Genomic DNA, 72,089 nt, shown 5'->3' with positions numbered 1-72,089 from the left:
TCTGGATATTCTTCTTCTCCATATAAATGCCAAATCCCTTTTTGAATCGTGATAAACTTCTATCCTACACATCCTGTGACAGTGAGATCCACAGTTCAATTACACTTTGCATGAAAAAGTATTTTTATCAATTTTGAATTTGTCACCTATTAATTTCATTGCACTTCCTTTTGTTCCTTGTTTTATGGGACAGGGAGAATGAGCTCCCAATCTTTTTTCTCTAAACTATTAATTATTTTATATATTATCTTGTCCCCTCTCATTCATCTTGTTTGTGAAGTTTACGATCCCAACTTTTTCAGTCTCTCTTCATACAAGAATTGTGATGATTAAATAGTTAATGTGTCTAAAGCACTATGTTGAATGTATTTTAAAATTCACGAGAATATACTCACTGGAATTTATCTTTCCAGTGGACTTCAACTTCTTTGTGTAATTCTCACCTTATATATTTTTCAAATTTGGCCACTATCCTCAGAGCTCAAAACAAGTACCTGAGTTCCACTTCTCCAGCTGCAGGAAGCTAGTGTGGAATAGGAACCTAAAGATCCTGTTACTATCTACTTTACACATATTCTTCATGCAAAATGAGTCCGTTAATCTAGGGATGTATTACCCCCTGTTCCCCCCCCCCCAGCCAAAAAAAAAAAAAAAAAAAAAAAGCTCAGTAGCTCTGCCCAAAACCTTCAGGCCAGTCCTTTGCAAAGTGATAGGATCTCAGTGGACAGGAGTACTTTACTTTTGATAAAGAGAGATAAAAACATAGGTCTTCAGGCCTGCCCTCTAATAGTAAAGCAGATTTTGCCTGCAGTATAGTCTCCATTTTAGGAAACCCGCAAATGTCAGGAATCACAGGCACATCATTTTTAGGACATGTTCAGTGGGTCATGTCTTAGCTGCAAGACCTCCTTGGGAGAGGTGACATCTGTAGGGTTTTAAGGGGAATTGGAAATCAGGAGTTTTAGGGGGTATGGTCTGGGAGAAGAGTTGAGAGAAATTCTGGGACGGATGAGAAAGGGTCAATGGGGAAATCAGGGGGTTGGAAAACAACTGAGGTTGGGGGTAAGGAGGATTCTGATGGTTCCAGAAGGGTGGCCAGGATGGAGCTGCAGAGGAAGGGAGGTGCAAAGTTTGATGGGTGGAAGGGAAAAGTGAGAGGGTCCCCTAAGTGGTGGGATGGAAATTGGGAATGGGCTAGTTGAGAGAAGGAAGGATCTTGCTGGCGGTTTCTGGGGCACCGTGGAACCTGTGAAGGGCCCATAGATCAGTGGGACTTGAATCTCACATCCTCCTTTGTCTTCTTTATCTCTCACAGGTGCTGACTGAGGAGCTGCCCCTCAGCTCTTCACCCAGTTCCATCATCTCTGTGGTCACTTTGTGCAACCTCAGGTACCAGGACCCTCCTGCCCAACTTCTCTAATCCCAGAGCTGGGAGTCACTGCCCCTACCCTTCCCAGGTGATCTCCCAACTGTGGTTGTTCCCCTCCATGACAGAAGGGATAGGAATGGTCACTCTCTATTGTCTGGCGAGGGGAGGTTATTTCAATCCAGTAACATTACAAGGGTCTTGGGAGGGATCACTGTAGGTTTCAAATAGGAAGGACCCCAGAGTCCAGTGTTGAGAGCTGGGGAACAGGCTCTAAACCAGCCTGGACATGACTGGCTGTGTGACCTTGGCCAGGTCACTCTCCTGCCTGGTGCCTCAGTTTCCATTCTCACCAACCTGTGCCTATTACTCTCAGATTAATGCCCATAGTTGTGCCAGTTCTACCCCGCACTGCACAGTATAATTCAGAATCCTCCTTTCTTCTTTCAGCAAACTGAAGCTGGCCCTGGGGCTAGAATCCCACCTCCTGTGGGCTGCCCTGGGTCACGTGCTCAGCATGGGCACAGTGAAGGACAACACCCACATCCAGGAAGATCACTGTTCTGCTCCTCAATATCAGGAGCAGGAATGGCCTCTGGTCCCTGCTCATTTGATTATCTGGAGTTGCTCAGATAGTTGTGGGGTGAGAGGAGATGAACAGGACAGGGGATTAATAAAATGCAGGGGAGACCCTTTCCTCCAGGCACAATTCTGTTATCCCTGCATGAAGGATCCTTCCCTCTTTTCCACATCCTGGGCTCTGCCTGCTCCCATCCATAGGAAGCTGGTCTGTTCGATGCCCTGCTGCATAACAGGACCCCTGCAGATAACTGCTAAAGGCAAGGGTTGAAGAGCCGGCTATCAGCTTGCAATGAACTCTTTGTGTCACTGCCTCCAGAGAGATGTCAATGGGAGAGCTGGTATGTGTTTTGGAGTCTCCCCTAGTTTCACAATAGAAACCTCCTAGCCAATTTATGGCACGTGTAGCCCAGGTTCCATGATGCTGACCTATGGCTATCCCTCGCTGCTTTGCAGACTCAGCATAAGGCCTTGGCCACATATTGCCCCAATCTGTGATCTATCTGGACAATTTCAGGACATAATCCAGAGGTCATGGGCACTATCCTGAGAGCAGCAAAAGACCTCTTAAATCAATGAGTCACATATTTTACCTGGACCACCAAGTCTCCATCCCATGGGTATTGGGAAAGGCTCATTAATACAGCCCTGCACCTGCACCTGCCCATGGACCTTGACCTGCCTCCTGTCACAGAACATCTGTTTCTGGTCCTGTCCAGAGACACAGGAGAGAGCCAGGGCCATTTGAAGCAGCTCTATAATGTGGTGCTGTAGTACCTGAGAGTCACAGTCGTGGACCAAGACCCCATAGTGGTAGGGGCTGTACAAACACACAATAAATAGATGGACCCTCCCCCAAAGAGCTTAATTTAAATAGAAAGCTAGAGACAGCATACGGATACAGACAGACTGGAGAGCAAAAGGAAACTATGGTATAATATAATTATGTAAGCAGGGTCTGAATGAATGCTTCCCTGACATATAGTTGGGAGGGGAAGAGACTTTGGGTGTGTTTATGTAAAGACAGTTTTCTCCTGCTCTGCTTATGTATTCAGCAGGTAGAGCGGTGTCAAAGTGATGAACATTGGCTTGTATTGGGATACTAATCGCTTTAGTACTGAATGCAGGCATAGTGAAATAGTTACCAATGTTGTAATTATTGCAGGAATACAGGAAAGCAGGACTGTGCTTAACTTGTCCCAAATAAGGGCGGGTGGGGAGGGGGTCACCCTCAAGAACCTCATTAAGCCAGGGGCTTGAATGCCAGAGCACTGTGAAAGTAAGAGGGGTGGGGACAGATGTCCCAGCCAGGAGGCTGCAAACTCTCACCAAGGGTCCTCCTTAGACTGGTTTAACCTGTTCCCTCCCACTGTTCAAAAAATAGAACTAAATAGGCTTCATTAGGAGCCTCTTTGTTATTTTAATTGCTCAATCAGGGCTGAAACCAGCTGTGGTAGGACTGTGTTTCTACCCTGCCTGCTGAAAGCTAAAAATCATTGAGAGCTGAAATCACTTGAGATGGGGCTGTGTTACTGTCCAGCCTGTGAAGAGCTGAAAATTCCTAAGACACTGATGTGCAGGGGTCACAGAAGAGAGGTGGTAGCAGAAGATGACTTATAATTGGCTGGTGAGCAAGTGGCTGGTGAGGTGTAGAGGCGTAGCCTGTGGCCAGCAGGGCGGCTGGTGGAGATGAGCGGCCAGCAGGGCGGCCAGCGGAAAGGCACAGCGAGAGGCCAGCAGGGTGGTGGGCGGAGAGGGGCCAGCAGAGCGGCAGGCGGCCAGCAGGGAAGCTGACAGAGAGGGGCGGCGAGCGAGTGCTCGAGCAGCGGAGCAAGTAGGGAGCCTGTTTACCACACCCCCCCCACCCACTCTGCAGATGCACCTCAGAACTCTGGGTCTGTACTGACCAAGGACAGCAACTGTGAGTGGGGTGCAGAGAAGGGTCGGGCACATGAAAGGGACTTTTAGGTTGCTGGACTTAAGAACCTGAGGGCAAAAGGACACTGCCCAACTTACTTGGGGGTGGGTCTTTTGCTCATGGTTTAAGTTTATGATCCCTGTTTGTGGTGTTTTATCAAATTAATGCTGAGTTACTTCCCTTCTTTTATTAAAATGTTCCTTTTCTATACTAAGACTGTGTGCTTGTGAGAGGGGAAGCATTGCCTCTTGAGGCACTCAGGGTTGGTGAGTAATTTTCCAAGGTTACTGGGTGGGGGTTCGAACCAGTTTTGTGTTGTATCGACGGACAGGAACCCCTAGATATTGAACCCAGCCCTGGTTGTTGATGGCTCCACCTGGCAGAAGGGTTAGAATTAAATAATATTTTCTGGTTTCAGAGTAGCAGCCGTGTTAGTCTGTATTCGCAAAGAGAAAAGGAGTACTTGTGGCACCTTAGAGACTAACAAATTTATTTGAGCATAAGCATTTGATGAAGTGAGCTGTAGCTCACGAAAGCTTGTGCTCAAATAAATTTGTTAGTCTCTAAGGTGCCACAAGTACTCCTTTTCTTTTTGATAATATTTTCTGTTATTTTTAGTGTCTGCAAGTAGCTCAACATCAGTTTCTTTGGTAGTGACATTGCCAAAAGTAACTCTGGGAAGCTATGTTCTTCTGTATTGTATTGTACATCTCGAATGATGGCTATCTGAATAGCTCATCCTACTTTACCTCCCACTGGCTTAAAGTACTATTTCCGATGGTACCTGAAAAGGCATTGGCATTTGACTCTGGATCCAGAGAGCCATGGTCTTCCATAAATACTGTAACTGTTCCTATTTGACTATTCTAGCCATATGAAAGCCAAAAGAAAATTAAGACCCACAGGACTATGGCAATTGCCTGACCACACCATGTGCCAAACATTTTACACTCTCTGATTTGAAGCTTATCCCAACAAATTGAATTAATTACCAGCTGTGAAATGTTTTTTTCAGTAGAAAACCTATAGCACTTCTCCCATTCTGTCTTTTCCTTGCAGCAATATAGTGTATGGAAGTCAATAACTATTTGATTCATTGTTTAAAATATATTGACAGTGAAGAATATTGAACTGTTGTGAAATATAGCTTCTGTGCAAGATATTTCAAGAAAATATGAGCTACATCACACAAATAATTTCCTTTGTCTTTGTTTTTGAAGTAAAAAAAAATACACACAAGAAATTTGGTACATCCCCTTTAAAAAAAATGAAAATTCTTCAGTATCTTTACATTGACATTTCTATTATGAAGACTAATACCTTTGTATAACTGCACTAGACAGAATTTCTTGGGCATTTATATGGCCCCACTTAGGGTAATAGCCATGCCCTTCTCACTCTTTAATGTATTTATGCTTACAGCACCCCTGGAGGTAGGAAAGCATGTAGCCACAGAGAGGTTACATGACTTGGACAGGGTTACAAAGGAAGCTTATGTCAGAGAGAGGAGGTGAACCCGGAAATTTCCTGTCCTAGACTAACACCCTAACCACTGGACCAACCTTCCTCTAAAAACACAATTCTTACATGCTTAAGTGTAAATCAATCAGCCTACTAGTGTATTAACATTTCCTATAACTTGAATGTTAAGCTTGTGTAGCCGACTGGTCAACACAAGCCTTTGATTCTGTCAACATTACTAGTCAGGCTTTGTTTAAATAAAATATGAATATTCCAGCTACAGAATTGATTTTTACAGCACATTATCTGAAGCCACTATTAGCACTGGTCAAATAATTTAACAATAAAGTCACAAATAATTTATGGTAACAGCGGCAAAGAATTATATCAATACAAGACTATTTGCTGAATAATTTAAGCAAAGAATTATGCTCAAAATACTTTTAAAATACTTTTTTGAAATATAGCCAGTGCTGAGGTCCTTACTCAAAGCCTAATTCTGCAAATGTTTAAATGTGTATAACTTCATACAAGTCAAGTTATACATGATTAAGTATTTGTGGGATTTGAATTAGATGGTGCTCCTTAAGTAGGCAAAACTCCCATTGCGTTAAGTTTGGCTGTTTATGAACCTTGGGATGTGATCCTGGATTTGTAAACTAAATAAATTTGATATGAAAAATACCATTTGAAAGAGAATAAATATGAATCTCCACAATCTCCTTTTTGGATAAACTTTTCTGAACAAAAGTGGATTTGAAATGGCTTGGTTTATATTTAGACTCACTCCCCAGTTAGGCTGCTCACTCATTGATAGACAAAACTAAATGACTTCTGGGATGTTATGGCATATTTGTGGAAAAAACAATGGTATTGCTTCCAAAGGAAGGAAGTCCTTTAATTTATATAAAAAGTACAGATTCTGCCAAGCCATCAGAGAGACGCGTTTGTTCACGTTATTATGTTTCCCACAAAAGTTACTATTACTTACAAAAAACTGCTGACAAAATAAAATATCTGTAATGTTTCTACAGTGAAATCTGTACATAACAAATACCATTTTGAATGAGCATTATTACAGGGTTCTGCTTCCTTTAACATTAAGTAAATAACAAGAAAGCTATTCTTCATACACTTTTAATTGCGAGAGCAAAACTAAACTATGTGAACTAGATATGGAGAAGAATGAATTTATTCTGGGTAATGAAGTATTAATAGAGATTTATCACTCTCTCAGGATCTTGTATAAGTTGTATCATGCAGAGGGTTCTGTGGTGGATTTTAACACATGCACCCAATATTAGTGTGGGGTGGGAATCCAAAGACATTGTGCAATAATTGTGATTTGGAAACTTTAATTCCCTACACTTTCATAGGCTATTGATTGATGAAACTTCTTGTTGGCTTTATTCTGGATTTCTGGAGTGAGTGGGAGCTCTGTAGCATCTATTTTTATTCCTGTATATTTTTAACATGTGCTTAATTTTCATTTGAGAGACTAGCTCTGAGAAGTTCTTTTGCCCCCTCCTTCCACTTCTGCACACACACACACTCTCTCTTTAAATCACTCACAAACAGGCAGAGCATCATCAGCTATCACAATCTATACCAGGTCTACCACCTAATACGCGACTAATCATTTGTCAACATGTTGCAATGCCCATTCCCTACCATCCTATTGGAGAGTAGAGTTCTATTTATTGTCAAATAAAATACTAGCTAGTGAAATATTTTTGATCCAGTACTCTCACTCTTCTAGCTTGCATTCGCCCAGGTGCACGCATCGAGCACATGGATTTGTTTTGCAAATGTTGCATTTTCATCAGTGTCAAGCAATTATTGATGGGGGTGTTCTTAATTCCTGATCAGTTTTAAATGTTTTGATGATTCCAGCATCCATTAGTTGCAGTCACAAGGTGCCGCTCACTCGAAGACTTGTTATTTTCACATTTGGATGTGGTTGCGGGCCATAAACAGGAATACATTTGCTTTTTGCAGGTTCATTTTTCAGTTATAAAAAATCTTAAAGTATACCCACTTGCTCATCAGTTAAGTAGGCTTTTTTACTATGTTGCCACATACGTGGCAGATTTGGTGTTAACACGTTATAGAATGCTCTAGATTTTGAGTCTTTCACAATTAGCAGCTTATATTTTTCTTTGTGCTGACATTCAAATGCTGCAAGAGATCGGCTTTTGCTACCAGCAAGGATTTCTTTCCCTCTGCCACCATGGCTTTCCATGACAGATATCAGAATGATAGCTGTGTTAGTCTGTATCAGCAAAAACAACAAGGAGTCCTTGTGGCACCTTAGAAACTAACAAATTTATCTGGGCATAAGCTTCCATGGGCTAGAACCCACTTCATCAGATGCATCAAGTGGAAAATACAGTAACAGGTATATTTATACATAGTACATGAAAAGATGGGAGTTGCCTTACCAGGTAGCTGGTCAGTCTAATGAGACAATTCAATTAACAGTAGAATACCAAGGGAGGAAAAATAACTTTTGTATTGGTAATGAGGGTGGCCCATTTCAAACAGTTGACAAGAAGGTGTGAGTAACAGTAGGGGAAAATTAGCATGGTCAAATTAGGTTTTGTAATGACTCATCCACTTCCAGTCTTTATTCAGGCCTAATTTGGTGGAGTCCAGTTCGCAAATTAATTCCAGTTCTGCAGTTTCACATTGAGGTCTGTTTTTGAAGGTTTTTTTGTTGAAAAATTGCCACTTTTAAGTCTGTTATTGAGTGTCCGGGGAGGTTGAAGTGTTCATGTATATCATGTGTATCATGACAAATATGTTCCAGTGGAACAATGAAACAGTTAGCCAATACGGGGAGACTCAAGAGCCTAGAAGACAGAATTTTTACAAGCCAAACTTAATCTATGGATTTTAGTCCCACAAGAGATAATGAACTCAGAACTAGGTACATTTAGACCTACATGCAAAACTAATTTATGAGCTTTTTATTTGTTTGCTTCCTTGTGTTAGAGAGAAATTGGACCTGTGAGTTTAGAAAGTACTGATGGAAAACTAAGTCAAAAATTACTCAGGCTTATTTATTCTGTGTGCTGGGAAGGAAGAGAGAAAAAGAGTGTGCTAGTTATTTCTTTTCATTACTTGTGAGGAACAGTCATACTATAGTGAAAGAGGCCATTAAGCATCTAGAGTGTTCCTATCTCTCTCTGGATTCAGGATGAAATCTCTTGCTATTTCCCTGAAATTTTCCACCTGTCTCATGTTTACAGATGCCCTTTTTTCTGTCTGTTAAACTCATCACTATGACTGTAAGCTATTATTTCTGTGTGTAACAATCTTTTAAATATTCAAGGTTTAAATTAAAAGAAGACTTGTGAAGCATATTTCCAAGCCCAGCATTCAAAATTCATGAGTCCGGCCTCAAATATTTGAGATTGGCTTAAAAATCTTGGGATTTTTCTTTTATTGAAAAGATAAATATTGGGGTCATTTTATTTGTCATCTGAGCCTTTAGGATGCACCAGGGTCATGTTTTCAAGCTTTTCTTGGCAACTATTGGAGCTAAAACCCTCCCCCCCCAAATGGAGGCTTTGATTCTCACCTAATAAAAAGAATCCAGGAGATGGCCATTTAAAAAAAAATGATGTGAGATTTGCAATAACACTTGGAGAATTGGCAACACTTACAATAGTTACAGTAAATGAAGGACTGGTGAGTTAACCACTCAGAATCAATTGATACTGAAACCTTCTGTTTATGCACATACATTTGGATTGAGCAATTAGGCTCAGCCCAGATAACAGGAATAAATCAACACCCTTCTTGCCCACTTATTTTTTCTGTCTCACCTCCTCTCCCCATCCCACAAGAGCATCTTGCCAGCAGATCTTGTGCTTCCCTCTCCCCATCTTGACAGGTATCCAGATCTATAATCGAGGTAGGGCTCAGGGCTTTAGATGCCATATTCTTTGAGACAAGGACTACAATTTCTACAGTGCCCAGGACAATGGGGCTTTGATTCCTGATTACTGTAATACACATACATAAGGGAACTTGTCCATGTCGTAAAAAAGAACTGTGCAGCCATAAAATTACAGTGCAGGTAAGCAGTGGTGTGTGCTTCCACAATGTGCTTCAAACTCAAGGGACCAACACTAAAGATCAAGAGCCTCCAGTCTCTATGCCTCCTCATAACTTCGTCTGTCCATGACAATCCAACCAGATATTGTAATGAGGGGCACTCTGTAAATACTACTGCTAATAATAAAGCTTGCAGTTTGCACCAATGCTTTTGCCCCTGTTTGTGGTGTGAATAGATGTCTTCTAGGAACTTGGCTAAAAGCAGCAACATTCCACACATTACCTCCCTAATGTGTATCAGTGTTGATGTGGAAGGGCCTTCTCAAGAAATGAGAAAATAGTTCAGTCTCTGTGCCCATTCATTTCTTGCCCTTCTGCTGAGACAGCCAACCGTGGTGATATTTAATGACAATTGTGAAGTTTCTCTTATTTATGTGGACTCCTGTCCACTTGGCACTGAACTGATAACACCAAGAATATCAAGTGCATTCCACATTAGGCAACCAAAGAGACATAAGTTGGAGGTAACTTTACTACTATTGATCTGGCTTAGAGTAGGACTTCACAGCCTAGACACCAGAGACTCTTTATCCCATTACCAACCCCTTCAGCCTAGTGTTCTCTTCTCCTCATGTTTCTCTATAAACAGCTAAGATCACATCTAAACCTAGTGCAGCAGTCCTAACACTTTTGTAGCAGTAGTGCTTACATCATTTCATGAGAAAAACTGAAACAATAATATTTTTTCCAGTACCCAACTTTTTTTTTCTTTCAACCCTAGACAAAAAATAAGCGATCAATACTTTGATGACTGTTAGACTCATAGACTTTAAGGTCAGAAGGGACCATCATGATCATCTAGTATGAAATCCTGTACATTGCAGGACACAGAACCTCACCCACTCCTAAAATAGACCCCTAACCTCTGACTGAGTAACTGAAGTCCTCAAATCATGGTTTAAAGACTTCATATTACAGAGAATTCACCATTACACTAGTTTAAACCTGCAAGAGACCCATGCCCCATGCTGCAGAGAAAGGCAAAAACCCACCATAGTCTCTGCCAATCTGATCCAGAGGAAAATTCCTTCCCAACCCCAAACATGGAGATCAGTTAGACCCAGAGCATAAAGGCAAGACCCACCAGGCAGATACCTGGGAAAGACTTCTCTGTAGTAACTCAGAGGCCTCCCCATCTAGTGTCCCATCTCCAGCAGTTAAGGATTTTTGCTCCTGACAGTCACCAATAGGCCACGTGCCATTCCTCGGATCATCCTAGTAGCCCTTCCACTGTTGAACCATGGAAAATCAATAGAGACATCCTATGAAGTAAGCTGTAGTTCACAAAAGCTTATGCTCAAATAAATTTGTTAGTCTCTAAGGTGCCACAAGTACTCCTTTTATTTTTAGTAGAGACTCTGTAACCTGCAATCACACCCTCATGGTCAGCAGTGGAATGAGTACAACTTCTAAAGTCAAAACATAATAATTAGATCAATATATTGATCTGCATGTTCCGGATCCACCATTTATATCCATGAAAATTGACAAATCAATTTAACATAGGCCTTTTAAGTAATTTGCCGATAATGCAAACACATTTATTAGTGCACCATAGAACAAGTGAGGTCTATTTTTGGATCTTTTACAGCACTGAAGCGTTCTGCCAATGCCATCTGTGGTTCATGCACTGGGATTTTAAAACTCCGCTGCACTGATGGGGACAGCTTTCCCTTCTACTGACCATCTGTCACTGGTGCTGGCACCAGAATAGATTATTAATTCTATAGGTTAAAATGTCAGTTGAACTAGCATGCTTGTTTACTAATAGGCTGTTGGCTCATGTGTCTTTTAATGCCACTACAGCTAATTGAGCCAGCTCTTTGTTTGTGACATTCAAAAATGAGTGCCTGAAAAATCTGTGTGCCTGAAAAAGAGAAGGAAAATGTTCCATTAGGGTTCCATTGATTCACCAAGCAGGCACATTCTCAGAAGTCTTGAACAGCTTGTTTGTTCAGTTCAGCAGCAGAGACAACCTGCAGATGATTAGCTCCGCTCGTGCCCATATGTGTCATGACAGTAAATACTGATGATTACAAAAGGGTTCACAGGAGCTATAAGGGTAATTGAGGAAAGGTTAAAAACAAATGTATACAGAACTTTATTAAATCGTGTAAATAGTGAAGGGTGTCAATCATGTCAATATTATCTGTATTACAGAGAATGGAGTTATGCAAATACATGTGTAATTCTCTCCAACATTTTACTGCTTATCATATGTGTAATTGAATTCTCTTACAACAGGTTATTTCTTTAAGATAGTAATTAAAGGGTAGATTTTCAAAAGTGCTCAGTAAGTACCTATAAATGGGGCTGTTTTTTTTTTTTTCCAAAAGAGATTATTTCCTATTTTAGGGCCCTAAATGAATTGGCCAGGTCTTCAAAAGTGCTCCACTCTCACTGACAACAATAGGAGATGCTGACGTTTGAAGATTTTTGAAAAATCATGAAGTTGACTTAGTTTGCTAAGTATTTCTCAACAGAGCAGATCCACTAAGCAGCTGAGGAAAGAACTGAAAAGCTCCTTTCAGACAAACTGCTGTACACAATTCCAGATGGTCTGTTTAGGGAAAGTCCTTCACTGAAGTAGATAGAGGATGCACAGGCAATTTAAAGGCTAAATAACCTTATTACTTGAAAAAGGTAAACAGCTGATCACATTTGTGGTTTGGACTTGACAGCAAAGGAGTAGTCTTGTCACTCCCACGCAGATTGTGGTTTGCGTTTGTTTCAGAACATTGTCCCCAGCCCTTCGAGGCCCTGCAGCATCAAAACAGCTGGCATTCCATCCAGGCTTGTGTCATGTTTATTACAGAAGTGCTTAAGGGCCAACCAAGAAGTGCCTAAGTGCCTAGGGCCCCATTGCACTAGGCATTTCACAGAGACAGAGTAGTAAACACTCCCTCCTCAGAAGATCTTATAATCTATATAGACAAGACGGACACAAGGGGGGAGAAGGGGGAGAACACACAAGCAGTGTGACAACAGCAAATTTCATGTTAGAGCTACAATTATTTAATTTAATTTGATTTGGTGGATTTAGTTAGGAGGGAATCAGCTTGGAACGAGAAGGGAAGAGAAGAGGGGTGGAGCGGGACCAGGCAGGGGAGAACAGACTATGAGGGACAGGTGTCAAGTGAAGCTGAGGTGAAGACAGCATGAGGAGGGATTGGGTGGACTGGAGCAAACAGCCAATTCCAATATTGGCAACTATCATGATTTTATTGTGAGTGATGGGATTTCGGAGGGGTTTGGCGCTCATTTCAGGATGATGTGAGCAGCTCATTCCCCCTCATGAAGTTCAGTCCTGCCAGATGCTGGCAGAGTCTCTCCTCTTCACTCACCATTCTCAAACAGCTAAACAGCTTAGCACAGCTCTTCTCTCACCTTCTCCCTCCCCTCCTGTCGGAAACATGGACAGGCATCTCTACCACTCTCTCCTCCCACCCTGCAGGATCCAGTCTGGGAAGGGGCAGAGAGAGTGAAGAGCTTTAGGAAAGGGAAGATGAGAGGGGAAACAGCAGAGGTGAAGCTGAAGAGGGTTGGGGACTGAACTGATGGTGGGGTCTGGAGGACAGGTTTAATTGCTGGGCAGGGGATGGGCAGATGGGGAGTAAAAGCTTCTGCAGTGGGGGTCCAAAGTCACCTTACACAGTACATTTGAGATGGTGGGCCACATTAATTGTGTGTGTGTGTGTGTGTGTGTGTGTGTGTGTCTGACACACAGGGCATTCAAAAATGGGGGGTAAAAAACAGACCAAAACCACACAATATAATATATTTTTTAAAATCTCTTGAGGAGTCCAACTCATGATTTTTGATCTCCTGTGGTTGGCAATACTGCAATCAGCACAAGGCAGAGCAAGTCAAAAAACTTTCAACTGGTTTTACTGGAATGTCCAAAAATGAACAAGGTCCCTGCTTTTACTACTTCCTTTCCTATTGGCTAGAATGTCTGAATGGCTTCTCGCTGCAGTTTTACTCCAAGGCTACATGGCAGAAAAGACTTTTCTTACAGCACTCAGTATGACACTGATAAAACATATTTTCATGCTCTTCTGTAGATTTTGTAACACAAATTAAAATACATAAATCAACTATAACTGTGTGCTTGCTATTTAAAAGTTAAATGGTTTTAATTAAACCTAACTGGTATTCCAATGGGTGTCATCATTCAGTGTGTATGAGCAGCCAAGATCCTTTGGTGGGAGTGCTCCTTTCCCAATGCCTTTTGAAATTATCACTATTTATTGTCAGCTCTTTGCTCTTAACCATGAGCTTGTATGGTAGGGATTTTTTTTTTTTTTTAACAGTGCCTCCAGTTCCGAGGAGATGTTTTGCCTCTGAAAACAACATCAGATCACAGTTCAGCTTACATACAATTTTAAGGATTTGGTTAATTAGTCAGGCTATACAGCAAATTCTTGACTATCTTAGTATTCATCCTCTTTGCCGTACCAGCCATATTCTGTTTCAGAACTGGGAGAACAATTGTAAAGCGATGCCATCATGTCTGGCTGAGTTTGCAGACAGGCAGCATAAAGCAATATCTCTGAGAGGTCTGTTTCCTCATCCCCCACCCCCTCCCCGGCTCTATTCATCTAATTGGAGTGTTAACTCTAAAGCCTAATTATGATATTTTAAAATGTCACCATTAATTATTTCACCTCTTATAAATTTCATTGCTGGTATGGATGGGAGTGAAGACAACTATTGGGAGTTGAAAGTTGGTACAGGGAGGAAAATAAAAAGGACAACTGCAGAAAAGATACAAGGACAGAGAACAGGTAGAGAAATAATCTTCATAAGGTACCAGGGACTGGTACAGATTTTCCCATTCTGTGTTTAAACACATCTTATGCAGACTTGATAGATCTGCAGTGAATGGGTTGTCATACATTTGCCTGGGAAGGCTTATGATCAGGTGTGTTGTTTGTTTTTGTGTGTGTGTTAGACATAAACTGAAGGACGTGCTCAAAGCAAAACAGAGTTGCACACACTTCTTTTTATTTGTGAATAATTTATATTGGAGGTTCCTGCAACTTGAATGCCTAAAACTGGAGCTCTTCAGAAAATAGAATTTTCATCCCACAGTAATTTTCAAAGTTCATTTCCATTCCAAATCAGAACAAAAAATGAAAATTTTGAAACATGTCATGGAACAGAAATTTCAGAAAAGCTTCTAATCAGAAATGTCAAAATGAAATTTAAAAGGTTGATGTTTTCAATCAAAATGAAAATATTTGACATTTTAAGACTTTTTTTTTTCATTTTGCACAGACATTTTGAAAAAGACATTTTCATTTTGGTTCTCCTGATCAGAGAATCTAATAAAATTTTCTATTTTCCAAAGGAAAACTTTTATTTTTACCAAACTACTTTAATTAATTAAATTTTATGAATGAAAGAAGTGAAAATTGTGCAAAAAATTTCAACTATTTCTACCTAAAACGTTGGCTTTCATAGATTCATAGATTCATAGATATTTAGGTCAGAAGGGACCATTATGATCATCTAGTCTGACCTCCTGCACAATGCAGGCCACAGAACTTCACCCACCACTCCTAAAAAAGACCTCACACCTATATCTGTGCTATTGAAGTCCTCAAATTGTAGTTTGAAGACCTCAAGGAGCAGAGAATCCTCCAGCAAGTGACCCATGCCCCATGCTACAGAGGAAGGCGAAAAACCTCCAGGGCCTTCCAATCTGCCCTGGAGGAAAATTCCTTCCCGACCCCAAATATGGCGATCAGCTAAACCCTGAGCATATGGGCAAGATTCATCAGCCAGATACTACAGAAAATTCTTTCCCGGGTAACTTGGATCTTACCCCATCTAAAAACCCATCACAGGCCATTGGGCCTATTTACCATGAATATTTAATTACCAAAACCATGTTATCCCATCATACCATCTCCTCCATAAACTTATCGAGTTTAATCTTAAAGCAAGATAGATCTTTTGCCCCCACTACTTCCCTCGGAAGGCTATTCCAAAACTTCACTCCTCTGATGGTTAGAAACCTTCGTCTAATTTCTAATCTAAATTTCCTAGTGGCCAGTTTATATCCATTTGTTCTTGTGTCCACATTGGTACTGAGTTTAAATAATTCCTCTCCCTCTCTGGTATTTATCCCTCTGATATATTTATAGAGAGCAATCATATCTCCCCTCAACCTTCTTTTAGTTAGGCTAAACAAGCCAAGCTCCCTGAGTCTCCTTTCATAAGACTTTCCTTCTTGCAGTAACGCAGACCCATGTCTTTGCTTGCATTGGATCTTCCTGAACTGTTACTTCTATTTATATGATTGCATTTCTATGGGCCTGCATTAGCAACTAGTTGCTATGTTTTCATGAATGTGGAATTTTGCTAGGCATGCTACTGAAATGGAGTAATATTTTAGGAGCTTTCTTAGTGGTTCCCAAACTTCTGTGAGGTGTTGCTATCCTTTATATCTTTTCTAGTTCAGATCGATTTTCTTGTGGTTTCTGTGCAACACTGGGCTTGATACCTTCAAGTGGATGTGACTGAGATATTTTACTTCAAAACTAAGATATATTGGCTGTTATATGGTTTACAAGCTGTAAAAATCTAATATTCTTTTGGATATATGTGCTCCTATGCTTGGTACATCCTCAGAGTCCCTTGCCACCATTGCTAATATCATATATGTTGTATGTGGGCATGAATTATAAACTGATCTGAAGGAGGCACTACAAAGGGAGGAAGGCAGAAGTCCTATTGGTAACATTTTTGTGATGACAAATCCAATATGATTTTATACTTAGCTGCAACTTTAGATTTCAATACTCTGAAGTATTATAGTCAAGACAGTGGGGAAGATATACCGTAAGTGATGTGACTTTTAGCTTCTCTTATATTAAATAAAATAACATATGTGCACAATATATTTTCTGATATGTTGAATAGATTCTGTATGGCTGACCTGGAATACCAAGGTGGACCAACAGCTTCCTTATTATTATTATTTATTAGTAGTAGTTTGGAAATCATAAGGTATGGTCAGCATGAAAAGAGGATGCAAGTATACCAATAATTAGTTCAAAACCCTTCCACGCCTTTTGCAAAATCTCAGCTCAAGAATTGAAAGTGGTTTATCAAAAGCTGTTTGAGAACTGAGACTGGGATTTTTAACTCATGTGAACATTGCCTTGCAATTGCTTCATGGTCATGTTCTGAACTCTTTTCAAGGTTTGGCAAGGAGACATTCAGCCTAATGTTGCTATCTCAGGAGTGGAACTCACTGCAGCTAGAGATGAGGCATTCTTGGTGAAATGGGGCTCTGCTGAAGAACTCTGCTGCAGAAGATCAGAATGAATTCATGCCTTTAACTTCTTTAGAGCACAGTGCAAAACTCCATCTGTTTGCACTCATCTTTCCTCAAGAGAGGCAGTGACACTCTGGCTTGTGAACCATCCTCTATCACCCCCAACCCTCACCCCTTCAGATTACTTCTATCTGAGATAGAAAGGGAGAAACAAATGGTTGGGAAGATCTACAGCTTTCTAGTGCCCCCCAATGATGAAGCATAGTTTTACTGTGTTAAAGCTTAAAATTCCTGTATTTGGCTCCAAGATATGATGGTTGAAATAGCATATGTCCTTAGACAGGAACTTTTATATTTCTATAACATTCCTGGTTTTACCATAAAGTGCCTAGAATGGCTCCGGGTGTATAAAAGTGAGTTCTTTTCACTAGACTTTTTTTATAAAACCAGAATATTTTCCTTTGACTTTAATGCATCTCTCTTTTTGCCTCCTGGTTTTCAGGGCTTTATTGTATTAGGAGATGTGCAGAAAGTTTTAAAGTTCTGTTCACCAGTATCCTAGATCAATCTCCTCTCTGGTGTTCTGTCTGCATGACTATTGAGAGAATATTTCCTATTTATGGTTATGCTATTTTCCCCTGGACTCATACCCTTATATTTGTCCACAATGAATTACATAATCTTTACCCATATCTATATATCTTACTGACATTTATTGCCCTTATTTGCACCAATAGGTCCCCAGTTTTCTATGGTTTGGAAATGTCACCACTTAACTGCATATATCCTTTCTCCAGAGCACTGAGTCTCAGTTTAGTGATTCAGCCAATTTATACAAAGAATAAAGGGCAGAACCTGGCATCATTTTCTGTTGCTTCACAACAAAACAATGTTATCGAATGCGGTGCCTTTATGCATTGGTCCTCAGTGTTGTGTAATTACCACATTGGTTTGAGGGAGAGGTTAATATACCTTGGAGGCTATACACATAACCTTTAGTATGTGTGAACTTTAATAATTGGTTATACATTAAAATTCCATTGCTATTAGCCCTATGGACAGTAGCTGGAATAAAATAATCAAGAAGCGCTTGATTCTCCATGGCCTCTGTGTAATTATTTACACCTGTGCAAAATGAGTGTAATAGGTCTGTAAAATGCTAGCCATTTGCTCAGTTAAATGTTTCACACCCACTTTGCACAAGTACAAAGGAAGTGGAAAATCAGGTCTAATATATGTATGATTCACTAAAAGGCAGATAGAAGTTATATTGTTGCAGCCCACTACACAGATTATGTGAATCATTTAAAGTGTGGCTGTCTGCCTCTGTGACACCCCATTGCTACTTAAATATCATCTGAAAATGTTGCCTATATCTTCTACTGCCTATATTTTCTACTTTATCCTTTGCTGTAGTTTATCAAATAACTCTGTAACTAGTAATTAAGAATGATGCATTTTGACAGAGAGATGCTACCAGTTTATAAAAGATATTTTGTATTGCATTTCATAGGATTAATTGTATTGGAAAGAATGGAAATTGAAGAAGAATACACATTTCACTACTATTTTTCAGGAATTATAAACACTTAATTGTTGAAGCTTATTCTTTCTGGAGAGGAAAATATTTTGAGATTACCTACAGCGCCATCTGCTTTATAATAAGTGTTGGAGGAAATGCAAGTCCAGCATTTGTGCTCTAGATAGTGCAGAAATCACTGAACACAACGGAATGTCATTAGCGCTGAATAATCCACTTGCTTTCAAATGATGTATATGCCTGCAATATCTCTAACACCTTGTAGCCTTTGTTCAGTCTGACTACTTTACTCTGCACTGACACAAGTGCTTTATGTATACAACACTAATCACTTGATACTCTAAACACTGCATAATAATTAAGGCCTTGATCCTGCAATGGGACATCTGTGCCCAGAGATCTCTATTGGGGATCCAATTGCAGGATCGGGGAATTAGATGTTACATTGCTTTATGGCCAAATCCTGACACCCCTTAGTTTTGCCATTGTCTTCAATGGGAGAGGGAACAGGGCTTTAATTGTTATGGGCAGTTTTTCTCAAAGAGGTTTGAGCTTATATTTGAAACTCTAGATTCCCAGGAGATGAAAAACTGACAGTTTGTCCCTAATGATTTGTTTTCTATTGTCCCATAAATGCTTGTAGAATATTTCAAGTGAACTACACGTTGAAAGTTCATCAGCCTAATAGTACTTTTTCCTACTTCTCTAGTAGCCTTTGAAGAGTAGCAGCAGTTAACGCAGAAGCATCCATCTCAACATATTCTGCATATTCTTGTTAGAGTGCAGCAAATTATGCACTCCCCAGTTTTGACAACACACTGTGCAGAGGGCATCTGTGCGCCTCACGTACCATGTTGGCTTGAACATCACATGATATAAAGTTATATATTATTTATTCTGTGGCATTCAGATTGTAGAAGTAGGTTGTGTAATGTATGCTTCTTATTCAAACCAAGTAAAATATCCAACTGTGTACCAAAATGGAGCTTTAGTTCTCATACGACATTCGGAGACCAGCCTGCTGTCAGTCTTAATCATATAAGCAATCATAGTTCCTTGTGGGAAATGGTTCAAAACAAACATCTCCCACAAAACTGGCTCAAGCAGTGCACATTGCAGTGTATATGTGAATGCAGTAAAATCAAAGACTCATCTGGTTGGGAATCTGCTCTAATCCTACTGCTTGCATTGACCTTGTGAGATTAGTGGTGGTGGTGTTTTTCTCATGTTCAGGGACTGCTCCTGAAAAATTTAAAGTTCTAAAAAGCTTTAGCTGGTTCCCTTATGGATTTCTTGGAAGTTGAAGCTCCCACCTCTCTCACCAGACATTTTGTGTGAAAGTAAAACCCAATCCAGCAAAACACTTAAGCATGTGAGTAACTTCTGCCTTATGAGTAGTTTTCCAGTAGGTGCTTTCCTGGATTGGGGACAATGTAGGGATGTTTGAAACTAATGAAAAGATTTCTGTGATATTTCTTTGCATGAACACTTTCATCAATGCATTTTGCACGGATTTCACGTTCTCTGACATGTTGAAGAACCAAAAATATTTTGAAGATCAGTTTGCAAAATCCACTTCTAGATTGAATGTTCTTATATCAACTTTAATATTAGAGATTTTGGTTGACAGCCAGAGGGCCCTCATTTCAGTCCAAAATTATACTTTCGAATTTTGAAAACCCAAGGAACGAGGTGGTACCTCTCCTTTTCCAGAGGCACATGGTCTAGTGAACAAGAGGAGAAATTCAGCAAGTAGCTACTGATATAAATAATAGATTATACTTTCCATAGCAGTTTAGTGACATTCCTCATGTCTGTGTTATATCATTGAGAAGAAGTGGTCCCATAATTTCAAATGCTAAAATGAATAGTGAAAATATAAAAAGATGAAAACACTAAGAATCCAGTGATCCCTTACAAGAGTTATTCTGGAGTAAGAAAGTGGAAACTCCATAAATTGAAACTTGTAAAGTTTTCACTCTTCAGATTAATTGTTTGCCACATCAGAGAAGAGAATACAGTTCAGCTGGGCAAGGATAATAGGAGCCTCTTGACTGGTGCATTAAGCCTCATGATATTAAAAATAGTACTTTAGAGGTAGACTATTCAATCATATCAGATTTTCTGGCTCATCCTATGAGATAGTTCTTTGTTGTTGTTTTTTTCTAAGGGACTATAAATTAATAACTAACTATCAGTAATAACAAATCATGCAAGCTATTAATCTAATTTCTCACAGTTCTTCACATCAATTATTTTGATTTACATGATCTCTCAATACTACAGAGATATCTTAATAACTAGACAACAAAAGAAATGATAAAGTTCAATGATATTTTAAATGAAATGCTCTACCAATAAATTATCACTAAGCCCATACAGTAATACAGTATTTCATTTCAATATGAGCACTTGAGTATTCACTTTCAAAAAAACACCTCCATGTTCCGTAAAAAAACTGCATTAAGAGAATATCAAAGCTGTAAACTCTAAACTCAACCTTAATTCTGTCCCTTCATGTGACTGTATTTCAAACACTACTGTTTAGTTAAATGATTACACACTGTTTCTCAAACTGAACATCATCTTGAGTTTTATCCAGTCTTGTTGGCTTTTGGTCTATGGTGTGCAAGGTGTCTTCCAGTTGAGGCTATACCTTAGTCTGACCATAATAAAAGTGTTATGGAGAAAATATTCCATGTTGAATCCAATTGTAACATCTTTGACAATAGGCAGTGAGTAAAGTTTTGGACTTAAAAGGATGAATCTTGTTATTTTGCTCATATGTTCATGTAGCTGGGTAGTCACCCCGCTCCAGTCAGAAAGGCATTAAAACCAGCTCTGGGAAAGGGCTGCCCGAGGAGCCAATCAGGGGATGTAACATGTGGCAGCCAATCCAGGCCCAGGAGGGCTGGTATAAAAAGGGCTGTGAGCTAGGAGGCAGGCAGTCTAACTACAGCCTTGGGATGGGAAGGACTGGGCTGCCTGGGAGCACAGGGTACCTTCAATAAAGCAGTGCTGAGGAAGGGCAGGCTGAGCTGGGGAACTCAGGCCTGGTGACTTCCCAGGCTGAGGCCTGACAGGAAGGCCTAAGGAGGTACTGGGGCTGCAGGGAAAGGCAGCAGGTCCAACCCCCTAGCCCAGGGATTGGCAACCTTTGGCATGTGGCCCGCCAGGGTAAGCCTCCTGGTGGGCCGGGCCAGTTTGTTTACCTGCCGCATCCGCAGGTTTGGCCGATCGCAGGTCCCACTGGCCATGGTTTGCCACTCCAGGCCAATGGGGGCTGCGAGAAGCAATGCAGGACAAGGAATGTGCTGGCCGCTGCTTCCCGCAGCCCGCATTGGCCTGGAGCAGCGAACCGTGGCCAGTGGGAGCCGCGATCAGTTGAACCTGCAGACGCAGCAGGTAAACAGACTGGCCCGGCCCGCCAGGGGGCTTACCCTGCCAAAGGTTGCCAATCCCTGCCCTAGCCAATGATGAGTGGCCATTGCAGACTGCAGTTTGCCCCTGATAAAGGGGCTAGATGAGGACTGGCAGTGGGTGACTGAGGCGAGGTGGGCTCAGGAGAGTGGGGTTCCCTGGATGAGGGGCAGTACCCCAATGTAAGGGGCACCATAGTCTGGGAGGGATGTGGGGCCTATATGTGGTGGAGATAAAGGGACTGCAGGGGGTAGGTAACAAAGGGTGAGACACCAGCCCGTAGAGGGTGCTTCAGGGCTGAGAGCTAATTCCCGGATGACCAGCAGGAGGTCCTGTGCTGGTGACTCAGCAATCTGCTACAGTTCAGTTATATATTGTTATATTTAGTTTGATACTGGGTCAAATCCAGACATGAATCACATTCTTATCTATGTAACACATCTGATAGTAGGGAGATTCAATTTTGTGTTTCTTTTTTAATGGTAGTATTTTCATATGGTATTGTACTGCTTATGGAACAGCATTATGTTATGGACAACATTCTGGACCCAATGCTGTGCACAGAAATGCATGCACAACTAACTAACTAACACTCTCTCTTCTTATTTATCAGGACATATCACCGTGCTTTTATTCTGAAATACATTTTTTTAAAAAAAATTAGTTGCATGTTTATCTGAGTCCCTGAACTGATATAACCTTGGGATAGATGACACAATTGGGCCCCTGGGCCTGATTGCCCGATCACACCAATATAAATTGGGGATCTCCCTGCTGAAGTCAGTAGAGTTATGCCAGTGTGAGGGGAAAAAGTCATGAAGTCTAAGGCTTCTTCTTGGCTGTATTATGTTGGTTTTACAACAAAGTAGTTCCACTGAAGTCTATGCAGTTCCATCAGCTGGTGTAACATAATGGCGAATCAGGCCCTGAAGAATGTAAAAGTTATTGTATTAATTTTGGTGGTTTATTTTTATATACACATTTCTTCTGTGGACATGGTGATTATTGGATTATTGCTGGCTAAAGGGTAATTAATGAGTTAAATCAATTTGAGCTAGCTTTGAATTGCAGGAAACATAAACTAACTGAGTGTAGACAGACATACTCAGATGCACAATGGAGGTGATAATTCCTTTGAAGACTATCTCCATGAACGTGGAATAGGGGTTTAGCTAGTCTCACAAAAGGGTAGATAGTCAGGAAATTCTCCAGCTTGAAACCCCAGGAGCTTTTAGGCAGACATTTTTAAACAAAAAGCTTGTAAGCAGTTAAAAAATTCGATCTCCTAGAAGAGAGGGTCAGAGGATCTGCAGAGAAATGGATGTAACAGAGACCTCAATGCTGGAGCACCGGCGTAAGTGCAGGTGTACCTAAATTTGCAAGGGATGGCCATACTTAGATAAGACTCTATGTGTATAGATTTCTGTTATTCTTAACCTTTTCACTCTGCTTGTGAAGTTCCTATAGATAAATAAACCATGCTCTTTTGAATCAGTTTTTTTTTTCTCATTACGTTTAGCAGCTGGTCACAGCTCCCAGAGAGGATTCTACAGCAGGACCCAATCTTGTTTGACCTGCTGGAGGTAATATGGTACCTGAACAGTGGGTAATGTAGCCTGATGAGCCAGTCCAAAGGTGTGGTTGAACACTGAGGAGTGCCAGTCTGAGAAGAGTGCAAGTGTAGGTTTGTCACTTGGAAAGGGTCCCCACAGGAGAAACTGAGAGAGTGTCAATAGTACAGTGCACCCCTGAGCCACAGTACAGGCTCCAGGCATTTAGACAAGGAGATACTGGATCTCCTGGGCCTGTGGGGAGAAAAGGCTGCACAAGCACAGCTACAGACCAGCCATAGAAATGTGGATATCTGTGAAAAGATTGCATGGGGGATGCAGGCCAAGGGGTCTGAAAGGGATCAGCAGCAGTGCTACTTGACAGCAAAGGAACTGCAGCAGATGTACCACAAGACCAGGGGAACCCAACAATTATTCTGGTGCAGAGCTTCAGACTCAATGCTTTTACAGCAATCTGCATGCCATGTTTGGTGAGACCCACCAGTATGCCGCAGATCTCCACAGGTATCTCAGAGGAACCTGAGACCGAGATTCTTGCCATGAACAGATAGGAAGTAGAAGAGTTGTGGGGAGAGATAGCAGGGATGGTCCATCTATGCCACAAGACAGGACTGGTTTGGGGCTGCATCACAGTCTAGCCAAGCCCACCAGCTGAGAACAGATGAACTTAATGAAGGGGAAGGAATCCTATGTATGTGTATGTGTGCATTTTCCCTTACAATATATAAAGGTAAAGATGGTGTCCAGCCCAACTTTAAGTTAACAAGACACAAGTATAATTTTTTTACTGGTTTACTTATATGGGAAGAGAAGACTTCCTGGAAGTCATTGTGCCTGAAGGTGGCCTGTGGCTCTCTGGGATACTTAGCCATAGTGCACCACACTTTGCATCAACAGAAGCACTCCTGGTGAGTATGTGTAGTGTTTATGCAAGCAGCCAAGTATGTACACACACAAGCGATGTTCTAACTTTGGTGGCTGTATGCCAATGTAACTTGCGTTGACCAAAGTTTGTTGAGTAGATGTGGCCTTAGTGTCCAAATGCCGCCTCCTCCATCCCCCCACCACCACCTGTGGGAATTTGTTTTTCTCAGTAACTCAACAATGATAACACAACATAAGCCATAGTTTAAGCTACATCCCTGAGTTTGGGTGTGCATAGACTTTTTCTGCCAGGATCACCTTTGTCCTTACTTCCTAGTTCCTTCTCCCTAGTAGCCGGGCAGGATTGAATGAACATCATTTTAAAAAAAAATATTTCTCTGTTACCATTGCAAATGATGTTTTTCAATAAGCTTCCTTGTGGCTGCTTTGCATTACAGAAGTTTGAATCATCACTGAAAAGGTATAACTTAGAGTTGAAATAAAGTGCACAGGCTATAGTATTATTTGTTTAGATGTCTCTTGGCAGAACCGTTCCATTAAAGATTCCAATACTGTGTTTCAGTTTTCATGGAAAATGCCATAAGGCTTTGTTAGGTACTTATGTGTTCAAGTGCGCTGTGAAAGCATCACATAGGTGTTGTATTCATCTGTACTGATCTCTATCTCTCAGGAAAAACTTTAGTATTTAAATGGCCATCTCAGCTGAATTCCACCTCTACAGAGCAAGGAAGGTGGTGTTTTTTAACATTCTGACACAAAATAAATCACAATAAAAGACATTTTTTAGCTTTATTTTGCACCTATTTTTGAAAATATGGCCAGTGCTTTCACCTGATGAGAACCTCTTAAATGTGGTGGTCACAGGGAAGCCTAACTTTCTCTGAGTGCTGTGCAGTGTAGAACCAGAGGAACGGTCATGTTTCAGAAGGCTGTCCATCTTGCAGATGAGTGTGATCAAGGCTTTCCAGATACAATACTATCAATGCAAAGCTGCACTCTGTGAGAGAGTGCACCATCTCACTTGGAGTTCCAGGAGGTGTTGTGTATCAAGGATGAATAATGCCTCTTGTAGTACAAGTGGAATGTAATTGCTGCAAACTGTTTTAAAAGTTTTTTGAGCACACTACACTTGAGCAGGGCCAGCTTTTCTGGCTTGTTGGAGGATCTGAGGGGCATGACAAGGCCATGAATTCCATATTTGCATGATCAAACTTGCATTTACATAGGTGGCTCACATGGAATTAGCGAGTCTTAAGTGGTGAATAACCCAATGCAGAACTGGTGGCCTGGCTATTTATATTAGGTCAAATCTACCACGTACCTGTATGGAATCCAAATAGAGCAGGGCAGATAACTAATTTTTTGATTTGCTGGCAATACCAAAATAAAATAAATAATTTCCAGGTCAACCTGAAAACAAATTTTTTGGCAAATCAAAAAGTTGGGGTTTTTTTAATATATTTTTTAAAATGGTAACAGGGTTGCTTGCCCATTTAATGGACAGATACTTGGGGGCCAGCCAACCCTAATTACTGAGGAGGAACACTTGAGGAGGGATCAGAGTAGCAGGAAGTGGAAGTAGTCAGTGCTGAGGGAGTTGCAGGAAGTGCAGATAAAGGAAGAAGCTGCAGGGACTGCCAGAACTAGGAGAAAATACCCTAAGGGCAGAGGCTAAGGCCAGCAGGGTAATTGCCTAATGGTATTTGCACTTTGGTTTATTGATTTTTTAAAAAAAAATATTTATTTATTTAAATAAAGAAAGTGCTACCAGAAGGGCCCACAGGACTGATCGGTATGGAGTTCAGCTGGGGAGCCCTGAAGAGGGGAGTGATGGATGGCAGGGGAGCCATGAGAGGTGCCGTGGAGGAGGCACCTTCTAACAGAGGTCAAACAAAGCCTTTCAGTCAGCCCAAACAAAGCATTTCGTGTTTATTTCAGGTGTTCTTTTAAGTTTTATTTTTTGGATAAAATTGAAGGAAATTTCTAAATGAAAAGTCATTTTTTTTAAAAAAAGAGCACTGCTCAAGTGTAGTGTGCTCTATAACTTTTAAAACAGTTTGCAGCAATTACACTCCACTTGTACTACAAGAGGCATTATTCATCCTTGATACACAACACCTCCTGGAACTCCAAGTGAGATGGTGCACTCTCTCACAGAGTGCAGCTTTGCATTGATAGTATTGTATCTGGAAAGCCTTGATCACACTCATCTGCAAGATGGACAGCCTTCTGAAACATGACCCTTCCTCTGGTTCTACACTTTCGTTTTAAAAAGTCTAATCAAAATGGTTTGAGCTTTTTTTGAATTTAGTTTTGTTTTTGTTTTTTTTCAGCACAATTTGGCCAAAACAACACCAATTCACAAATTGTTTGGTATCACCAAATCTGCATTTTTTAGAAATAGGAGTTTCAGATGAAAATAGTCACCCAGTTCTATGTCCAACCATAATGAAGCCCTGATCCTAATTGGCATGTCTAGAGGTTACAAACAAAAACTAATGAGCCCACAGAGCAAGGTTCTCACCTGCCCCTGATATGTGCTGACACAGGTTAAGGAAAACTGTTTGTGGCTTCTCCATCCTGACTTTATTTCCATATTGGCCCAGGGCCTCTTTCTCCCAGAAATGTCCCTTACTCAGGGAGGGAGGTGGTGTAGGAGTACATACTCTGCCTCTATGCCAGTGGACTCCCATAGTATTTAGGAAACAATATGACACAGGTGCGTATGTATTTTTTTTAAAAAAAATCATACAAGAAAGGCAGATTCACAGGTTAGAATCCAAATATAGAACTTTTCCTATCCACCTCTGCAGTGGTTTTTGCTTGTGTTGGAGCTCCAGGAGAGATTTGGTTATCAAATTTTCAGAGAAAATTATAAAGTGGCCATCGTACTCCCATTTTTCATGTGGCGCTGCACCAACCATGCAATCGTTTCTGAATGAAACAAATGGCACAAAGCCAAAAAAAACCCTTGTATCAATTTTGTGGCAATGATAGGTTGTTTCATAACTATAGATTTGGGAAAAAAGAAAAATAAAATAATTTTCAGCTAATTGTGAAGGGAAAGGTACTAAACAAATGGGTCTGAAGAATTAAAGGTATATTGAAAATTAGACAATGAAAAACATTAGATGAACAGTGTAAGCAATCCAGAGGCTGAGGAATCCTGAGGCTTGTAAAAATGACTCACTGCAAAAGGGAGGTTTCAATGTGTTTTAACTGAGTAAATTAGTTTCTCTTAGTATTTTTAGTAGCACGCTGATAAAGATTGTTATGTTGGCATATGGAATGTTAGCTCTCTGGTAATAAGAGACTTGAGTTAATTTCTTGTCTTTTTTCCCCTCTCTTTTTATGTTCAATTGGATTCTAGGAAGAATTTATCTTAAAAGACCTGGAAGAAGCTTAAACTGTATGGGGCCCGTCACAGTTATTTTTGTGTTTCTTTGCCTGCACATGATTTCATTTCTATTCATAGTGAATCTTGTTCTTTACTGTGTCCAGTAGTATGTCTGTTAATGTTTTCACCTTCACACATGGTACAATTAACAATGGTCAGAAGTAGACATGTACAAATGACAGAAATTTCATTTTGCAAAGGATTTTGAGATTTTGAAATCTGACTTTGTTCCAATTTTGAATGAAAACTGCAAATTTTGAAAATCTCTGTGAAGGAAAATTCCAAACAAAATTTCTTTGTAGGTTGATCAAAACATTTTGTTTTGATTTTGACTCTTTTTTCCCCATATCAAATCACAGCACATAAGAAAATACAAAGTTTAAAAAGAAAGAAAGAAAAGGAGTACTTGTGGCACCTTAGAGACTAACCAATTTATTTGAGCATGAGCTTTAAAAAACAATTCAAGATAAAAAGTCAATTCAAAATGAAAAATTGAACTGTTGAGTTCCATAAATGGATACCCTGATTTTGTGAAGCATTTCAATTTCAACAGAAGTACATATTCCAGTGAATTGCTGCAGCAAAGTTTCTCTGACAAGCTTTAGTCAGAAGACAATCCTGAGAGGGCAAATCACTAACCTCTTCAGGCCTCTAGACAGCCAGTTCTCTACTAACATCTGGTGGGGAAAGAAGGATGGTCTAGTGGATAGGTTGCTAGGCTAAGACTCGGGAGCTGGATCAGGCACAGACTTCCTGTGTGAACTTGGACACTTAATCTATCTGTGTCTAAATTCCTCATCTGCAAAATTAGTATGATACATTCCTAAGTCACAGGTTTGAGGACAAAATCCATTGATGATTGTGAAGCATTCAGATACTATGGGAATGAGGATGTAAAAGTAGATAGACTTACATAACTGTACACACAATAAATCTAAGTGGCATCTGGGCCTATATGCTAAAATTTAAGTCAGTATGCAATAACAGTCTCATTCATGTGGGAAAACAAGTTGCAGGTTTGAGAATGAGGTACTTTTATAGGATAATTACCAACCTTACCAAAGTTATTAGAAGGTACCCAGCAGGACACTTCTAAAGTTTCAATTATCACTAATCGTCCAACCTGGGTAGCTATCCAGCCTCATCTATTGCGGCTAGATTTTATTTAACCAATTCTGATTATTTTCAGAAACAGATTGCAATTCCTAAATATTAAATTTAAAAGTTTTTTCCCCCCAAATTAATTAACTTGAAAACTCCCTTGCCATGAAACCCTCAATCTTTATCCTTCTAAAACAATCTGAATTTATTTTAGCAGTTGTCTCTGTTAACCTGACATGGTAATGTGAGGCAAGAACCAGAAATATTTACAATACATGCTTTCATTCCCCCGCCCCCCCCGCCTCCCGACCTGGACCTGAGATTTGTGTGATAATATAAAAGATCAGATAGTTTATATCTCCACAAGTTTCCCTAGCCTCTGTCCAAATATCTGTCTCCATGTAGTTGTCAACAGTGATACTCAGTACTTCTCAAAGCATCTGAGGGATGGCTTCCAGCATTCCCTGCTTTATCTTGATCTCTCCTCTTTTACTCATAACTGTTTAGTATCTGCGCTTACACCACTGCTTCCCAAACTCCATCTCCATTTTATACTGTGAAAGCCTCTTAACATTCACATATAGTCATGCACCCCAATATTACATCACACTCATCTCTGGAATGTCATTCCTAAATACTTTGCCATCCTGATACCTTCATGGGTAGCTAGAATCTTGGCCATACCTGACGAGCTCCAGAGGCTGACCGTGCTATGAAGCTAGCTGCCTACATGATGGCACGCAAGCTCAGTCTCCTGAATGTTTTGTTCTTTGTCTCCAGACCACTTCTTGCTTTCTTAACATGCTCAGCAATGATCCTTCTGAGTCAATCAAATTCCCCACTAATCACTTAGCACTCTCAGCCAGAGTTTTGTCACTATTTTATTTCATTCCATTTTGCTCGATTAAGCTCGTAAAACAATTATAGTTTGTTCTCATTTTCTTGAACAATAAGATCTGCTCTCTCTCTTTATATCCCACACAGAGCATCACAATAAATAGCACAGTGGTGGGAAGCATACACAGAGGTATTTGGTCGGTCCTGTGACACACTATCCAACGGGATGGAGAGCCCCCTAAATTTGTTCTTATATTTTATATAGTCAGTGCTTATATTGTTGCCGGCACAGAGTGCCCAAGGCAAGCAACAGTAGGGGTTCGTTGCCCAGTATGCATCATCCAATAATCACAACGGGGTGGAGAAGCAGAGAGTTTATTTGCAGCTGCAAACAGGCCCAGGGAGACACAGCTGTCTCAAATCCTGCAGCCCCGACTGCAGATTACATCATACAATTTATACCTTTTTTCCCAACTTAGCTACAGAAGCATATATAACCAATTACCTATTGCCCTGTACAATAATACAGCCAAAGTGGCCAATTAGAAGTTTCCTCATTAGCATTATGTAAGCCCTGCCTTATTTGGTTGTATCCGTTCCGGTGTTGCAGAAAGCTAGTGCAAAACATTCCTTTCTTATCTATACGCTTACCCTGGCTGGAGCTGTCTGAAGGCTGTCTCTGAGAGCAGGCTGTCTGCTCTAAACTGTTTTTGCAGCTTTCTGTCTCTGTTTTTATACTAGCTTCCTCATAGTCTGGCAGGATTACAGAAAGTTCACGGAATGGAGAGGCTTTGGTTTGTCTGGGCCTAGCGCGGGGGGGCTTCCTTGGCACTCGTGGCCTTCCACCTCCCAAGTTACCTAGTATGATGCCCAGTGTCACCAACAATATAACAACTATCTCAAGTGATTTTCAGTATCCCAAATGAAAATCACTTTTGTTTCTTACAATATTCTGACAACACAAAACTGACTTGATATGGGGTGAACTTTGTTAAACAGCTGAACGTTTAGAAAGCTCCTTCGAGCATGCTAGTAGGGAAATGTAACGTTCACTGCCATCAAAGTCCATGATCCAGAAAAGCCAAGTACATGCTTCCCTTTAAGGATCTGAGTAGTCCTGTTGAGTTCAACTGATTCATCTGCATAAGATGCATGTGTGAATGCTTTGCTGAATAAGAGCAAACATTGGGGTGATGGTCACAAACTGTTTGGGGCAGTTTAATTTAAATGGGGTTCTGCTATGAAAAATTATCATTAAGTAACTTGTGTTCATTTAGAGTCGTAGCTGCATACCGTCAGGGAAAAAAAAACAGGAGGATCAGAGAGTGCAACTGCTATGGCAGAGTTCTTTTTTTCCTGATACTGAAATCAACAGAGTGCATTTTAGGAGAGTGGCAGTGGCTATGAACATACGCTATATATACCATGATTTGTACACTGCTTAAACTTATTCATAAATAACTTACGGGATGAAAACTGGCGCATTTCTTACCTAGATTAGTTGATGGATGTTCTCATTAACAAAAAGCTGCAGGCTCTATCATTATCATCCTCTTTCTTCTCTCCTGCACTACTAAGTGTGGCAAGGGGGGTTGCACAGAAATTTCCTTTTGTCTCTTCATGTTTCTGAGGATTTCCCTCTGCACTCCTGCATGTTATGATGGAGGAACAGAATGCTGATCAGATTATACTTGGTCCAAAATACCAACATAACCAGGAGTTAGGGTTGTGGGCTTTTTGAAGGGGAGGAGGGTGTTAATAGTATCTTTGAGTGCTATCCTGATTGATTTACTTTGTCCCTTGGTGTTACTCAACTAGCAACATAAAGATACAAAGCTTGCACCTGATACTGTGAGGTGCTGAATGTTGCAAAAACTAAAATGTTCATGTATATTTGTTCAAATTCCAACCAGCTGTTTTGTTTGTGTTATACTCTTTGTATGAGCTGTTCATTAATAGTTGTGGACATGGGTTTTGGGGTGAATGGCTGCTCTTCATAGGAATACATATATTGTCATGCACTAAAGCTGTTCATTATTTGTTATTCACTATATTCCCAGTGACCAGGCTTAAATCAACCAAATCAAGAAATGAAAACAATACATGATTGGTAGGTGGTATGGCAAATAATGAATAGTAATTGTTCCAAGTGACCAGTTTTCAAAGAACCCATAAACATAAAGTTGCTTGGCCAAATTGATCCCTAACCCCTTTAGAATACCTTGACAAGGGGCCAGGGCTACCTGGGGGATAACAGAAGTTTTAAAAAACAGCTCCTAAAAAACCAGAGAAGCTAGCTATCATTGTGTTTTCTTGGGCCACAACTGAGAGTGACTGCTGAGAAATAGGGAAAGTATACCCCAAGATTGGTGGCTAATCCCCCATAGGATATTCCAAACCAGCAACAAAAGTAAACTTTTGTTTCACCACACTGGCCAACAAGAAGTCATAAAAGCAGTTTCCTTAGACAATCCAGTCCTTGTCTTACCACCGAAAACACTAGACTTAGAGATGTGTGGTTCTTTAAAACCAATCTCTTCAAATAAAAGTGCTTCTGAGCCCAAAGGACCAGCCACATATATAACTTACATCTTTCCCAAAAATCATGCTGATGCCAATCCATTAGTATATAAGATCTAAAGGTTTATTCATAGAAAGAAAGAAAGATGAGAGTTAAAATAGGTGAAAGTAATCAAATACATATAGTAATTGCAAAGTTTTTGGTTCAGGATTGTAGCAGTGGTGGAATAAACTGCTGCTTCCAAATTATTGGAAGGTCCTCAATTCATTGGTTAGAATGCTCCCAATAGAATAGTCCAGAGGTTTGGGCAGGAAAGATGCAAAATGGAGGGGTTTCCAGGGCCTTTTATATCTTCTGCCATGTGGAAGGAAATCCATTGTTTTAAACAAAGCCCTCAGCACAGCTAGTGGAGATTCACAGGCAACAAGATAGTGTATGGAATCACATGGACAAGTCACATGTCCATGCATGAAGGTTTGGATACAGTAGAAGCCATTTTCTATACCTCAAACAGCATGTTTGCAGGACAGTCCATTCAGTGTAGATGAGCATCTCCCATGGTCCGTTGTCAGTTAAGTGTTTCCTGATGAGCCACTTAATTTGAATAGTTCCTTCAAAATGTGCTGGCTAACTAACTTGTTGGCGTTACCCCAGGAGCAAACATTTGAAATACAGGTATAGAGCCAATACGCATAACTTCAAATACAAAAATGATACATGCATACAGATAGCATAATCATAACCAGCAAATCATAACCTTCTCAGAGACACCTCACTTGACAACAAAAAGAAAGAGTACTTGTGGCACCTTAGAGACTAACAAATTTATTTGAGCTCATGAAAGCTTATGCTCAAATAAATTTGTTAGTCTCTAAGGTGCCACAAGTCCTCCTTTTCTTTTTGCAGATACAGACTAACACGGCTGCTACTCTGAAACCTGACACTTGGAACCTTTGTACAAGATTTGTTGCAAATATATTACCGTGGTTGCAACAATGATCTATATGGTCATATTTTAATCAGATAATATCACACTAGGAAACAGGAACATCTAACAGGAGTTTTGTGAGGGAGTTCACCAGGTGAAGGAAGAGAAACAACACGATCCTTGGGGTGAGTTTGGTCTGTTAGTTTTTTTTTTTTTTTTTTTGTGCTTGCTTGCTTGATTCCAAGAGTATAGTGTGATCTGTTGTGGTGGGGCTATATGCTGAGCCAAGCAGCCTGATAGGCAAGGCTGAGAGCTTACTAACAAGTCTCTAGCTGTGACAAGGGGGTAGGCTAGCTCAAGGAGAACAGGGGTTTAAAAAGCCAGTTCCTAAGCAACCAGATAAGCTAGCAAATAGAGGAGTTTAATGAGAAAGTGCAGGAAGCAGATACACCTAACAAACATACTCTAAACTTAGGCCAATAACACCCTCCCCCAAGAATAAAACAAAAAAACCTCCAAAAAACCTCTGTGCAAAAGTAAAATGAATGCAGGAAGAAGTCCAGCACAAGACTGGGGGCTATCTAATTTAATGTACTGAATGCAGCATGCATGATTGCTTGCTTTGTGGGCAGGTGGTATATGTGTGCATACAGCGCAAGCACCTCATGGCCCTCAGAAACACAGTATGGGTTCTTGAAGCCAGAGTGGCTGACCAGGAGGAGCTAAGAGAGACAGAGAGGTACATAGATAAGACTTTCAGGAACACAATAGTATGGTCCCACCCCAGTCGGACAGCCTCTGTGCTGCTGAGGAGGATGAAAGTCTCAGGGAAGAAGAACATTAAACTGGAGGAGAGGCAAACAATCCCATAGTAGGGACTCTTCTTGCAGATGATGTCAGCATATCTTCTCATACTGAGGAAACCACTTCCAGGGAGGGAAGCCCAGATACAAGGAAGAATCAGGTAATAGTAATGCATGATTCGATTATTAGAAATTCAGATAGCTGGGTTTGTGATGAATGGGAGAACTTCATGGTAAATTGCCTGCTGGGTGCAAAGGTTGCATATCTCATGAGACATATAGACAGAATTATGAGCAGTGCTGGGGATGAGACAGTGGTGGTAGCACATATAGGTACCAGCGACATAGGGAAAGGTAAGAGAGAGGTCCTGGAGGCCAAATTTAGGCTGTTAGATAAGAGATTAAAACAAAGGACCACAACGGTAGCATTCTCTGATACGTTTCCAATTCCACACACAGGACCTAATAGACAGGCAGAACTGCAGGATAAGACAGTGATGTTTGGAGGAGGGATTTGGGTTTTTTAGGGAACCATTTGGAAAAGGAAGGAGAGGCTCCACCTAAACAAAAATGCTGGTATGTAACATTAAAAAGGTCATAGAAGAGTTATTAAACTAAGGGCTGGGGGAAACCTGACATGTGTAGAGGAGCACATGGTTCAGGTGGGGACATCTCTTAGGGATACATTTATTAAAGGGGGAACTCTATATCTTAGTCAAGAGGTTAGGAAAGAAGTTGGTTAAGTACAGGTAAGGGCTAGTGAGGAACAGTCAAACGTATAATAGTCCCATTTAAATATAATACATGAAGGCAAGCAACTGAATATTGACAAAATGTACAAGTGCTTATGTACAAATCCTAGAGGTCTACAAACTAAGATGGGTGAACCAGAGTATCTGGCATTAAATTAGGATATTGATATAATAGGCATCACAGAAATTTGGTGGAATGAAGGTGATCAGTGGGATGCCTTAATATCATGATACAAAATATATAGGAATGACAAAGTAGATCATGCAGGTGGGGGAGTTGCACTATATGTGAAACAAAGCATAGAGTCAAATAAATAAGGCACTACCAAATTCGTGGCTGTGAAAAATGCCTCATGGATCATGAAATCTAGTCTCCCCCGTGAAATCTGGCAAGTGTAGTGGGGCCACTTTATTTCCACCCTTATTTCTGTGCTGCCTTCAGAGCTGGGCAGCCGGAGAGTGGTGGAACCCAGCTCTGAAGGCAGTGCCGCCACCCAGAACAGCACAGAAGTAAACGTGGCATGTTATGGTATTGCTACCCTTACTTCTCCATTGCTGCTGGCATCAGCTCTACCTTCAGAGCAGGATTCCTGGCCAGCAGCAGCCACTCTCTGGCTGCCCAGCTCTGAAGGCAGTGCGGAAGTAAGGATGGAAATACCACAACCTCACTGCAATAGCCTTGCAAGCCCCCTCTCTCCTGGTGACCCTCTTTTGGGTCAGGACCCCCACAATTACAACACAGTGACATTTATGATTTAAATATTTGAAACCATGAATTTCAAGATTTTTTTTTAAAATACTGTGATCATGGCATTTACCAAAATGGAATGTGAATTTGGTAGGATTCTGCAAATAAAGTAAAAATCTTAATAAAACTTTGCCATAGAATCTCTATGGATGGAAATTCCATACTTGAATAATTAGAGTTTAGAAGTAGGCATATATTACTGACCACCTGATCAGGATGGTGACAGTGATTGTGAAATGCTTAGGTTGAATAAAGAGCATATAAAGGCAGAGAGGACAATAATAATGGATTTCAATTATCCTCATATTGACTGGGAATATGTAACCACAGGAAGGGGTGCAGAGATAAAATTTCTAGACACAGTCAATAATTTCTTCATGTAGCAGCTTGTCCTGGAACTTGCAAGGGAAGAGGCAAGCCTTGATTTAGTCCTAAGTGGAACACAGGATTTGGTCCAAGAAGTGAATATAGTTGAACTGATTGGTAATAGCAGCCATAATGTAATTACATTTAACATCCTAGTAGGGGGTAAATGACAGAAAAAAACCACCTTCAAAAAGGGAACTGTAAAGAATGAGGAAGCCACTTAAATGGAAATTAAAAGGAACAGTCATAAGTGTGAAATGCCTGCAAATTGCATGGAGACTATTTATAAACACCATAATAGAGGTTCAAGCTAACTGTATACCTCAAATTAAATATATATACATTCTTTTGGTCCTCTTACTCTCTCTCTCTGTGTATATATATATATATATATATATATATATAGTAAGAGGACCAAAAGAATGCCACCATAGCTAACCAATGCAGATAGGTAAATTGTGTGGTCCCCAAAGGATATATACTGGGATATGTGCTGTTCACCATATTCATAAATGATCTGGAAAAAAAGGGTAAACAGTGAGGTGGCAAAATTTTCAGATGATACAAAATTACTCAAGATAGTTAAATCCAAAGCAGACTGCAAAGAGTTACAAAGCAATCTCACAAAACTGGGTGACTGTGCATCAAAATGGAAGATGAATTTCAATGTTGATAAGTGCAAAATAATGCACATTGGAAAAAATAATCTCAACTATACATACAAAATGATGAGGCCTAAATTAAAAGATCTCAAGAACAATATCTTGGAGTCATCCTGGATAGTTCACTGAAAACATCAGCTCAATGTGCAGCACCAATCAAAAAAGCTCACAGAAAGTTAGGAATCATTAGGAAAGGGATAGATAACAAGACAGCAAATATCATAATGCCACTATATAAATCCATGGTATGCCCACACCTTTAATATTGCAGGCATTTCTAGTCACCTCATCTCAAAAAAAGATATATTTGAATGGGAAAAGGTGCTCAGAACGGCAACAAAAATGAGTCAGGGTATGGAACAACTTTCATACGAGGAGAGATTAAAAAGAATGGAACTACTCAGTTTAGAAAAGAGACAACTAAAGGGGGATTTGATACAGGTCTATAACATCATGTATGGTGTGCAGAAAATGAATAAGACATGTAATTTACCCCTTTCTATAATATAAGAACTGGGGGCCATCCAATGTAATTCATGGGCAGTAGGTTATTGTTGCTGTTGTTGCTTTAAAAAGTACTTTTTCACACAATGCACAGTCAACCTGTGGCACTTATTGCCATGGGATATTGTGAAAACCAAAAGTATAACTGATTTTAAAAAAAATATAGATAAGTTCATGGAGGATAGGTCCATCACTGGCTATTAACCAAAATGTCAGGGACACAACCCCATGCTCTGAGTGTTCCTAAACCTCCATCTGCAGATGCTGGGACTGGACACTGGGGGATGGATCACTCGAAATTGCCCTGTTCTGTTAATTCCCTCTGAAGCATCTGGCACGGGACACTGTCAGACACAGGATATTGGGCTAGATGGGCCACTGGTCTGACCCAGTATGATTGTTCTTATGTTCTTATTCAATGAATAATTATGAATAATGAATATCTATTTGGAGACCAACAGAGTGATGTCTGGAGACTCTCTAAGTTAATAATACCTAAATAATATGGCTTCTTTAGAATTAGGGAGAGGGGGTGTTTTGTAGGGTCAGAGGTTTGTTGTGGGTTAATTAGCTGGAGGGGAGCAGAAAACCTTTTGTAGTGGCAGTAGAGAGGGTAGTGTCTGGTGTAATGTAGAGGAAGAAATGGTATTAAGGGCATGATTTTCAAAGGGACAGAGAACCATCAAGTCCAACTGAAGACAATGGGATTTATACATGTTCATCCTCTCAAAAAATCGGGCCCTAATAGTAATAGGTTAGGTGAGTTCAAATGGGATTTGGGTACAGCATCCCCATTTTTGAGGACGCATTCGGACACACCTAACTGTTTGCAGTTTGTTAATATTGGTTTTCATATTCTTCCTTTCTGCTCAGCAGAAATGAAATAGATACGTACATCATCCAGAAATGAAATCAGCAAGAGCAACCCAAACCCCTGAAGAAGAGCCAATAATTAACATGCCCCCCAAAAGATTAAATGATCATAGCATATTTTTATTTAAAAGTATTTTTTTTCACCCCACTAGCCCTCCAAAAAGAAAAATAGATCCAAAAACTTCTCCAGGCTCTTCCTTCTCCAGCTTTTACCTGAATCTTGCCAAGTCTTGTTAAAGCAATTCAAGCAGTGGATCAAAAGGTTATCATTAAGACTAGCAGTAGACCTAATTCTACATTTTGGCAAAATTCCACATTCACCCTTTTGAGGCAAACAAGCAGCATTTATATTAAAGCTCATATGGCATTGTTTTAAATTGGTCTATTTGCAACAGGTCAGTAGAATATTTTTTACACAGATAATTTCCTCTCAACTAGTGATATCAAAAATGATTGCTCAGAGTGATTTCTTTCTTATGTTTAAATTAAATTGAGGGGGAAAAAACAAGTTTGGTAGAGATTAGGTCAAGCCTCATAAAACACAAGAAATTCTGATTAAAATACTTTTTGCCCAAACAGGGTGAATGCAGGGAGGATCTGATATGTGTGCTGTAAATCAAACTGTATATTGAGGACAAGGACATTAAGAATTCACCTTGTATTGCTTTGCAGTACTTCTTGCCCTTAGAAACAGTAATCAGTCTGTACAAAGCACTTTTAACACTGATAAATCTCTCCAAAGTTTCCTGATTAAAATGCTCCTCAGTTATTTACTATTCCTCATTTGCCAGTAATGCTGAAGTGAAGGAAATTGTACTATGGGTATAGGTACAGAAATCGTACACTGAATTTTCTCCGCCCTCCATAAGTTAGGCACCAATTCAGCAAAGCATATGCTTTACTTTAAGTACAAGTTTAGGTCCCGTTGACTTCAACTTTCACAATATTTTCTGTTTTTTTTTCCTTAAAGCCCCAGGTCCTGGTGTCATATGTTTATGTGAGAATCTCAGTTTTCATTTGAAAACAAAAGTAAGTTTCTGGCACTCATTTCTGTGAAGAAAAGCTTGGAAACATGAACCTTTAAGGCTCAAAAACCAGAAGACAAATAAAAAAACCCAACTTATTTTTTTTAATCTTATTCTTTAAGCCAATCTCATGATTTTTGAATGCATGGGGTCAGTAATATGGCAAATGTCACTGTTAGACCTACAGATTCCAAACTGGTATGGAATAGTAAGCTGGTTTCTATCCTGTCTCATGCTGCATCAACAGTTTCAGATACATCCTGATTGTAAAATCATTATCCTTGATGATGTGTAAGTAGCATTTTCATATCACAGATAGATTTACTTTTTATTATTTATTGAGGTTACACCTTAAACTCCTCAGATTTCAATGGAACTGCACAGGAATAAAAACAGGGTGCCACTGGGGTGAAAACATTTTGGCAATTTGCTGATGGTAGACTCTCCAGTTCAGCAAGGTTGAACTAATCACTAATCATAGACTGCAACATTTTCAAATTATTGCTGTGAGTACCATTTTATGTTAAGGGCCCCTGCTAATTTCCATGCAAGTAAGTGGAAAGTCTTTCATTTACATCACTGAGAGCTGGATTGGGCCTTGGGGCCCTGCTCCTGCTCCGATTGAAATCAATGGCAAAAAACCTATTGAATTCAGTGGTGCAGAACAGGCACTAAGAGAGCAAATCCTTGTAAAATTAAAGGAATTTTATCACTCCTTGTCCATGCTTTTGCTATCTCTCCAGCCCACTCACAATCCCTGTCCCAGTATGTCCCATTGAAAGAGCCACTGCAATCTTAGCTACGCAGGGCTAGGTTCACAAAAAACAACAACAGCAACAAAACATAAGTGTAGAGGTGCTAACTTTTAGGTGCCCAATGATTCTTTCATTATTTATCCACAGTGCAGCAGCTTCAACATGGGTGGGGGGAGTGGAGAGAGAGAGAGAGAGAGAGAGATTCTATAGCTAAAGGTTAGAGCAGCCAATTGGGAAGTGGAAACCCAGGATCCAGTCATACTACTCCACTTAAGTTTTTAATCATTTATCCACAGTGGATCTGCTTCAACAGTAGAAGCTGAGAGTCCTACATCAGACTATCCCATAGCCCAGTGGTTAGAGCACTCAGTCAATTCCCTTCTCCCACTCAGGTGGAGGGGGGGACTTGAACCAGCGTCTCCCACATCCCAGCTCTAACCTCTGTGCTAAAAGTTATGAGGGAGGGCTGCTGTCTCTGCTGCAGAGGCTGTTTTGTGTATGGTTATTTAGAGGGGACCAATCTAGTAGGTGAAGTTTAAGCACAGTTACCAAATTAGACCCTGCAGGTAAATTAGGTGGAGTTGTGCATTGCTCTGGGGCCTAGGCATCTGGACTCCTGTTGTGTGTCTGCAGTGCACATGGGCAGAGGCACAAACATAGGTGTGACAACTGGTGTGTGTATTGATGTGTTGCCTTCCTGCTTATTGCTTCCTGTTCCCTCTTCCTGTTCTTGTTTGTCTCCTTGTTTCTGCTCCCTGAACTCAGTGTTCCAGTTGCTGTTACTCTGTATGTATGTGTACACATAGCATTGGGATTGCGAAGTTACTGAGGGTCTGCTGCTGTGTATCGTTCCTTGGCCTAGCTCAATACCTAGCTGAGCATGCCCTTGTCAAGCCACGGTTTGATTTAACCAGGGCTAAGGCCAGTTGGTTTGGACAAAGCAAGGTTTTGAAATCCTGCATGAAGCCTTCTATCAGATCCAATCCCATGCTTATTTTGATCTAAGGAAACTTGTAATGATTCAGATTGATGCGTACAATTGGGGCTAGGGTGCAGGTCTGCTCCAGAAGGGGTGTTCTGTTAAATTTGCATCCATACTTTCATCCTCACAAAAGCACATTATTCCCATTATTGCCAGCTTGGCAATGCATTTTGCTATTGTACACTTCAAAGTCCACTTAGTGGGAAGACATTTTACATTAGAAACAGATCATTTGCCTATTTTGGGCCTCAGTCATAAAGCCATTGATCTACTGAGCGTGAGGCTGTGGTGGTAGATTATTCAATTGCAGCAGTATGACTTTAATTTAGTACATAGAAAGTAAAATGTAATTTACTTGTACATGCTCTTTTGAGAAATTCTGCTGGGTTGGCACTCTCGTATGCAGAAGCGGCAGAGTACACTGAATGCTTTTTCCTGAAAGATATGCCAATTTAGCTTAGGGCAGACCACTGATGCCTCTCTTTAAGATGTTGAACAGTGCAAGCTGCTATGTTCTGTGTGAACAGATTAGACAGACCCAGTCCTTAGGAAAGCTTTGTCTACGTCATAAACCATTTGTTCTGAGATCACGGTGCAGACATATCTTATGCAGAGGAGCTTGGGTGATAGTTCTAGCAGCAATGCAACAAATAGTGCTGGATGTGGCTCATGGAGGACATTTGAGAGTTATGAAGATGAAGGAACTTCTGAGTAATTATGCTTGGTGGCCAGAGGCAGGATCAGGGCTCAGACAATGAGCATCATGTGAAGGTTGATCCTCCAAAGGAGGATACAGGGAACAACAGGCCAGTTAGCCTCACCTCAGTCCCTAGAAAGCTCATGGAGCAGGTCCTCAAGGAATCAGTTTTGAAGTACTTAGAGGAGAGGAAAGTGATCAGGAACAGTTAGCATGGATTCAACAAGGGCAAGTCATGCCTGACTAACCTAATTGCATTTTATGATGAGATAACTGGCTCTGTGGATGAGGGAAAGCAGTGGATGTGTTATTCTTTGACTTTAGCAAAGCTTTTGATAGGGTGTCCCACAGTATTCTTGCCAGCAAGTTAAAGAAGTATGGGCTGGATGAATGGACTATAAGGTAGATAGAAAGCTGTCTAGATCATCAGGCTCAACAGGTAGTGATCAATGGCTCCATGTCTAGTTGCCAGCTGGTATCAAGCGGAGTGCCTCAAGGGTCAGTCCTGGGGCCAGTTTTGTTCAATATCTTCATTAATGATCTGGAGGATGGCATGGACGGAACCCTCAGCAAGTTTGCAGATGACACTAAACTTGGAGGAGTGGTAGATACGCTGGAGGGTAGGGATAGGATACAGAGGGAACTAGACAAATTAGAGGATTGGGCCAAAAGAAATCTGATGAGGTTCAACAAGGATAAGTGCAGAGTTCTGCACTTAGGCTGGAAAATCCCATGCACTGCTACACAGTAGGGACCAAGTGGCTAGGCAGCAGTTCTGCAGAAAAGGACCTAGGAGTTATGGTGGATGAGAAGCTGGATATGAGTCAACAGTGTGCCCTTGTTGCCAAGAAGGCTAATGGCATTTTGCACTGTATAAGTAGGAGCATTACCAGCAGATCGAGGGACGTGATCATTCCCCTCTATTTGGCATAGGTGAGGCCTCATCTGGAGTACTGTGTCCAGTTTTGGGCCCCATACTACAAGAAGGATGTAGAAAAATTGGAAAGAGTCCAACAGAGGGCAACAAAAATGATTAGGGGGCTGGAGCACACGATTTATGAGGAGAGGCTGAGGGAATTGGGATTATTTAGTCTGCAGAAGAGAAGAATGAATGGGGATTTGATAGCTGCTTTCAACTACCTGAAAGGGGGTTCCAAAGAGGATGGATCTAGACTGTTCTCAGTGGTAGCAGATGAGAGAACAAGGAGTAATAGTCTCAAGTTGCAGTGGAAGAGGTTTAGGTTGGATATCAGGAAAATCTTTTTCACTCGGAGGGTGGTGAAGCACTGGACTGCGTTACCTAGGGAGGTGGTGGGATCTCCTTCCTTTGAGGTTTTTAAGGTCAGGCTTGACAAAGCCCTGGCTGGGATGATTTAGTTGGGGATTGGTCCTGCTTTGAGCAGTGGGTTGGACTAGATGATCTCCTGAGGTCCCTTCCAACCCTGATATTCTATGATTCTATGGCATGCTCAGCCTGCACAACGCATAGAACTGCTGCTTCTCCTGTACTCTTGAAACTGCTGTGTACCATCTTGAAGGAAATGGGATAGTGGAGAGACTATGTGGGACTCTGAAGAAGCATGTAGCTTGCATAGTGGAGGAACATTGAGATACACCCTTCCTTATTGTTATGAGTCGTGGTTTACATGATGTTCGGAATACACCTCTTGGAAGTACTTGAAAAACCCTGTTCTATCGGCTCTTCTGCCAACCTATGATGACCAAGATGTCTATGCTGAGGTGAAAGGTTCATCCCTCCCCTTCATTATCCTCGAAGCTGATTGATCTGACCAGGAAACATATGAGTCAACAAGTGTATCCATGCAATACGCCATGTGTTCTATCTGGGACAAGCAATGTATGTTAAGTGAGGATCTGGAAATATTTATGATACTTGTGGAGTGATCTTGCAGGCTGCATAGTAGAGAGTGTGGCAACTGTGTTTATTACAGGCATGTGTTAACCAACAAGATATATTGTCTACTGAAAGGGGAACAGATAGGAAAGCAGACACTCTTTCTAACAATTATGATGTCATGTGGCCAATTGGGGAAGTTGTATGAGAGCAACAGCATCCACACCCTCAGCTGAATCAGAGCTACAGCCTTCGGCCTCAGGATCCCTTGGTGCTTCTGGTAAGCTACCTCTGAACTTTTGAGGAAGAGTAAAGGAAGCTGTAATAACTGGTATGTACGTGTATTGCCTTCCTACTTATTGCTTCCTTCTCCCTCTTCCTGTTCTTGTTTGTTTCCTGGTTCCTGCTCCCTGAACTCAGTTTTCCAGTTCCTCTGTGTGTGTGTGTATACATAGTGTTAGGTGTGTGTAGTTAGGTCCTGCTGCCACATACCATTTGGACTGTTGTTGACTTAACTGGATCATAGTCAACATGAGGGGGTCAACAAACATGTGGACAAGGAGGATCCAGTGGACATAGTGTACTTAGATTTCCAGAAAGCCTTTGACAAGGTCCCTCAACAAAGGCTCTTATGTAAATTAGTTGTCATGGGATAAGAGGGAAGATCCTTTCATGGACTGAGAACTGGTTAAAAGTCAGGGAACAAAGGGTAGGAATAAATGGTAAATTTTCAGAATGGAGAGGGGTAACCAGTGGTGTTCCCCAAGGGTCAGTCCTAGGACCAATCCTATTCAACCTATTCATAAATGATTTGGAGAAAGGGGTAAACAGTGAGGTGGCAAAGTTTGCAGATGATACTGAACTGCTCAAGATAGTTAAGACCAAAGCAGACTGTGAAGAACTTCAAAAAGATCTCACAAAACTAAGTGATTGGGCAACTAAATGGCAAATGAAATTTAATGTGGATAAATGTAAAGTAATACATATTGGAAAAAATAACCCCAACTATATATACAATATGATGGTGGCTAATTTAGATACAACTAATCAGGAGGAAGATCTTGGAGTCATCGTGGATAGTTCTCTAAAGACATCCACGCAGTGTGCAGCAGCAGTCAAAAAAGCAAACAGGATGTTAGGAATCATTAAAAACAGGATAGAGAATAAGACGGAGAATATCTTATTGCCCTCTTTTCAATCCATGGTACACCCACATCTTGAATACTGCATACAGATGTGGTCCCCTCATCTCAAAAAAGATATACTGGCATTAGAAAAGATTCAGAAAAGGGCAACTAAAGTGATTAGGGGTTTTAGAACTGGTCCCATATGAGGAGAGATTAAAAAGACTTGGACTTTTCAGCTTGGAAAAGAGGAGACTAAGGTGGGGGGGTATGATAGAGGTATATAAAATCATGAGTGGTGTGGAGAAAGTGAATCAGGAAAAGTTATTTACTTGTTCCCATAATATAAGAACTAGGGGCTACCAAATGAAATTAATGGGCAGCAGGTTTAAACAAATAAAAGGAAGTTCTTCTTCACTCAGTGCACAGTTAACCTGGGAACTCCTTGCCTGAGGAGATTGTGAAGGCTAGGACTATAACAGGGTTTAAAAGAGAACTGGATAAATTCATGGAGGTTAAGACCATTAATGGCTATTAGCCAGGATGGGTAAAGAATGGTGTCCCTAGCCTCTGTTTGTCAGAGGGTGGAGATGGATGGCAGGAGAGAGATCACTTGATCATTACCTGTTAGGTTCACTCCCTCTGCGGCACCTGGCATTGGCCACTGTTGGTAGACAGAATATTGGGCTGGATGGACTTTTGGTCTAACCCATTATGGCCATTCTTATCTTCTTATGGTTATTACATGCTTTGATTGACCATCTACCTGCATGTCCTGCTTTGATTTCCTTGTGTTTTGGGATTGCTGCATCAGAATATAAGAATTCATGTGTAGGCAACTTTTACTGCAAAAAAATTAAGAGCTGATTCAGTCTAGATTCCTACAGGATTTGGGGGTGGTTGTTTTGTGAATCCCAGTAGACCCTGATTTGGGAATTTAGGCACCTAAAAAGACAGGCATCTAAGTCCTTTTTGTGAATTCAGCTGACAGTGTCCAGTGGTGTTACAGAAGCTATTTTTCAGTTGTCTTTCCACAATAGAAATGTGCAATTTACACTGCCTATCCTTCCTTATTTCCCCGTGATGATGGTTGCTAACTTCCATCCTAAGACGTGATTTTGAAATAAGACTCAAGGGATTCCTTTACTTCAGCCATTTAAGAGAACTGGTTATAAGGAGGGGATGAAGAAAGCAGTGTTTAAATGGTATTTTTTAACAGTGTGAAGAAGTTCTGATAAGTTATCCACTGAATTGGCCTTCCCTCCCCATCCCAGGTTCTGTCTGTCTTCAAACTCTACTGTCTTGCCCTTCTTCCATTTTGTGATCTCATCCCTTTTCCCCCTGTTCCACTGGGCAGGAATTCACAGGGGTCAGTAGTGTTGGGGAAGGGACCAAATCAGTCATCCCTAGACTGTGTGTGTGTGAAGGCCCCAAGCTCAGGTTCTCTGGCCTGCTTCGTTAGTAATGGGAGACAAGACTAAATAGTGAAGTGCAAACAGGCAAGTTTATTTACAAAACACAGGTGTACAGATAATAAGGACTCCCAACTTAACTTATCAATAATAAAACAAACTCAGTTGTCAACAGATAGAATTGGTTTGAAGTCCGAACCCAGAAGTCCTTACAAAGATACTAGGGGAAATATATAACAAGAAACAAACTTAATCACACTACCATATCTCAATGGCAGGAGAAGCAGGTAGGTGGTTACTAGGCTGTTCCTACTACCTGCTTGTTGTACCAGACACTTCTCTCTGGCTGGAGAGCACTGACCTTCAAGCACCACAGTGGTAAGGATAGCAGCCTGGATACTGCTTATGACAGCTCAGTGGGCCAATAGCCTTACAGGACCATCCCTCAGCTGCCTGAAGAGATCACAGCCCAGCTATGGTCTCTGGCAGACAAATGGCAAATAGCCCTGAGGGGCGGGTGAATGCCCCTTAAATAACCTCATTGTTGCTGGACAGATTTTAGTCAGGTGACCTTCCCTTTTTTCCCCACACATTTTATTAAAGGCACCAAACTTGGTCTCCCAGCATGGAGGCCAACGGCAACAAGTTAAAAACAAATATGACCAACATGGAAACCAAAACTAAAGATTCTTCCACAACATATCCCTTCCTTGACAATGAGCTGCCATGGGTACCTTTAGTTGCCACACCTGATTTAAACTGGTGGTGCATCGCTATGTATGTCTTGATTGGTAACCCCTCTAATTTTTACTTTCACCCAGCAGATGGTCACAAGAATGGATACAATGGTTACAAATTGAACCACCAAAACAATGACAAACAGATCAATTTGGATTCGTCATTAATGATTCATTTCAGTAGGACTTACAAAAAGCGATTCCCACCAGTGTGCAAATTTGGAAGATTGAAGCACTCTTTTAAAGGTCTTTTCAGTTTGGGTTGTGGAATTAGAACCCAACAGTTATCATAGTATTTTTACCTTGTCCACAAACTCCTTTACACATTGCTCCAAGTCTGGATGCTTTACTAATTGTCTTAGCATGCTAAGGTTAGCATCAAGACTATTGGGGTCTACGTTATCTGGTACAGATTATAGGCTCACCTTACATCCTCAGTATTCATTTTTTCAGAGATAAAGCTGATATCACATCCCTTTAAAGACAATACAAAGGATAAGCACAGATTTATATGGGGATCATTAACAATTGGGTAAAAGAAATTATCAGTGAACTGATCACAGGAACTTCTGACACAAACAGTGATTATTAATTAGTACCAACTCTGATTGGTGTGTTACCTGAGGTTGCAGGTTGTAATGACTTAGCACAGATGAAGGTAAAAGGCATATGTGAGGTCCTTGATATATTTCACTTGAGCAAACATATCCAGTGTTTGCTTCCCATGTACATACGGTTGTATCTATACCATAATTCTCCTCGTGGTTTTTTATTACCTATCTTGGCAGATTAATGGGGGTCATTACTGTGTGATTAATGTTAATTCCCAGGAGAATCAGAGGGTATAGTCAATTTATAGTGCCATTAGCATTGGCGAGTATGTAGATTTTGATCTTGTGAGCATCTATATCTTAATTAAAACTTAACGGTTTCCACAAGGAGTGGTAGTTCCTCTCAAAAGGAGACATATCTTTTAACAGAGGGATGCTGCTCTGGAATCCTGTTCTTATGATGCCTCCAGTGACAATTTGGAGCCACATTTGCACATGGGTGCAGGTCAGTGCCCATGAAGTGTTACACTGAGTGGCAGCCATGGCATCTATGACCCTTTTAAGATCTGGCCTTGAGCTTTATACCATGATTGTAGAGTAGTGATTACATTATAGTTAAACTCTACAATTTTGTTAAGGAACTCTGTTAAAGGATGGTTCAGTGATGTTAGCTCATGCCCTATATTACTACACTGAGCTAGAGTACCGGAACTGAGGGCATTAACTACCCCTAAACCTGTTCCAATTCCACGTAGCACCTTTGCAGTAAGACGCCTTTTCTGCTTGGCATATCTAGGCTGTGCACTGCTGATCCAGGAGTTCCATCCCATTTCAAGCGCTTGAGTAAACGGTGTACATGCAGATTGTATATGGTTTACTAGGACTTGCATGTCCACTGTGATCTTTCTTAAGGCATAACTGGGATGAACTACCATCATACGTTTCAGGTCTTCCTTAATGACTACAGGGCCTATATGGCTAACATAAGGTTTGGGGATTACATGCACCTGTATTTGTTGCCTTGCCCCAAACAAGAGTCCAGACCCCTGTATCATTACTGGTCACAGAAATACTTAACTCTCCCTGGGAGCTGACCTTATTTACAAATGGTCTGTTTAATGAACAAAAACTATTTACATTGCAAGTCACGTTACAATATTGGCGAGGAACATTTTCACACTTTAAATCGATGAAATATTGCTGAGAAGGGGTATTCAATCTCATTCTCTGTGAGGGGATATAGAATTGGACATCGGAATACACCTTAACACCAAATGTCCCCTCTTTGGCCTTACCCACCAGATTAGATGAGATGCACGCACACTTAAGAGGACTCTTTGACACTAGACTTCCTGTGCAACCAGTGACTCGAAGATCATGGAGCTCCCAAATGCAGGTCTTTGCCAGTTTGGATACTTTATACAGGGGCAAGATTTCTTTAATTGACAAAACACCATTGAATGATGCCAAAATTAGATTGGCTCTTTCTCCCTGCTCCTCCTTTCATTGGAGGATACAGTGATCTCTTTTGTACCCAAATATTGAGACAGGACCAACAACATCCACTACTGCATACCTTTGGCTCACTAGGTTGTAGACCTCTGATATTCATCACTGACTTCATGGTACAATAGTACTAGTCACCCTCATATACAGAAATCATAAGACATGTATTTATAGGACATATTAACCACGTAAGGCGATTGTTGTTTCTTGACTCCTGTGATACAGAACAGAGAGAGACAACAATTACCTTATTTTATAACAGTATGAACATTAGCTTAAACTCCCTTTCAGTCCTTTATTTGACTGGAATGAAGTCACTTAAGTTTGGGTTTTCCTCCCTTGTTGCCCTTAAATTCCAGTTCATAAACTACAGCACTAGCCTTATTAGTAATGAGAACCAGTCCTACCCATCTGGGGCTGAAGGTAGGTCCCTTTTCTGAATAATATTTGTACCATATCTTCTCCTCAACCTCCCATTCTTTGGGCTTGAAGGAGTCTCCTAACCTTCTATCCATGGATCTGATATTGGTTTTTAGTTGGATAGACACCTGACACTGGATATTCCTAATGTCCTGTAAGATCTTCCTTATTAGTTGAACAATGTGTAACTGAGGCTGGTACTCATCTGACAGGATGCTTCCAACCCACCAATGTTCGGGTAGGTGCAAGGGCCATCCAGTCATGGCCTCTTGGGGGGTGAACCCATGGGATGTGATGAGTAAATCTTAGGGACATGAGGCCCAAAGTGAATTTTCTGTTCCAGTCTTTGTTGGCTGACTGTTTTTCTCAAGGTACTTTTTAGGGTTCGTCCGCTCCACCAGGCTGCAGCTTTGTGGGTCTGCCACAATGTATAATCTCTGGTGAATCCCTAATACCTGACACAGGGGTTTGGTGACTTTGCCTGTGAAATGGGGCCCTTGATCTGAATCCATTGTTGCAGGTATCCCAAACCTCGAGAAAGTTTTCCCTAAGAGCACCTTGGCAGTTGTAGCAGCTGTATTGGACCTGGTGAGGTATGCCTCCAGCCATTTGGTGAATGCATCGATAATCACCAATATTTATGACCTCGAGCAGTAGTCAGTAAGTGACCAGTGTAGTCTATTTGGATGCAAGATGACAGACCACCAATGGGCTGGAGTTGCATGAATTCTTTCACTAGAATATAAAGATTTCCATCTTTATGAAAACAACTTCCATCCATCACCCATATGGTGAGGCCTTGTTCCTTAACTTGAAAGGTGATTTGATGAGATTGGTCTCAGGAATTGGGAGTGGACAGATGTGATCTTGCCCCTTCATCAGCAAGGCATATGGCAAAAATGCTACCTGTGGTACCTTCTCAACCTTTAGGCTCCTATTTAAGAGGCTAAGAGTCCAGAAGGCTAGCCTGGGGCTAGATATTCTGCTCTCGTTGATCCTGCCTGAGAGAACATATTTTACAGGTGTATGTGTGGTTCTGAGGACCCCCACTGGGGCCATTCCCATAATATATTCCCAGTGTCCAATAGCCCACACAAGGCCCAGGACTTCTCTTTCACATGGGCTAAACTGGCGCTCCACCTCACTCAAAATCCTAGAACCATAGGAAATAAGATGTAGGCCAGTTCCATGGTCCTGTAACAATACTGCACTAATGGCTTTGTCAGTTGTTGACAGCTGAAGGTAGAACAACTTCTCAGGTCTTGGATAGGTTAGTGCAGGTGCAGAGGCGAGAGTCTGCTTTAGAGCAGAGAAGGCTTCCTTCTGTTCACTGGTCCATTTCCATTCTTGCCCCTTTTTGAGCAGAAAATACAGTGGTTTGGCTAATTTTGTGTAGCCTTCAGTAAACTCCCTAGAGAAACCCATTAAGCCCAGGAATGATCTAAGTCAGGGGTAGGCAACCTATGGCACATGTGCCAAAGGTGGCACGCAAGCAGATTTTCAGTGGCACTCACACTGCCCAGGTCCTGGCCACCGGTCCGGGGGGCTCTGCATTTTAATTTAATTTTAAATGAAGCTTCTTAAACATTTTAAAAACTTCATTTCCTTTTTTACATACAACAATTGTTTAGTTATATATGATAGATTTATACAAAGAAACCTTCTAAAAACATTAAAATGTATTACTGTCATGCAAAACCTTAAATTAGAGTGAATGAATGAAGACTCGGCACACCACTTCTGAAATGTTGCCGACCCCTGATCTAAGTCCTGAAATGTCCTGTGGTACAGGGAGCTTACATATCAGGCTAACGCATTGAGCGTCTGGTCTCTTGCCATTCTGTCCAAGGTGGATTCCTAGATAGGTGACCTCTGGTGAGACTAACTGTGTCCTTATAGGGTTAATGACAAAACCTGTCGTCTTTATATGGTCCAGGATGACATCTAATATGCAGAGGTTTTCTTCTCAGATAGAGGTGAACACCAGAATGTCATCCACATAACTAAGAATATGCTGCTTATCCTCCAGAGAGTCCCACCTTTTAGAAACTTGTTTGTGGCAAATTGATGGGGTGTTGTGTAGACCCTGTGGTACATGGGTGAAAGTATACTGCTGCTCTCTGTAGATAAAGGTGAATTTGTGTTGAGAGGAAGGTGCAGAGAGATGGAAAAGAATGTGTTAGACAAGTCTAAGACTCTGAACTACCTCTCTCCTGTAGTAACTGCTACCAACACCTCATTACATTTCATGATTACAGGGGCAATCCCTGCTGTAACTCTGTTTAGCTCCCACTAGTCAATTGTGAGGCGGCACATTCTTCCATCTGCCTTGATGACCAGCCAGATTGGTGAATTATATGGGCTCTCTGTTGTTTCTAGCACCTCTTGTTGGAGCAGGGATTTGATGATATCCTTAATACCCTTTTCGGTAGCTGCTGGATACCTATATTGCCTCATTGATTTACGATCGGAACCATCTACCCAGACTTTGGTGGATGTTCTATCACATTGGAGTTTGTTCCCAGCAAATACTTCTAAAGGTGTCTTAGAGCTACCTTCACCACATCAACTGGCCATTCTGGAAGTTCAAGCTCTTCAGGTGCCTTGATTGCAGCTACTTGGTGAGAAGCTGGGATGATCTCACACTGCTGCTTGTTGGTTTCCTGAACCAGCTGTCTATTTGGCAGGTCCACAGTCAGCCTTAACTCAGAGATTAAATTCATCTCAAGGAGTCCCTGTCCCCCTAAAGATTGGAGGCCAAAGGCTGCCTTGGCAACAATAATGTGGATGTAGCAGGTCACTGGTTCAGTGAAGGGAACCACACATTCTCCCCCACTGAATCTCTCCAATACCTTAGAGTTAGTGGTGGGGGTGCATTTTGCTTCTGGTGCTCCATCCACACAGATTGAAGGTACAGTGGCACCTGTGTAGATGAGCAGTCTTTGCTCTAATTGTCCAAACTCTCCCTTGATGGTAACCAATGCTGAGGGTCTTCCCCAATTGTCATTTTCTATGGGTGCCATAGGTGGGGAAGAAGGGGGAGTTTGGCCTCATCATAATAAATTTGAGGATTTCTCTTGGAGCTGTCAGCTCCTCTTGTGGTGGGCTAGCTTCTGTAACAGCTCCTCCGTGGGAAGGCGGTCTATGGCTTCCCTAGTTTCATATTGCAAAAGTCTCTTCCATATTCTATTTGGAAATGTCTTTTCCTCCTCCCTATATTGGCCATCAAAGTAATTGCCTTTTCTTTGCTAGTCTGGAGATCTTCAGTTCCTCTGTTGCAGTGGGGATCTTCTGCAGGTTCCTTTTAGTCCCCCTCTTGCAGGTTCCTTTTAGTCTTGGGTGACTCCTTGCTTCTGTTACCTTTGTCTGTTACTGTGGCTACTTTTTTCTTAGCTCCATGTGCTGGAAAGGCTTCTCGCTGGATTTCATGGGCTTCCTGCAAGTGGTCTTCTAGTTCTTGAGGGAGATGTTCTGAGGGTCCATTCGACCAAGAGCTATCCTGAGGGTTGGTGTCAAACCCTGGAGAACTGCTTCCTGGAACTCTGTTGTATCGCAGGAGGGCCCCCGGCCAACCAATATAAAAGCCTTTTCCGGCCTAGATACTTCTCTGATCTCTCACTGGGGTTATTGTCTCTCAGAATAATATTTGACAATGAGGTTTTGGTGAGGGTAGTAAAATTTCAAAATGCTCTCATACAGCTGCAATTAGTTGCTTACATCCCCCACTTGCCAGTGTATGGGCAAGGCACTAAATTCTTCATGTGACATACACTGGGATCAGCTATATCCTCACCTTCTACAACTGCAAGGCATATACTTTGGCTAGCCAGTCCAAAACAGTGTCCCTGGTTAAAGGGCTGAGGGCTTTCCCACCCACATGGGCTTTCTCGGGTGTATACAATTTTACTTCACGGTGCTTTTCTATTGGCCTTGCAGACCCTGGCCCATAACTCACCACTGTGGTAGTTATTGGTGCCATAGGCAAGCTCTCAACTGCTGGTGGACTGAGTTCAGGTTGAGCAGAGGGTTGTTATTCCTTTTCCACCCTTTTAACTCTATGCAGTCTAGCCGGTCGATGGAGCTTTTCCATTTCAGAGTCATTGGAACTGGAAAAGCTGTCTGATTCCTCAGAGTCCTTATGCAAGGGGTCTCTGTAGGCTGCTCTCAGAAGCTCCTGAGTCTGCATCAGCTTAGACTGGAGCCTCTGGAGTTCCCGCTGACAATCTGAGTGCTGACTTTCTTTGGTCTGGCTAGACTTGAGCTCCTCCATTAGCTCTGGGATCACTGCTTGAGCCTCCTCCTGTTTAACGTCAGCCTGATGGAGTTCTTTGTCTCTTTAGTTAAAGTGTCCGTCAGGTCTTGGACATGTAAATCCAAATGACTAGATACCCATCATTCTGGGCTTCCAGTCCCTCTACCTGGCCCTGAAACTTCTCTAGTTCAGCGTCCCTGGCTCTGATTTGCTGCCATAAATGGCTATCATATCTGCCTGGGAGAAGCAGACCTCTTGGAGCCCCCTGGCCATGATGTATAACCCATAAATCAGAGCCCGTTTCTTTTGCTTTTTGTTGGGAGCAGGCTTTCCCTTCACAAACCTCTCCCAACACTTTACAAGGGTAGAATAAGCTTTGCCCATCTTGAGCAGCCCTCTCACCCTAGGGTTTTTCCCTTCTGCAAATATCTCTACACAGTATACAATGGAATTTTATTTTGTACCGGTAACCACCCCACTTCTCCAATGATCCAGGTGCACATGTGGGTCTGTGATAGCTTGGCGGACCAGCTGGGAACTGAAACCACTAGGCCTTTCCGCTGTAGTCCTGAGGTTTACAGGAACTTGCAGGTACTCGGCGGCTCTCAGTAGTGGCTGAGGAGTACCTCAATAGCAGCTTGGTTATTTATGTAGGATGGGGCTCTGCCTGCTATGTCGAGGCAGGGTACAACCTGCTATTAGTCCACAATCCAAGATCAGCCTCAACCTATGGAACGGGGCACTGCCACATACCATGACCTTGGTTAGGCTTTGCTGCCTCAGACTTTCTGCTTGCTTCCTGACCTAGTGGCCTGGAAGTGCAGGCAAGCGGCAACTCAAACTGACAGCACCCACGCTGTTTGGGCCCACTGAAGGAGGCTGATCCTTCACTCACTCTCTGGAGACTAGCCCCTCCTGGACTCTGGCCTGGCAGGGAGTAAAATCAGCAGTCAAGGCCAATGGCTCCTCCTAGCTGCCACTAGGCAGTCAGCCAATGGTGCAATGCCACCCTTGTGGGAAACACCAGCATACGCTGCAGGCACACAGGCCAACCTCCCAATGGTCACCATTTTGGCACCCCCAGAGACAGTTCCCTACCCACACAGCTTACGGAGCTGCCTGCTGTTGAGAACCGAGAGAAAACAATCAAATAAAATGCTAACTACAGAGAAGGGGGTCCTGCCGCGGTCACCATAAACTGTTGGGGCAAGGACTGAATCAGTCAGCCCTAGACCATGTGTGTGTATCAGAAGGCCACGAGCTCAGGTTTTCTGACCTCACCCATATCTAGTGACTAGCTAGATATGTTAGTAATGGGAGAAGTGACTGAATAGTGAAGTGTAAAAATGTAAGTTTATTTAAAAAAAACACAACTGTACAGATAATAAGGACCCCCAACTTAATTATCAATAATAAAACAAGTCAGAGACAGAGACACTAGGGGACATATATCAAGGTAAATGCCCCTTAAATAACCTAGCTGTTGCTGGACAGATTTTAGTCGGGTGACCTTCCCTTTTCCCCAGCACGTTTTAGAAAAGGCACCAAACGTGAGCATGAAGGTCTCCTAACATGAAGGCCAACAGCAACAAGTTAAAAATCAATATGGCCAACATGGAAACCATAACTAAAGATTCTTCCCCAACAATAGAACATGCTTAAAACCCCAGCACTTCAGTTCTTTTGGGTTCTAACTATTGCTTTCAGTGGTTCCTGTCATATTCCAGAAGGAAAAATAGATTATCTTAATCATACCAAATCATTTTATTAAAGGGCAGTGGCCTGAGCTCATTCAGTTAGGGAATGGGTTTCTATTTGTTATTAGCCTCTGGCTGAACTGAGAGCAAGTCCTCCTCTGACAGCTGGTGTGAATGCTAGCTTGCACAAAGCATTTTGGCTGCTAGCCTGTGGTAGCAGCAGGCTATTGTTTTCCTCTTGTGCCAGACCCCTATGACTGTAACAGTGTGCAACTGTCACCCTGAAGCACATAGAGAACAAAGAGGAGTACTTTCTTTCCAAAAGCTATGCTGACAAGTGGTGTTTGGTTCAGAAATATGTTCAAGACAGCAAATGAGAGCCAGTTCTGGGCAGAGGTGTGCACCTGCAGTGCCCAATCAGCCAACTGCTATTAAGAAATGAACAAAGCAATGTTTAAATCCCCATTTAAATCCACTTTGGCAAAGCAAATGTTTTGGGTTTATTTTTCTCATTAAAAGTCACTTGCAAAAAGGCAGGTTCTCACAACAGATGATGTTGAGTTTAGAAGCTGAAAAACATTTTACTTTCCTTTGCCTCAGTAATGAAGTTGCTTCCAACAAACACAAGATGATACACCTGAAAATGAGTAAAAAGCTAGGAAAACAAGAGGCCCAGGTCACCCAAATTTGGGGTAATTGTGTCATGAGGCTCAAGACAATAAATAATCATGTTAGGTAATTTTCTATTAGCATTTTTCTCTCATTCCCTTTCCCTTGGATGTATTAATGAAAAATTGCCTATTCTAACCCACTTGGAATGAAGATGGCAGACAGCAAACACTGCCTGTGGCTACCTCACCATTGCGCTGCTGCAGTTTTAGGCTGGTGTAACTACATCAATTTCAGTAGAGTTACACTACCACAACAAGAAAAGGAGTACTTGTGGCACCTTAGAGACTAACCAATTTATTTGAGCATGAGCTTTCGTGAGCTACAGCTCACTTCATCGGATGCATACAGTGGAAACTGCAGCAGACTTTATATACACACAGAGAATATGAAACAATACCTCCTCCCACCCCACTGTCCTGCTGGTAATAGCTTATCTAAAGTGATCATCAAGTTGGGCCATTTCCAGCACAAATCCAGGTTTTCTCACCCTCCACCGCCCCACACAAATTCACTCTCCTGCTGGTGATAGCCCATCCAAAGTGACAACTCTCTACACAATGTGCATGATAATCAAGTTGGGCCATTTCCTGCACAAATCCAGGTTCTCTCACCCCCCGACCCCCATACACACACAAACTCACTCTCACTCCTGCTGGTAATAGCTCATCCAAACTGACCACTCTCCAAGTTTAAATCCAAGTTAAACCAGAACATCTGGCGGGGGGGTAGGAAAAAACAAGGGGAAATAGGCTACCTTGCATAATGACTTAGCCACTCCCAGTCTCTATTTAAGCCTAAATTAATAGTATCCAATTTGCAAATGAATTCCAATTCAGCAGTTTCTCGCTGGAGTCTGGATTTGAAGTTTTTTTGTTTTAAGATAGCGACCTTCATGTCTGTGATTGCGTGACCAGAGAGATTGAAGTGTTCTCCGACTGGTTTATGAATGTTATAGTTCTTGACATCTGATTTGTGTCCATTTATTCTTTTACGTAGAGACTGTCCAGTTTGACCAATGTAAATGGCAGAGGGGCATTGCTGGCACATGATGGCATATATCACATTGGTGGATGTGCAGGTGAACGAGCCTCTGATAGTGTGGCTGATGTTATTAGGCCCTGTGATGGTGTCCCCTGAATAGATATGTGGGCACAGTTGGCAACGGGCTTTGTTGCAAGGATAAGTTCCTGGGTTAGTGGTTCTGTTGTGTGGTATGTGGTTGTTGGTGAGTATTTGCTTCAGGTTGTGGGGCTGTCTGTAGGCAAGGACTGGCCTGTCTCCCAAGATTTGTGAGAGTGTTGGGTCATCCTTTAGGATAGGTTGTAGATCCTTAATAATGCGTTGGAGGGGTTTTAGTTGGGGGCTGAAGGTGACGGCTAGTGGCGTTCTGTTATTTTCTTTGTTAGGCCTGTCCTGTAGTAGGTAACTTCTGGGAACTCTTCTGGCTCTATCAATCTGTTTCTTTACTTCCGCAGGTGGGTATTGTAGTTGTAAGAAAGCTTGACAGAGATCTTGTAGGTGTTTGTTTCTGTCTGAGGGGTTGGAGCAAATGCGGTTGTATCACAGAGCTTGGCTGTAGACGATGGATCGTGTGGTGTGGTCAGGGTGAAAGCTGGAGGCATGTAGGTAGGGATAGTGGTCAGTAGGTTTCCAGTATAGGGTGGTGTTTATGTGACCATTGTTTATTAGCACTGTAGTGTCCAGGAAGTGGATCTCTTGTGTGGACTGGACCAGGCTGAGGTTGATGGTGGGATGGAAATTGTTGAAATCATGGTGGAATTCCTCAAGGGCTTCTTTTCCATGGGTCCAGATGATGAAGATGTCATCAATATAGCGCAAGTAGAGTAGGGGCTTTAGGGGACGAGAGCTGAGGAAGCGATGTTCTAAATCAGCCATAAAAATGTTGGCATACTGTGGGGCCATGTGGGTACCCATAGCAGTGCCGCTGATCTGAAGGTATACATTGTCCCCAAATGTAAAATAGTTATGGGTAAGGACAAAATCACAAAGTTCAGCCACCAGGTTAGCCGTGACATTATCGGGTATAGTGTTCTTGACGGCTCGTAGTCCATCTTTGTGTGGAATGTTGGTGTAGAGGGCTTCTACATCCATACTGGCCAGGATGGTGTTATCAGGAAGATCACCGATGGATTGTAGTTTCCTCAGGAAGTCAGTGGTGTCTCGAAGGTAGCTGGGAGTGCTGGTAGCGTAGGGCCTGAGGAGGGAGTCTACATAGCCAGACAATCCTGCTGTCAGGGTGCCAATGCCTGAGATGATGGCGCGCCCAGGATTTCCAGGTTTATGGATCTTGGGTAGTAGATAGAATATCCCAGGTCGGGATTCCAGGGGTGTGTCTGTGTGGATTTGATCTTGTGCTTTTTCAGGAAGTTTCTTGAGCAAATGCTGTAGTTGCTTTTGGTAACTCTCAGTGGGATCATAGGGTAATGGCTTGTAGAAACTCGTGTTGGAGAGCTGCCGAGCAACCTCTTGTTCATATTCCGACCTATTCATGATGACAACAGCACCTCCTTTGTCAGCCTTTTTGATTATGATGTCAGAGTTGTTTCTGAGGCTGTGGATGGCATTGCGTTCCGCATGGCTGAGGTTATGGGGCAAGTGGTGCTGCTTTTCCACAATTTCAGCCCGTGCACGTCGGCGGAAGCACTCTATGTAGAAGTCCAGTCTGCTGTTTCGACCTTCAGGAGGAGTCCACCTAGAATCCCTCTCTCTGTAGTGTTGGTAGGGAGACCTCTTTGGATTAGTATGTTGTTCAGAGGTATTTTGGAAATATTCCTTGAGTCGGAGACGTCGAAAATAGGATTCTAGGTCACCACAGAACTGTATCATGTTCATGGGGGTGGAGGGGCAGAAGGAGAGGCCCCGAGATAGAACAGCTGCTTCTGCTGGGCTGAGAGTATAGTTGGATAGGTTAACAATATTGCTAGGTGGGTTGAGGGAACCATTGCTGTGGCCCCTTGTAGCATGTAGTAGTTTAGAAAGTTTAGTGTCCTTTTTCTTTTGTAGAGAAGCAAAGTGTGCGTTGTAAATGGCTTGTCTAGTTTTAGTAAAATCCAGTAAAAACTTCAAATCCAGACTCCAGCGAGAAACTGCTGAATTGGAATTCATTTGCAAATTGGATACTATTAATTTAGGCTTAAATAGAGACTGGGAGTGGCTAAGTCATTATGCAAGGTAGCCTATTTCCCCTTGTTTTTTCCTACCCCCGCCCCCGATGTTCTGGTTTAACTTGGATTTAAACTTGGAGAGTGGTCAGTTTGGATGAGCTATTACCAACAGGAGAGTGAGTTTGTGTGTGTATGGGGGTGGGGGAGTGAGAGAACCTGGATTTGTGCAGGAAATGGCCCAACTTGATTATCATGCACATTGTGTAGAGAGTTGTCACTTTGGATGGGCTATCACCAGCAGGAGAGTGAATTTGTGTGGGGAGGTGGAGGGTGAGAAAACCTGGATTTGTGCTGGAAATGGCCCAACTTGATGATCACTTTAGATAGCTATTACCAGCAGGACAGTGGGGTGGGAGGAGGTATTGTTTCATATTCTCTGTGTGTATATAAAGTCTGCTGCAGTTTCCACGGTATTCATCCAATGAAGTGAGCTGTAGCTCACGAAAGCTCATGCTCAAATAAATTGGTTAGTCTCTAAGGTGCCACAAGTACTCCTTTTCTTTTTGCGAATACAGACTAACACGGCTGTTACTCTGAATCCTTCTACTACCACAGCAGTGCAATAACACAGTAGTGAGTGAGGCCCCATAGTTTTATTGTCTAAGTAAGTAATTGCTCACCCACCTGGAGTCTTGAGAAGAATAAGGGACTAAATCCTTAGCTGGTGTAAAGCTGCTTTAATGGTGCTATGCTGATTTATGCCAGATGTGCATCTCATGAGGCTAATCCACTAATAACAACTGTTTAAAAAATGAATGACTTTTGCCTTGGAGAGGGCAAACAGCAACGAAAGGAAGCAGTGACTAGGATGACAAAGTTGCACAAGAGAAGAATATCTGCCTCTCGTTAGTCTTTTAAATAGTGTTACTTCCTGAAGCCTAAAAAGGAAATCTCTAACTGCGAATATCTTAAATTGCACATCTGACTAATGTTTAATACAATGCAATGCTGCAAGGAGCACAGCCATTTTGATAGCATGTAAAGCCATGGAAGCTTTCATTATTTTTATCATTTGACACCTCTATTTTATACAAAAAAGTGCTTTGTTAATGAGCACCCAGTAAGAAATCTCTACAAACCCTTAAGCTCTAACTATAAAGATGATTTTTTTTTCATACAGGTTGTTGTAAAGTATAACAAAAAAGTTTTAAATAAATCACCTTGTTAATTGGTTAAAAGTCACAGGATTTCATATTCTCTCTGTAATGCTAATATTTTCATCAGTCAGAGCTATTGGTGTTATATGCTTGAATCGACTTTGCTATTAAGGGTAGGTATTAGAAACACAAAGAGAAATCTTTCCTCTTGAGTAACTGTATGGCTGCAGGATTTAAAACAAAATAAAGAGGATTATAGAAAAAATAAGAAGAGGTAATTTATGAAGAACTAAAGGAAAGTGATCCTGATTAACATTTCTTTTCTGAAGTATAGGTCTTAGTTATTAAGTCTAAATCCATATACTTGCATGATAAGCAAGTATGTTTCAAATTTACTAGTCTACATCTTTTTGTTCTTTCATTCTTATTTCCCTTCTTTTGCCTTTCTGGTGAGGACTGTCTTTAGTGCCCAGTTTGGAAGGACATCTGCAAGATTCTCCAAACCAAAGATGTGGGGCAGTTTTCTTTTTTCTAGAGGGCCAAATCCTGGGATGCAGTGCTGCAGCTTTGGTCTACTGCTCCAGTGGAATCTGGCAGAGCTGGCACATATCCATGGCCCCAACTCGGCAAGGTGATCCCACGCACTGCTACAGGCTGGGGACCGACTGGCTAGGCAGCAGTTCTTCAGAAAAGGACCTGGGGATTACAGTGGACAAGAAGCTGGATATGAGTCAATAGTGTGCCCTTGTAGCCAAGAAGGCTAATGGCATATTGAGCTGCATTAGTAGGAGCATTGCAAGCAGATCAGGGAAGTGATTATTCTGCTCTATTCAGCACTGGTGAGGCCACATCTGGAGTTTTGTGTCCAGTTTTGTGCCCCCCCACTACAGAAGGGAAGTGGACAAATTGGAGAGAGTCAAGCGGAGGGCAACGAAAATGATCAGGGGGTTGGGGAACATGACTTACGAGGGGAGGCTGAGGGAACTGGGCTTGTTTAGTCTGCAGAAGAAAAGAGTGAGGGGGATTTGATAGCAGCCTTCAACTACCTGATGGGGGGAGGGGAGGGGCGTTCCAAAGTGGATGGATCTGGGCTGTTCTCAGTGGTGGCAGATGACAGAACAAGAAGCAGTGGTCTCGAGTTGCAGTGGGGGGGGTCTAGGTTGAATATTAAGAAACACTATTTCACTAGGAGGGTGGTGAAGCACTGGAATGGGTTACCAAGGGAGGTGGTGGAATCTCCATCCTTAGAGGTTTTTAAGGCCCAGCTTGACAAAGCTCTGGCTGGGGGGTGATTTAGTTGGGGTTGGTCCTGCTTTGAGCAGGGGGCTGGACTAGAGGACCTCCTGAGGTCTTTTCCAACCCTAATTTTCTATGATTCTATGATTAAACTCATGCCTACCTTTAAACACCTTGATGAATTGGGGCCCATCATTGCAAGGATCACTCCATTGTAGGGGAATCCTGTGGTGGATTTAAAGACAGTGTAGAGACTCTACACCAGTCTTCCGGTGGCTGAGTGCAGATGGACAGAGGAAAGCAGGTGTGACCATAATTCCCCTGTGCAACACCAATCCCTGGCTATAGTCTTAGACCCTTGGGGCTGGAAGCAGCCAGCATAAGTCAGAGAAGTCCGCAGGTGGCTCTTATGCAGCATATGGGAACTACCACTGCATACAGATTCCCCAGGATCAGGGGAGTGAATAGGTGAGTTTATATCACATTGGTGGATGTGCAGGTGAACGAGCCTCTGATAGTGTGGCTGATGTTATTAGGCCCTGTGATGGTGTCCCCTGAATAGATATGTGGGCACAGTTGGCAACGGGCTTTGTTGCAAGGATAAGTTCCTGGGTTAGTGGTTCTGTTGTGTGGTATGTGGTTGTTGGTGAGTATTTGCTTCAGGTTGTGGGGCTGTCTGTAGGCAAGGACTGGCCTGTCTCCCAAGATTTGTAAGAGTGTTGGGTCATCCTTTAGGATAGGTTGTAGATCCTTAATAATGCGTTGGAGGGGTTTTAGTTGGGGGCTGAAGGTGACGGCTAGTGGCGTTCTGTTATTTTCTTTGTTAGGCCTGTCCTGTAGTAGGTAACTTCTGGGAACTCTTCTGGCTCTATCAATCTGTTTCTTTACTTCCGCAGGTGGGTATTGTAGTTGTAAGAAAGCTTGACAGAGATCTTGTAGGTGTTTGTCTCTGTCTGAGGGGTTGGAGCAAATGCGGTTGTATCACAGAGCTTGGCTGTAGACGATGGATCGTGTGGTGTGGTCAGGGTGAAAGCTGGAGGCATGCAGGTAGGAATAGTGGTCAGTAGGTTTCCAGTATAGGGTGGTGTTTATGTGACCATTGTTTATTAGCACTGTAGTGTCCAGGAAGTGGATCTCTTGTGTGGACTGGACCAGGCTGAGGTTGATGGTGGGATGGAAATTGTTGAAATCATGGTGGAATTCCTCAAGGGCTTCTTTTCCATGGGTCCCTTGTGTTCCAGCCTTGCCATCTGGCCCAGTGTTAACACTTGAGCTAAACTGGTGGCACATATTATGTTGAGCCCTGGTTGTCCTTTTTCTTAGTTTATTTTCCATTTTTACCTGTTGCCTGCAGTGTGTTTTTAACATTATGGTGGTGTGGCACCTATCAGCAATCTTTATTTCCTTCTTATAAAGTTATCTTCCCCAGACTCAATGCCTTTAGGTCAGAGAGTTATTAATTTTCTGAGCCCTGTTCTGATTCTGTGGCTTTTCATCCCTTTTTAGCGCTATCCGTTGTCAAGAAAAACAGGAGCTGAGACAATCACCATTGTTGTTTTTTTGCCAACAATGCCTGAGCTGCACTGCAGGTGGGCACTGTTAGTTCATCTGCAGCACCTGTGCCTGACCTTAACTCTCTGATTTCTGCTCCTCCCTTTCCTTTTTCCAGAGCCCCATTTATGTTGGATTAGTGGATGAATGCAGCCTTCGGTGTACCCCTTATCTCCTACCGTATGTTATTTCTTCTGTCATTTCTTTCTTTTTTGTCCTTTTCAACCTGATTTTCCTTTATCCTTCTTTGCTTGCTTTCTCTCCCTTTTGATTTCTAATTGAAAAGCTTTTTCTTCTTTCTTGCTGCCTCTCCTCACTCTGTGACTCGTGAGTGGGAGTGCCCATTGGTAACACCATAGGACAGGGTGTTTCAAGACACAACTGAGTGCAATGGGAGAAAAAAAAAGGGGGGGGGGAGTTGGACTGCTTGTCTAATACATGAATCTATGGCAGAAGTCTTCCAAGGAGCTGTAGTGTTCCTGAGATCCTTATATGCCTATGACACCTGAAAAAGCCCAGAAAAAATGGGGTAATAAGAGGAACAGACAGAACTGCCGACTGTTAGATGCACTCAGTCCCCCTCTGCAAATGGGTTCCAACAACCTGAAAGCTTGTCCATTAAACAAAAGTTGGTCCAGTAAAAATATTACCTCATCTACCTTGTCTCTCACATACATAGAACAAACACTTCAAGAAGGAAATTTGTGAGTGAAATGGAAACCCAACCCATGGGTTTTCAGTGCATTGTATGAGCTGTGAGTTCATTTATTGCTTCTGAATATGAAGGAACAATAGCAATGGTTGGAGGCAGACATAATGAGGACAGCTGCAATAAAAGCTTTCCCCTCACAGCTCTGCCAATGTACTTTAATTCTGGCCTGCCAAGCATTACAGTTGTAGGTTTCTTTGAAGGTGAGGTTGCAGATAGTGCAAGTTTATAGCATTGTTTGATGATTTCCATAAATGACTACTGTCAAATCAAATCTATCTTTTGCCCATTACTTTAGTATCTGAGGGCTTTTACTGAAAAGAGACTACTTGAACTAATGTTTGTGTGTAGTCAAAGATGAGATTTTAACTAACTATTCTCCAGTGGTGAAAACCAGCGGACTAATCCACATCCCCACTAGCAACCTCTCCGCATTCCCTTACCTTCTTAATCAATTGTGGATGAAGAAAAGTTGCACTAGATTTATCATTACAAAGGGGAAAAAGAGGTTTTAAGACGTCTTGGGGCAGAGCCTTAGATAATGTAAATTGGTGTGAATCTATTTAAGTGCAGCAATGCTGTTGTCTAATAGCTGGCTCTATAAATTATTTGAAGTAATCACAAAGTAAAGGCCAAATCCCACTGTGACATGCCAGCTATCCTTTTAGCTCTCACAATTTCAGTGGAACTCGATGACATTTGATGCCTCAGAAGATACGTAGGATTGGGTGCTAATTTTTTTTAGTATTTTAATACACATAAATTAATTATTGATTAATGTGCAGGCCAATTATTGAAGGACTCTGTCTAAAACTAAGTCAGAAATTTTTAGCTCAGAACTAGTTAGTTCTCCAATAGTTCCTCTCCCCCTTTAGCATCCCAGAAGTGTAGAGTTTCCTTTTCTTCAAGGCACACTCCAAGCTTGGACATGAAAGAGAAGGGAAGCATTTATACTTTAATAAGGCTTGCTTAGATAGCAGAAGCACTTACATCTTTCTCTGTTAGACAGGCAGAGCCTTAAAAACACAGTCCTACCTAAAACAAAACTATCAAATGTTTGAGCTCTTACAAGTTTTCCTTGTGGCATGAAAGTTCAGATGCTTCAATGAAGGCTTCCTTTGAAGCAAAAAATATAAAATCTGCATTTTCTACTCGTAAATTTCTTCTTGGGCTGGCCAAAATACTGGAGTGTTCTATTCCTTCTTGGTCTTGGTCCAGTACATCTCAAATTAAATATGGCATCTGGAGATGTACAGTTGTTTCAACCGCTCAGGAGTTTTCCCTTGACCTTTTTTATGGAAGCTTAACTCTGTTAGGAAATTTAGTGGCATCCTTCAAGCCGTTGTTCTATGTTGCAATTCCCAGAAGCCATTGCTGTTGCTTGCTGGAGTCATAATAAATGGTGTTCAAACTTGTTTTTCAAAACAAAACCATATAAAAATACTATTCTGTAGTTTTCAGCTTTCTTATGTCCTCAGTAATGACTGTTATGGTATAACACTGAATTCCTGTAAATTAATAAAAGAAAAAAATACACACTCCCTTCCTTCAGGACAGATTAAATTGAAATATTCCTGCATTTTCTCTAGACAGAGTCCTAGGGATGGAAAACTCAGAGAGAACATGAGTAGTTCATTAGTTCTATGACCTATGTTACAAACATCACTAGATGATCAGCATCATCTCTTCTGGGCTTAGAATCCGTAAACAGAATAACATATAAACCAAATAAACAGGAACAGGTGATCTTCTTCACTGAGGTGGTAATGCTTCTTCATTTACAGTTCTTGGCTGTGGCCCTCTAGTAGGTAGAAGAGATTTGCACCGCCTGTGTCTCATCTGTTGTCATCTCTGTCATCGTGCAAGTGTTGTGTGGATAGATGCGTGGGTTGAAGACAATCAGTACTAAGGATTCTTGAACCATATTATGAGTATCGACAGAAAAGATTGGGGCTCTCTGTAATATGGCAGCTGTACACCTGTAGGTCTGCCCATAAGCAGGGAGGCTGGTAAAGTTTTACATCACATATCCGTAGTAACTGATTAATGAAGGTTTTCTTCCATTTAAGTCAGAATTAATTGTGAATGGATGGGTGGTATTTCCTCCTCCACCTGCTGCCTAAAGATGGCAGGGAAATGGAGGCCTATGTTGTCAAAAGTGGCTTCTCAATTTTTTTGTGCCCAGCTGGAGATCTCTAGGGCCTGATTCTCAGAGATAATGAGTACCTGCAGCTTCATTTTAAATCAGTGGAAGCTGTGGGCACTCAGCATCTCTAAAATTAGTCTTTATTCAAGAGTTTTTCTCCACTTTCCCCCTTCACCATGAGCTAAATCCCTGCAGTTTGTTTGTTTTTCCCCCAAAGTGCACAACATAATTCCAAGACGTTGCTGGAAATCAGTGCAGTGCACTATGCCAAGGCAATAACAAAATTAATCCATGGAAGGAACACTGAATGATTTGAGATGAGATCATTTTAGTTTTTAAGCATCAGCAAAGAAAGCATTTGGACTTTCAGATGTGCTTTGAATCACAAAAGGAGCTTTCTTTACCAAAGATAAGGAGTACTTGTGGCACCTTAGAGACTAACCAATTTATTTGAGCATGAGCTTTCGTGAGCTACACGAGCTACGAGCTCACGAAAGCTCATGCTCAAATAAATTGCTTAGTCTCTAAGGTGCCACAAGTACTCCTTTTCTTTTTGTGAATACAGACTAACACGACTGTTACTCTGAAACCTGTCATTTACCAAAGATGTTCACAAACATACTGGTGCAAAGGAAAGAAAAGTTTTTTAAGATGACTTCTGTTTTATCCTTTAGGGTGTTACCTCCCAATAAATTTGCATTAGTGAGTCATTTTCATGACACACTGAGAAAACAGATAACCTGAAATTTAAGATAAGTAATTCTGTGTCTCTGAGTCATAGAAATGAATCACCTGTCTCCCTCCCACCTCTGCCTCATCCCTATTACATTTATTGAACATGCACCTCTATAAAATATACAAGAAAGCTTGGATCACTTGGGGGTTTTTTGGTTATTTTTATAACTCTTATTTTCAGGAAAAGATGAACTCATCACCAAAGTAGATAAGACAGGGTTTTTTCCAAATGTATAATAAATGTATTGTTCTTAAATAGTACTTGCATTACAATAACTGCCAGGGCCCCCAGTGGGGACTAAAGTCACATTCTGCTGGGTATTTTGTATGAAGATATGGTCCCTGCCTGGAAGGTCTTATAATCTAAAATGACAAGTGCCACATGAAAGGTTAGCTTCCAACGACTGTTGGGATATTGATTTTTATGGGCTTATCCTTGTGGGTTAATAGTCTGAAATAATTATTTAATTTGTTATCATCAATTTGTATTATTTATGAAACCAGCAATCTGCAATTTTGGTTTCTCTGCTGTTATACATTGATGATGAAGGATTTTGTGTCTTTGTAATTTTCACAATAATAATAAATTATAAATAAGTATTTAATAGTGAGGAAATGCATAATGGTTATACATGTATAGATCTAAAAGAAAGCTGGTGGAAAAATCACTGCTTATGTGAGTTTCTCTCAATGTCAATTTCACATACATTTCTAGGAGAGATCTAAAGTTCATTTTGTGTTCGCAGAATGATCAAAACCTAACTGACACCCTGATCCTATTCTATTGCACATAGATTCCTATATCACCTTCATCACTGCAGTATCTGAGCCCCTTCCAATAGTTTATTAAGTGACATGACTAACAACATCTGTCACCTGTGGTTTGTTCTTTCTCTCATTCTCTCCTCAGAGGGAAAATTGATTATGCAATGCAGTGTTTTGTTTTGCTAGGGTTTTTCTATTTTGCTTTATTTTTTAATTGCACAGGCTGCTTTGTGTGTATTAGAGAAGGCAGGCCAAAGAAGTGTGCCTTGCCCTTGGAGCAGAAGGTAGTAAGGATTGTGATGATCCTTAGTTCCTGTGGGAGTTCATTCCAGAGTGTCAGACCAGTCCCTGAGAGAGCCCTGTCACTAACACAGAGGATCTTTAACTGTGTGGTTAAAATTTTCATTGTGTCTGAGGAGTTGAGTTGTCACCATGGTCTTCATCCCAGAGCTGTAATCTATCATCTAGCTACCCTGGCCTGAGGCCATTGAACACTTTAAAGATAAGGACCAAGACCTTGAACTTAAGTCAGCTTGTGCACTCAAGCTGTCATACAGCGCCCCATCTTCAGTAGGCCATCATGCAGGCAGAGCAATGCACCAGCAATTGCAGGACCCAAGACCATACTCTTTAACTTAATTTAAGAAGTCTTTCTCTGTCATGTCTCTGTATAATAATCTGTCCCTATTCTTTCTTTTACTGTGTAACTTTCTAATTTTGTGAATCTCCAGTTTCTGTGGTAGGCGTGTCTTTTGTTCATACAACTTCTGTATGAAAGCAAGATTACACAGCTAAGATCAAGTCAGGAGAATAATGGGGAAGGGAAACTTTCTATTTTAATAACTTAATATTGTGATCACCGGAGGGATTCTAGTTCTAAATGCTTTAAAAAGGAGACACGAAACCAGTTCCTGTAAATTAGTGTTGCTTCATTAAACTCAATGGCATGACATGAATTTACATCAGCTGAGAATCTTGGCCCAAAATTCTCCAAGGTAATTAGATGCTTAACTCTAGTTGATTTAAAAGTGAGTTACCTTCCTAAATACCTTTGAGGATCTGAGCCATTGTTCTTAGCTAAAAATCTTGCTGTGTTCTATTCTGAACAGCCACTTCCTTTGGAACATTTGATAATGCAGTCCTGGAGTCTTGCAATTCCTTTTGTACTACAGGGAGTATCTTTTGTCATGGGAACTCAGTGTTTTTCACTGTAACTCACTCTGCAGGGTGGATATAAGGCACCCTGAATGTAGTTTTACCTGTTATTTTTCCTTCATTTTGAGTTTAAAATACTATTGGATGTGGGAGGAAAATCTTAAATATTTTCTCATTATAATTATAGAATGAAACATAACACACACCCTCTTTTCTTCTGACACCTTCCATCCTCCCTTAAATCTGTCGAGCTTCTCTCCTGACTGCTTCCTTTGTTTCCTTTTGCCACTCCCTACATCATGCTTTCTTCCATGTTGTCCCTTCCCTAAGGAGCAGCTTTCTCAGTAACGTACACTAAGCTCCTATTGACCATACCTCACTGTGTGCTTGTTTACTGTAGGATGAACATGCAGATCAGTGCTGGAAAGGAATTGCATAGTGTTATGAAAGATGGAGATTTATTTAGATACTTTGATTTTCACTATTTTGATCTAATTGTCCAAACTTTATTCATGTTAATGTCAATAACCCAATTAAAGCTAATGGGACTACTCTCATACATGAACACCAGTGTGAATAAGGCCCTTTGGAATTGTTTATTATTATATATTTGCAGTAGCTGCTTCTGTCCTGTCAGAGCACAATACACGGAGCTGAGGGTCTCTGCTGGTAGGTCACCATCTCTGTAAGGTCTTGGGTAGTACACTAGACTCGTGACAGAAGGCCCAGCCATTGCGGGAGGCTTCAATAGGGTCACAACCTACTGCACTAGCTGCTGTCGTTTCAGTTACTGCTCAGCAGCTAAGTCTTGGATTAGTTCCTGCTGCTGGATGGCCAGCTGCTACTGGTGGCACTGAGCTACAGGAGCTACTGATGGCATTGAGTTTCTGCTCTGCCAGCCATTGCAGTAGCGGTTCCACGTCCATACTGCTGGGAGTTGCTTCCGTAGGCAGTGGTGCTGGAACAGTTTTTTTTTTTCCCTGAGAGTCATTGAACCAAACTGTAAACCCTGTATAAGATGGAAATTTCGTCAAGTCAGGTGGTGCAGCAGAACCCCTAGTTCTAGCATCTATGTCCATAGGTGTTTGTCTGTTTGAAGTCTTGACCTGCTCCCTTCCACAGGGGCTAATTCCTTGCCCATAGTCTCTGCAGAGTTTGTGACCAGGTTGCCACATTGCCCCCCCCCCCATGTGGTCCATCAGGGCATGTCTAACCCAGCAGATCACTGTCTTGGTGAGGTCAGTGGGAGCTGTGATTTGGCCCCCTGGCCAGGGCACACGTCAATCCTACCCCTTCTGGGGTGTTCAAGTCCAAAGGAAATCAGAAACAACAAAAAAAAAACCCAACAACTTAAAACACAGTTGTCCCAAAAACCTTTGGTGAGACCCCTACACCCTCTTCTATTCAGGCCTTGTCTCCAAAAAGTCCATGCTTCTTCTGATTTCCCAGGGTCTGGTCATCCCTTCTAGCAGAGGCTTGTCCAGCTGGCAAGCTAACTTAATCTCTAGGCTGAAACAAGGCTTTTGTCCCATCAAAAGAATCAGAGCTTTTCTCTCCTTCCTGGTCAGCCCTGAGCTGGGTTAGGTCTCCTGAGCTGGGTTAGGTCTCCCTCTTTTAACTCCACTCTTCCTGCTTGGCGTGTGCTGCAGGTTAGTGGGGTGGGCCAGTTGGATCCATAGGCTTTCATTAACCCTCTTGTTGCCAATATGGGAACTATCTGCCCCATCAAAGGGCCCCATTGCACTATACCCTATATAGACATATACAAAGAATTAGCCTTTCCCTCAAATAGCTTACAATCAACTTCTTGCTACTGACATTAGTCTTTGTCATTGTGGTTCTAGAATGACCAAATACTCCCTAATATAATTTCAAAACATTGGTTGTGATCTTTATTTCCATTTTCCAGTAAATTATGAATTATTTTTATTACAATAACACATAGAGGGCCCAACTGAGTTTGGCCCTCATTAGACAAGGTACTGTATATAATAAGAGACGGAATTTTCTCCAAAAAGTTTTCAGACAAAGGTTGGAAGAAAGGAAGTATTGCCCTCATTATAAAGGTGAGGAACTGAGGCAAAGAGATTAAGTGACATGAAGAAATCACTGGCAGAGCTAAGATTTGAACCTAGATCACCCGAAACCCAGTGTAGTACCTTAAGCACTGGACCATCCTCCTTTTCTAAAATGTAATAATGCCATTATTTTCAAGATACACTGTGAAGCAACAGCACACATTTTCTCTGAATTACTTGCTTTCAGTGTTAATCTCATTTGTAGCAACAAGCTCCATAGAAACAAATTCCCTCTTAGCTTCCATAATGATGCCTTAAGTCCTTCTCAGTATTTTTATGCCATCTACAGGACATTTTAAAAAATTATGCTTTTGCTGCATTTTATATCAGGCTTGATACTGTAGTACTTTGTATATATAAAATATAAAATTAGCTTATTTTATCCTTACGTTATCCTGTCTCAATTTCATTATTTTTCTCTAAGTATTTATATTGTTATGCATTTGATTTAACTACAGGTTTTATATCAAAATTCCATTGGTAGCTATTGCCTAAGCAGCTCTAGGCTTTAAATGTTATGGCTAAATTCTATTCTCTGATCAACTTTGAGGATTACTTAGTAAGTTAATTAGTTTTTCACAATCCTTAGAAGGGGGGTGGGAACTTTACTAGAGTCACTCAAAAACATGGAAGTAGTTTCAACAACAAATGCAACATTTTAAACTTGTTTTTTGCTTTTTAATGTTTGAAAAAGAACCATTTTTTTTCTAAATGTTTGCAATTTTTAAAAATGCACCTTTAAGTTTTTAGCAACAATGTTATTGACATGGTTTTCAACAATTTTAGTTTACTAAAAATGTTTTTTTTCTTGTAAGTGGAAACTTTTTATTTACCAAAACCTCCACTTTCTGGGATACAGAAAATTTTTGAAACATTTTTCATAACATTTTTGATGTTTTCACTAAACATTGAAAAGACACAACATTTTAAATTAAAATGGAAAAATCACAAAATTAATATATTTTTAAAATAACAAAAAGGTTATTTAAAATAGGCCACTTTTTAACAAAAATAAGTTTTTGACCAGCTCCAATCTTATAGGATATCTAGAAAGACAAGATCTCTGCCCAACAATCTGACTTTGTCACATCATATCTAAATAACAGTGACAAGCAGTGTGTCGGGGGAGGGGGAGAGAAAGGGGAGAGATGATATGAGGACATGTACAGGGTTTGCTACAATAAGATTACATGGCTCTCTTGGTTCTCTTCATATCTATTCTGATATCTGTACATGTACAGAATACCTGCTGACATCATGTTCTCTACCTGTTGTGACTGGCAACATTCCAACAATGCAAAGCATACTACAGAGTACCTTGCTAGCATTATACGATGGTTCTAAGATGATTTAAAAAAAAATACTTTCTGTGCTGGTCAGGGAAGCTGTTCAAGATTCTCGGAAGCAACACATATGTCTAGCGTTCTCTCAGGGTGGATGATTAATGTTTTACATATTATTCCCTTGTCTTCCAACTCTCAGAAGAGACAAGATTTATTTGGCTTTGGGGTTAGAGAGTGAGATTCCAGCAGTGTATATATCAAATTTTGCTTTATTTGCAGGCAAAGGATCCAATTGCACTTTTAGTCAATGGGAATTGTACGTGTCTATCCAAGGACAGAATTGGTCTTATATCTGTAGAGCTCTACAACAAGGTTAACCAAACACAAGGGGAAAAATGTGCAATAAAAGGAGTTACACAATAAAAGACTCTTACATGACACTAAAGTATTAGAGGAAAGAATATCAATACAAGAAAATAACCATGAGAAACATGGAAATCAGTCTTTTGAACATATTTCTCTTCACCTGAAACATTCAGTAGTGCCCCCAAGTTCTGGCTGCCAGCTTTTGTCCAGCTTGAGACAGCTATAGCATGATTTTTTCAGAGGTGCTGAGCACTCACAACATCTTGCTGTGTCTGTTTCCCCATCAATAAAATTGGCACCTTTGTTGCCCTCCTACTTAGTGCCATTCTGGCACATAATTTAATGATGTTCCTATCTGATAACTTGAGGAGGAGTGTGAAAAAGTTCATCTCACAAAACATATGTGGATGAGTTTTCCAACCACTTCTACTTTATGTGCCAGTGCATTCACTGGAT

This window comes from Lepidochelys kempii, chromosome 2 (assembly GCF_965140285.1).
Source record: "Lepidochelys kempii isolate rLepKem1 chromosome 2, rLepKem1.hap1, whole genome shotgun sequence".
In the NCBI taxonomy this organism is placed as follows: Eukaryota; Metazoa; Chordata; order Testudines; family Cheloniidae; genus Lepidochelys; species Lepidochelys kempii.
This window is presented reverse-complemented; position numbering follows the sequence as displayed.